The 72,089-nt window shown below is 46.4% G+C and overlaps 1 protein-coding gene, 2 long non-coding RNA genes and 1 other non-coding gene across 19 annotated transcripts; 3 read left to right on the top strand and 1 right to left on the bottom strand.

The window, feature by feature from the left end:
- Nucleotides 1-13,456: 13,456 nt before the first annotated feature.
- Nucleotides 13,457-13,563, top strand: LOC120687020. Its single transcript, XR_005680524.1, has one exon. It is a non-coding gene; the product is annotated as a small nucleolar RNA R71 (small nucleolar RNA).
- An 11,779-nt stretch (nt 13,564-25,342) lies between these two features.
- On the top strand, nt 25,343-28,989 carry LOC120684586. The gene is made up of 2 exons (XR_005679363.1): nt 25,343-28,547; nt 28,636-28,989. It is a non-coding gene; the product is annotated as an uncharacterized LOC120684586 (long non-coding RNA).
- A 6,260-nt stretch (nt 28,990-35,249) lies between these two features.
- LOC120684621 lies at nt 35,250-46,164 on the bottom strand. Of its 14 annotated transcripts, XR_005679381.1 has the most exons (11): nt 40,223-40,695; nt 39,461-40,125; nt 39,219-39,292; nt 39,058-39,133; nt 38,485-38,580; nt 38,194-38,242; nt 37,875-38,066; nt 37,568-37,714; nt 36,012-36,099; nt 35,726-35,916; nt 35,250-35,548 (listed from the first exon to the last, which is right to left on the bottom strand). It is a non-coding gene; the product is annotated as an uncharacterized LOC120684621 (long non-coding RNA). The 14 variants fall into 14 exon arrangements; XR_005679386.1 differs by lacking the exon at nt 37,875-38,066 and having other exon boundaries at nt 39,219-39,366; nt 40,223-40,987; XR_005679377.1 differs by lacking the exon at nt 37,875-38,066.
- Nucleotides 42,053-44,819, top strand: LOC120684620 (serine/arginine repetitive matrix protein 1-like). 3 transcript variants are annotated; one of them, XM_039966504.1, is made up of 3 exons: nt 42,053-43,226; nt 43,552-43,592; nt 43,830-44,819. In XM_039966504.1, exons 1-3 carry the CDS (start codon nt 42,814-42,816, stop codon nt 43,895-43,897), a joined length of 522 nt encoding a protein of 173 aa, XP_039822438.1. In that variant the 5' UTR covers nt 42,053-42,813; the 3' UTR covers nt 43,898-44,819. The 3 variants fall into 3 exon arrangements, 2 of the variants coding, with proteins under 2 accessions (XP_039822438.1, XP_039822436.1); XM_039966502.1 differs by having other exon boundaries at nt 42,054-43,226; nt 43,552-44,819; XR_005679372.1 differs by having other exon boundaries at nt 42,075-43,592.
- Nucleotides 46,165-72,089: the final 25,925 nt, after the last annotated feature.

Raw genomic sequence — 72,089 nt, 5'->3', positions numbered from 1 at the left:
CCATGGCAGCTAGGGGCGGCCTAAGCCATCTCCTAGGCAACGTCGAGGACTTGCGGTGGCCGTTGTCTCCCTCCGGTCTTTGCCCTAGGTTTTCGTCGAGTTCTGGGTGGATAGATGCCTCAAGTTGAATAAGGTGGGAGCTATTTATAAGCCGAGGAAGCCACCGGTCGAAGGGGAGGCCGAACCGCCTCAGAAAAGGTCTGGGCCGGCCGGCCCCATGGGCCTAGGCCGGCCGGCCTACCCCTTTTCGGGCTCGCCGCGGTCTCATCTTTGGTGTGTAGATTCCTCACATCTTCTAGAGTTCCTGTCCTTCACGATTGCACCCCTTTGGACGTTGTTATCTTGGAGATATCTTCGAGGAAAGGATAGGATGGGGAATCCTTCCTTAAATCTTCATTTGCTTTGCTTAATCCCGAAGTATCTTGATCTCATCTTCGTGGGCTCGGTCCTTTGGGCTCTCTTGGAGGATGGATGTGCGTGAATGGGCTTCGAATCAACATGGGATTTGGTCCTCCATTTGGGCTTTGGCCTTCGTCTTTCTCCGTGTTAGCGCTCGATCACGGGCCTCGTCATTTCATGCTCCAAAATAGGCCAAAAACCTGCAAAAACGAAGTTCCTCCAAAATATATGTGCAAGTGTGAAAATGACCAATAATTAGGCCGGGGTTAGGACGGTTAGTGATTTTGATATTAAATTCATGCCATTATCAAGGATAAACAAGGGATAAAAGGGGTACTTAAGGAGCGCCAACATTCCCCCCATGCTTAAACCTTGCTCGTCCTCGAGTAAGTCCAGGAGCTTTGCTTATAAAGAAATCAGCGTTGCCCCTCAATGTCCTCTCTGCACTTAGTCATACATAACAAGACATATTGCTCTCTCAAGTATTTAGCATTTAAGTTCATGTTGTGACCGGCTACTTTTTCATTATGGAAGATAGACTAGCAATTAAAGAACAAGCCACAATAATAAATAAATGCAATGCTCTCAAACTTAAGCAAACTTCAAACCTTTACCTTGTTTCATCGTGAAGAGTTTTCAAAAGAATGCATATCAAACATAAGTGAGGTTCTCTTGCAAAAGATCATGGAAATACTCATCTCATCAAGTCGCTCAAGCCTACATTAGATTGTTTTCAACCTATTCTACTCATATATAAAAGTGGAAGGCTTATGTGGAGCTTGGTAGGTAAAAACAATCCTAGCAAAACATTATACTTGAAATATTATCAAACTAAGAGAGAGATCTAATGGAATTACCGAGACTAGTCAAAAAGGCCATTCGAAAATAATGTTGGAGAGGGGGAAAGATGAAACACACACATTTAGATAGGTGGACATGTGCAAGTGGCAAATGGATGATCCCGAGACACAAATGAAGTTCTCGTTATCGGATTGCACATGGTTGGAAGATTTGAGTATGGAATAGTTCTTTAAAGTAACTTGGAAAATTAATTAAGCCAAAAAGAACTAAGGAGCATTTTATTCTTCTCTTTTTTTTTCTTTTTTTCTTTTCTTTTTTTATTTTTCTATTTTTTTCTTTTTTTTCTTTCTTTTTGCTCCTTAGAACTTTTGATAACATAGAATACTTACCCAGCCATCCCCCCATGCTTGAACGAATGCTCGTCCTCGAGTATGAATAGTGGGAGAACCAACTAGTTAGGGTAAGTATCTCAAATTCACCTTCTTCTTCGTAGAACCACTTGAATCTCGGGGAGCCTTGTCTCCCAAAACTTTTCTTTATATGATGCCCTTGATTCTTTTGATTCCGTCGAAATGATAATCCATACTCAAATTAGGTTGTGGTCAAGGAGGTAATCATAAAAAGATATTTTTGGTTTAGGGTGGATATCCAGCGAGGTTTGTAAGATTCCCGAAGTAGAAACTCACAATGCATGGATAAATAGGGTAGCAAAAAGGAGGTTACACAAAAAAAACGGAATGACCAGCTTCTTAGTCTCGTACCAAAGAAATCAATCTTAATCCAACTCATCAAAATATAAGTTTGCAATCGAAAGGTTTCATCATGAAAGAATATGTATGTATAGGCTTTGGTAGGTAGAACTTTGCAAGAGATTCACAAATGTAGATAGCATAGGAATTAAATTTTCAAATTAAACAACACAAAGTGTAAGGTCATCTGTAGACTTAAATCAAAGAGCAACATAGAATATGTGGGTTTAGAATTTAGTCATTTAACCTCCACAAATAAAAGAGCCAGTATTTAATCATTTTAATTTCATTTAATTGAGAGCAAATGGTCAAGTCATATACAACATAGCGTAGGTAAAACAAAGCAGCAACTTTCATCATTTTTCCATAAGCATAAGGCATTGCCAAAATGTATCAATGTGGTGAGCACAAAGTGATGGTGATCCTACACTTATTGAAAATAAAAACAAAACTAGGTTGTCCTCCTAGAAGCCATGTGATAGGTTGAGAGATATATACAAAGGTTGCATCTATGGTTGAAGGCATATATGTACAAGCATTTAGAAAAAGAGAGAGTTGAGGAAGAATTACCGTCCTTCTCGATGCTCGTAATGAAGTGTAGCGCGGCCTCCCCCATACTTAAGCATTGTGCTAAGCATGAAAAAAGAATCATGAGCATCTTGTGGCAACCGTGATTATCTTACTCCATGAGATCTTTCTTCCTTGTCCATGAAATCCTCCCCCATGCTTAGCATGATGCTAGGCGTAGAAGGAGAAGGTGGACCATCTTGCAATTCTTTAAAGTCCTTCCCTCATGTGTATGAATATCATCTTCAATGTGTCTTCACCTTTGTTGCCTCAATTTTCTTCAACTTCTTCTTGTACTAAGTCATGGTCCCAATCTTTGCTTCTCATCGTCGTTGCCTCCTTCAATTCCTCATTGTCCCATTGCTGCCTCATCTTCACGAATTTTTCTTTCAATTTCCAGAACAGAACCTGTACTGAAATATTGCTCCATTGCGAAGTGCACGAATTTTGCTTTCCAACGAGTCCTTATTCGCCAAAAAATAATTCCGAACAAGAGAGTTATATCCATTTTATCCCAGCGCTGCAATCTGCCCTGACGAATTTCAGAACGCGCAACATTCAATTTTCTTGTCATATCTCCTTGTACGGGTCTTCAAATTCATTGATCTTGGATGTGTTGGAACAGGAATTTGATGGAGCTTCTGAATATCAACTTTTTGCTTCTTGTACAGCTCTGAACATGTTCTCAAATTGATGAAAACAGCTGCTTGCTTTAGAACTTTGGAGATGTTGACGAATTTGATTTTTTTCTTTGATCACGAATTCATGGGAACGCTTTGTCATGCCTGCAAAACAATTCAAGTGCACAATCTACCCCCAAGGTGACGGTCGGGAGTAGAGAAAATTGCCAACAAACCTACCATTCCTAAGATCTCAAATTGTGGCATAGCTAGCTTAGCGAAACTAGTGAGTGTACGTGTGTGCTAGTGTAAACTAGAGAAAATTGCCAACAAACCTACCAATTGTTCACGTTACTATTTATGCGCGAATAGTAGCAAGGGTTAGGGTTTTAGGCGCCCCCCTCCTCTATTTATATAGCCCTTTATGTGGGCTGCCTTGGGCCCCACCTTGGGCGCCCCCTTTTGGGCCGAAAAGGCCCATTAGTGCACCTAAGCCCAGTCTAATTCGGATCTCATCCTTATCAGGCCTCTTTCCCTTAAGTGTGTGAGCCTATGGGCTCATATGCGAATAGACATGGACCGAGTACTCTTACTCGGCCCAATAGTAGACAGTGGCCTCTAGCAACACATGTCAACTCATATACGCACACAAAGATCATATCAGACGAGCCGCCACAATATCATATATATGATGTTCCCTTTGCCTCACGATATTTGGTCTAGTTTAAAGCCAACCACTCTTTCTCGATCTTGTGATTCGGAATACATGGTTAACTCTTAACCCTAGCATGGCCATGCATTTCCTGATCCGAATCACTCGATGGGCCTAGAGATATCTCTCTCTTGTAGAGAGGGGCAAATCCCATCTTGACCGACTATGTCTCCCGACATGCTTCTTGACAGACCCGAAAGCCACCTTTATGACTACCCTGTTACGGTGCAGCGTTTGATGGCTCCTAAGTAAGTCGGTTCACATCTTGAGTACATACGACGATCTCAGGTCTTAGGACACAGCGTACATATTGTATAATGAGAAGTCATCATCTTGTGTTGGGTCAGTTCAGTCTCATGTCTCACATGAGCCCACATTATTAGTTTGACATCCACATGTCCATGACTTGTGAAACATAGTCAATCAACTAATACATGTGCTAGTCTAATATTCATGTGTGTCCTCACATGAACTCCGACTAGGAACACTTTAGAATATTCATTCAAATAAAGAGTTTCACAAATACTTCACATAAGCATTAATCAATACAAGTTGTCATCCATGAATACTCAAGGAACACTTTATTAATCATGAATACAAGGAAATATGATTGCCTCTAGGGCATATTTCAAACATTTTCATCTTGGAAGAGTTTGATGGCGTAGACCTCGAGCTTCTTCTTTGAAGGTCTAATCCGCGGCTTGCGCTGCCGTCCCTCCATGGGAGGTGTTTCAACAGGCGAGGGAGGTCCACCGGAGGAACCGGGTGGCGAGTGGGAGCGTGGGGGTGCTTCGAGGTGTCGCCGGTGAGGTCGCGGACACATAGAAGACCTCTTCTTGTAGGGCCTCCGCGAAGAACTGCTCCATTGGGCTGAGGGAATCGTCTTGGCGAGATTCCAAAGCAGTGAATGGGATTATCTCCTTGCCAGCCATGGCAGGTGGTTTATGGGATGCTGATGGAGTTTGATGGAGGGGTTGGAATAGATGGAAACAAGGTGGAAAAGAGAGGGTCTAGGTTTTCTGGGAAAGAAACACGAGAACTCTCTTTTCTCCTCGCGAATACCATCGCATCTTGCGGATTCGAGATCATCATGGGTCAGGGAGGCCGTGAGTCGAAGATGGGCCGCATTAGGGCCAGCCCATGCTCGGCCGACCAGCATGGTCGGCCGACCATGGCTGGGCCCCAATGGGCCCCAGCTTCCTCTGGTCAACAGGTGGGGTCTAAGGTATTCTAGATGTTGTGGGCCCACCTATCCTATTGGCCTATATGGCTCTTATGTAGATATAAACGTGCGATCAACTAAGTTGATCACGTCTACTTCTTCATCAAGAGCTTTGTTATGATCTAGGAAAAGCTTGAGTCGTTGACTGTTTACCTTAAAGATATTACCGTCGTCATCTTGTATCGTGATAGCTCCATGGGACGATGTGTTGATGACATGGTACGCTCCCAGCCATTTACTACGTAGCTTTCCGTGACCAAACAACTTGACCCTGGAGTTAAAAAGTAATACCTTGTCTCCTGGGTTGATGGTCTTGGGCTTCAACCGCTTATCGTGCCATCTCTTGGTTCTTTGTAGATCGAGGCACTATGATAAGCTTTGTCCCTCCATTCCTCCAATTCCGAGATCTGGTGCCTTCGGTACTCTCCGGCTTGTTTTAGATTCATGTTCCACTTCCGGATGGCCCAGTGCGCTCTGTGCTCCAGCTTGACGGGTAAATGGCAAGTTTTCCCGTAGACGAGCTGATAGGGTGACATTTCAATGGGTGTCTTATATGTTGTGCGGTATGCCCATAGAGCATCCGGTAGTTTCAGCCTCCATCCCTTCCCCCATTTCATTCATGGTCTTCTGCAGAATATTTTTGATTTGTTTGTTGGATGTTTCTGCTTGACCGCTAGTTTGGGGGTGATACGGGGTCACGATGTTGTGCCTTGTCCCTAGTTCCTCGAGAAAGTTCCGGAAGGCCGAGTCAATGAAATGTGACCCTCCATCACTGATTACCATCCGTGGTGTGCCAAACCTTGGAAAGATAGTCTCGTGGAACATCTTACGGGCATGCTTAGCATCTGCGGCCCTGCATGGCATGGCTTCAACCCATTTGGAGACGTAATCTACGGCGACCAAGATATACTCACAACTTTGGGACTTCACAAAAGGTCCCATGTAGTCGATGCCCCACACGTCAAAAAGTTCAACTTGAAGGTTGTAAGTTAGGGGCATCGCATTGTGAGCTGTGATTCCTCCATGCTTCTGGCAGTTCGGGCATCTTCGAATGAAGTTCTTTGTGTCTTCATACATTGATAGCCAATAGAATCCACTCTGCCAGATTTTCGCTTGAGTGCAAAATACACCATAATGACCTCCGTATGGTGCTGCATGGCATTTTTCTATAATCTTTTGTCCTTCTGCCGTAGGTACACAGCGTCTAAGTAACCCATATGCACAAACTCGGTACAGATATGGTGCATCCCATAAGTGGCGTCTGCTCTCATAGATTAGCTTCTTTTTGTTCTCCCCTGGGGGTATATACCCTGAAACCATGAAGTTTACGATGTTCGCATACCAGGGGTGCGAAGCTATCACCTTGAGAAGCATGTCATCCCGTAGGAAGTCATTTATCGGCGGGTCTTGAGTGTTAGTAATGGGCATGCGTGATAAATGATCCGCCACTGAATTCTCTACTCCTTTCTTATCCTTAATTTCTAGATCAAATTCTTGGAGTAGGAGAATCCATCTAATCAACCTTGGTTTAGCATCCTTCTTAGTGAGGAGGTACTTGAGTGCTGCATGGTTGGTGTAGATTATGACCTTCGCCCCCACTAGATAGGACCTAAACTTGTCGACGGCAAAGACAACTGCTAGGAGCTCCTTTTCTATTGTGGCATAGTTGAGCTGAGCTCCAGTGAGTATCTTGCTAGCGTACGTGATCGCATGATGCTTCTTATCCTTGGTTTGACCAAGCATGGCCCCCACCGCGTAATCACTAGCATCACACATGATCTCGAATGGGAGCTTCCAATCTGGGGGTTGTATGATTGGAGCTGAGACGAGGGCCTTTTTGAGAGTTTCAAAAGCCTTATGGCACTCGTCGGTGAATTGGAAAGGAACATCCTTGGCTAGAAGGCTTGTGAGGGGTCTAGCGATCTGGGAGAAATTTGCGATGAACCGTCGATAGAATCCTGCATGGCCCTGAAAGCTTCGTATTCCTTTCACATTGATGGGAGGTGGGAGTCGCTCAATGACTTCAACTTTCGCCTTGTCCACCTCTATCCCTCTTTTGGACACTAAGTGTCCTAAGACGATGCCTTCACGGACCATAAAATGGCACTTCTCCCAGTTGAGGATTAGGTCCTTTTCTTGGCATCTCTGCAAGACTTTGTCCAAGTTGTCTAGACAATGATCAAAGGTTGTTCCATAGACTGAGAAGTCGTCCATGAAAACTTCCATGATTTCCTCAATCATATCTGAGAAAATGGACATCATGCACCTTTGGAACGATGCGGGTGCATTGCATAGCCCAAACGACATTCGTTAGTAGGTGTACGTTCCATAGGGACAAGTGAACGTAGTATTGCTTTGGTCTTCGGGATGGATGGGTATTTGATGGTAACCAGAATAACCATCAAGGAAACAAAAGTAGGAATGCTTCGCCAACCGTTCTAACATCTCATAGATGAAAGGCAACGGGAAGTGATCCTTTTTTGTGGCCTTGTTGAGTTTTCTGTAATCTATACACATCCTCCATCATGTGACGGTTCATTGTGGAATTAGCTCGTTCTTGCTATTTTCCACTACCGTCATGCCTTCTTTCTTGGGCACGACCTGAACAGGGCTTACCCACTCACTATGCGGAATAGGATAGATGATTCCTACATTTAGGAGTTTGAGGTCCTCTTTATTTACTACCTCCCTCATGGTATTGTTCCACCTTCTTTGGGGTTCCCTTGAAGGTGCTATTTCAGGATCCAAAGGGATTCGGTGAGTGCAAAGAGCGGGACTGATGCCCTTGAGATTCTGTAGGGTATAGCCTAAGACTGATCGGTGCTTCTCTAGGATAGTGATAAGCTTTTGTGTATCCTCTTCCGAGAGTTTATCACTGATGATTACTGGAGACTCTACATCACTATTCAAAAAAGCATATCTAAGCCCAGTAGGTAAAGGCTTTAGCTCAATCGGAGGCCGTGATGGCTTTTCGGTCTCGGGCAGTTCGAAAGTCTCGTTAAAGTCCTCATCTTCCTCGATGACTTCTTTTGGATTTTCCTCGCAATCCTCCTCGAGGTTCAAGTCAAACAACTCGAGAGTGGAAGTGGCCATTATTTCCTCGATTGGCTCTGGAGTAGGGAGATCTTCCACTGAGCATTTTAATGCTCGATCCACTGGGATGTGGAGAGTGTCCTTCCCTAACTTGATGTTTAGGCACCCGTCCTTAGGTACATCCTTAAAGAGAGCCTGGGGATGTCCTATCAGGAAATCGAAGTCGAGATCTTTGGAGACCTAAAAAATCAGTCGGACCTTAACATCATTGTGCCAAAATGGCACGTCTGTGAGTATCCCATAACTGCTTGTGAGAGAACCTGAAGGTCTCTTGAGCTGTATATCTGTCGGAGTGAGCTTGTAGTTGCCCAGAAAGGCTAAAGCAAACTCATCCGACATAAGATTGGCTCCAACAGTCGGGTTATAGAGTGCTTCCACATCTTGATCTTGTAGACGGCAATGGAGTGACGAGGAAGGAGAGTTAAGATGAATTGGGGTCAAGGATGATTCTCCATCCTTTAGCCATTCATTACTTATCAATGTTGTCAACTCTTGGATCGTCTCCCGGAGATAATTTTCATCTAGGGGATCCGTGGGAGTGACAGGGATCGATGGTCACCTTTGACAGAAGTATCTCAAGGTGTTGCCGAAATCTTCAAAGAGATCAGGCTTGATACTTCGGAGAAACTCTGGAGGTAGAGGATCCTCTTCCTCTGGTGTTTTGGGTTCAAGTTCAGGAGAGGTCTTAGGAATCGAATCTACTAATTGGCTTTCTGAAGGTTCCGATTCGATCTCTGAAGGTTCCTCATGATGCATCTCGGGTTCTGTCGGAACAGGCTCATGGACACAAACGAAAGAGGTCCGGTCTAGAATTTATTAAGGACTTCCCTGCCTTCGAATGGGGTAAGATGAGCAAAAGATCCTCCAGAAGTAAGATCGAGATGATGTGCAGACTCAATATCAAGACCGGCATAAAAATGCTGGAGCAACAAATGCTCGGGTAATGACAAGTCAGGGCCTGATTGTACCAATAAGGTAAACCGAACCCAAGCTACACCGACTGATTCCTTATCATTCTGACGGAAAGTCAAGATTTCCGTTCGTAAGGCACATATTCGCGAAAGCGGGAAGAATGCAGAATAGAATCTGTTCCGGAAGTTCAATCCAACTTCTGTTCACACAGCATATGACATGAATGTACCATTGCTTTTCTTCCTCCGAAAGAGAGAAGGGAAACAACTTCCATTTAAGAGTTTCGTGTGTCATGCCTGAAATTTTCAAACATGAGCACACTTGCTCAAATTTGCGCAGATGAAGATAGGGATTTTCACAATCCCTTCCTGAAAAGGAATTTTCCAGAACTAAGGCTATAAAGCCTGAGCTGAGTTCATAGCTGGTAGAAAGAATTGGGTCAGCGGAGGATGCTGGCTCATAGAACTCGCTCTTGGGTGAAGAGAGCTGTTGAAGGGATAGCTGCTCCATGGATAACGGGGGTTGAGGTAGAATCAAAGAAAAAGAAAAGATACGAGGACGACTGAGTCCGAAGATAATGTAGCTATCGTTCTCCGGCAACGGCGCCAGAAAGCTTGTTGGTACTTTGTAACGTCACGAATAAAATCCGCAAGCGAACGGATACCGTTGTAGCTTTCATCTAGGAGTATTCCGGGGTACCGTATCCACTGAGGAACGTAAGTACACTATCTACGGGTTTAGGCTCATCCACGGACACACACACTGGTGTAGGAGGGATAGGGCAGAGAGGACTTCCTAAGATTTAGAATCTACATTTAGAGGAAGAGATACTTCGCCGTTATACTTCGAGCTACTGGTTTCGACCGGCTTATACAAGCCGATAGCTCCAATAATAATGCTCTATCCAATATCCGAACATGGAGGATTACTATGGATCGAACAGGACTGTCACCACCTGTCAGCTACCTCTACAAACCGTGGGACTATCAGACAACTGAGTGGTATAGTTCAGCCTAGACACCACGTCTACGCTATTCCCTACTAATCCTAGCCCTGGCCAAGACTACCCTTTTCTATCCGGAATCTTAAGCTAGGATCAAATGCTACTCTAAGCATACACTCAACTTATATAAGGCAGGAATAATAACTTGCCATGAAACTCTAATTCTAAATAAGAATGACTCGAACACTTACTACCAAATAAGCATTCGTCGAGGTACAAGCGGAGAAGAGTGCCGACAAACCCGGCACTTCCCCCGACTCCTCCTCACTCTCCTCCTAATCTTTCTACACCTCCTAGGCTGCCTAAAGCATCTAGAATGAAGACCTCCAAGCTCCAAAGGAAGAGAGGTGAGTTGGGTTGTGTGTGGTGTGTGTTGCCATTTGCATCCCTCGCCTTGTATTTATATTAGGGAGCCACGGGGTGAGCTGCACTGAACCGACCTAAGCATCCAATGAGAAGCTTCCATGTGGAAGATTTGAGGCGGTGGGGCCCATGGGCTAGTCGGCCAACCAGGGTGGTCGGCCGACCACGCAGTGGGCCCACCGACCTTCCCCTTTTTTCCTGTGGGTTGCTCTTTGGGCCCACTTGTCATTGGCCTGGGTTTTGTCTTTTGTCATGTTGGTTCCTTGCTCTGTTGGGCCCTCTAATCCCTTTGATGACATGTGTCGCGCTTTGATTCGTTGGAACATCATGTCTTGGATCATGCCACACCATTTTGCTGCAAATTTAGCTCAAAATCACCTGCACACATTCTAGAACATCATCTGTGGAATTTGTTAGTAAATAAATCTATCTTAGCATTTATTCTGAATTATAGTTCAATTTTGTGCAGGAGTTGACGGTCAAAATTGGTCGTTAGTGACCGTCAACACATGCCAAACATTAGCAAAGTCTTCGTCCATACCTGTTTTGATGAGAAGTTCCGGATCGAAAGCTTGAGTATGGGCGAAGCTTCAATTCTTAAGGATGGAGTAGCCTTGTCGTTCACGATCATCTCGCAAGTCGAGGTAGGGTGCGTCATCTTCATCAATTTCCAGAGCTTCGGCTTGCGGTTCGGCTTGCACTCCGTCGTGTTGTTCTTGCTCTTCTTCGTAGTCCGTCGTGCTTGGGCTTGGTGTAGGTTCGGGGCCGTGGCGAGAGCTTGAGCTACCCCATGAATGGGACGAGTTTCCTCCCATCACCTTCTTGAGTGCACCGGAGATGTTGCACCCTATGCTTTTCATGTTTGGATAAGAACAAACACGAACAACTCGAATCGGGTTATGTTAGCGAAACGAAATGAAAGTTCTTACCCGAGAGTTGTTCCTCCATGGATGTGGACTTTCTTGCAGCAAAGAAATGAGAGAGAGAGGTTTCTTAAAATCAAATTTGAGCACCAAAGCATTGAAATCCCGAGAGCAAAGTTTGAGAGAGTGTGAGAGGGAGTGAGTGAATGAGAGTTGAGTGTATGAGTTCAACACCCACCCCTCAGCCTCTATTTAAAGAGCAAATGGCTGGGCACCTTGGGGATGCGCCGAGCACGACGACTAGGAGCCGTTGGCAAAAGCTGACAGGATGCAACGGTCAGGTGGGGTCGGTGGGTCGGCCGGCCCCCCTGTGGGTCCTCTGGCTGACAGCCAGGGCCCAAATGCTCTCCAACGGCTCTTTGTTTTGAATGCCCAGGTGCCGAGCTCAAACTTGTGTCGAAATATGTTCAAAAATATTTTTCAAAGGATTTTGATGCCCAGAAATATTTTCAGGATTTTTATAAAAGAAGAAAAAAAGTGCTAGAAAAATTCCAGCATGCAAGAGTGGTTTGAAAAATTCAAACATGCAGTGGGAAAAAATTCAAATTCGAGAAAAGCAAATTTGTGGAAAATTAAATATGAGATAAGTACTGATTTATCTTCGGCAAGGGCTCGTCGTTTTGAGTCTGACGAGCGGGGCCTTTCTCCTGCATGACTTACCATTTGTCATCTCATCCTAGAGAAGTGGATGAAGACGCGCTCTCCACCTTACACCACACTTTCTTTGAATTTCTTCTATTGGATTGTGTGGTCAAAGGTTCTTTTGGCTGGGGTTCAGGTGTACCCCAAAGCGGGCTTCCATCGTGAGCCTGCTAGATTACAAAACATTGCTCTTTCCTGTACAAGAATTTGAAAAATATGTTATCGACCCAATGCAGAATCGGATTTCTCCGGTTCCAACGTCGATCCTTGCCCTGACGTCTCTCAGGAAGGGTCGTCCAAGAATGAGCTGTACACCTAGATCCCCCTCCATGTCAAGGACAACGAAGTCAGTGAGGACGAAGGAGTTCTTGACTCGCATGAGCATGTTTTCGACTATCCCCTCGGGAAGTCGGACTGTGGAATCTGCAAGCAGCACGAGCATATGGGTCTGGGAAAGAGCAGGATATTGTAGTTGCTCAAAGATTACCTTGGGCATGATGTTTACGCTTGCCCCAAGGTCGCAGAGGGCCCGATTGTAGAAGCAATCAAAGATGGAGCAGCTGATCATGGGCACTCCTGGATCTCCATGTAGTTTTGTTGTCAGTCCTCCCCACGTGTTCATTTTGTGACGTGTGGATCTTCCTGCATTGTTAGTGCGTGGTGCCCGCCAGAAAGAGTTGCCCCATCCGGTAGACACCATATTTACATTTTCTATGGGAGATTCGGGCTGCCCCAGAATCTTCCCGATCTCAACAGCAGGAACGACGGCAGCAATTTGAGCCAACTCTGTTTCAATCATTTTATTGAAACTCATTGATTTATCAAAGCAGAAGAAAGAGTCTCAAGTTTTACATTTATATTTTCCAAAATTTTATCATTGGCAACAAGCTTTTTGTTCAAAGATTCGTTAATTTTAGTTTGGCCAAAAACAAGATCTTTCAAGGAGGGTTGAATTAAATTAAAATTTGAATTGAAGTTTGAGTTGTAGTTATTACCTCCTCCTTGATACTGGGGGCGTGACTGGTTCCACCCCTGGCCTCCTTGTGGACGGTACCCGTTGTTGTTGTTTTTCATGAAAGCTACTTCTTCACGAGTCTCGGGGCAGTCATTCCCCGAGTGTCCACCATCACCACAGACTTCACACGCTGAGTGCGAGTTCATGGCATGGATGGAAGCGAACAATTATCGTTTGTTCCCTTTGTCAAGTTTCTTCAGTAGGAGGTGCATCTTTGTGGCGAGCATATCCGCCTCCTTGATGGTATGCATACCCTAGGTTCTGGGCTGGGAATGCTCCTCATTCCAACCCTGGTTAGAGACCATCTTCTCGATCAAGGCCATAGCCTTGGCAATCGTGAGGTCGAGAAAGGTTCCTCCAGCAACAGCATCCAGGTTGGCCCTGGATGTTGGTGTCAACCCGTTGTAGAAGCTTTGGAGGATGAGCCATTCATCCATCCCATGATGAGGACAGGCGAGTATGTATTCTTGCAGTCTCGCCCATGCTTCCGGGATGGTTTCCATCCCTATCTGCTGGAAACTCATAATTTTCCCGCCAAGGGTGTTGGTCTTGTCCAATGGGGAGAATTTGGCAAGGAACACCGTGGAACACTTGTCCCACGTGCTGACAGCTTCATTGTTCCTGTAAAACCATTGTTTCACTTTTCCCAGCAAGAAAAAGGGAAATAGACAGAGTTTGATGATGTCAGCCTTGATGCCCCTGATGGTTATTGTTTCACACAGCTCTAGGAAATTCTGGAGGTGGGCGTTGGCATCCTCGTTTGGCTTGCCGCAGAATGGGCTAGCCTGCACCATATTGATGAGACTCGATTTGAATTCAAAGTTCACGTCCCCAATATCAATGTTGGGTCCGGTCGCCACATTGGCGGTGGAGGAGACGGAGAAGTCACGGAAAGTCTTTTCAGCCATAGCGATTGTTGGTGCTGAAGTGACTGGTTCGCTTGCCGAGAGGATGATCTCTGGAGGGACGACACGAGGTTGAACCCTTCTCATGAGCTTTTCAGGATTTTCAACGCAGTTTGTCGGCAATGAAAAACCGGTCATACACTACCCTTGTTTTCATCCAATATAGAAAAAAACAAAATGCAACATTAGCCTGTATAAGCAGTAGCTACTACTTATTCACATTGCCAAGCTTATGTATTAGTAAATCCTTTACACCAGTGCCATCCCCGGCAATGGCGCCAAAAATGCTTGTTGACATTTCTTAATGCAATCACTAGGAACAGTTAAGTCCCTAGTAATGACGCTAGAAATGCCAAGTGGTATATCTTAACGATTACAGAAAGGATCCGCAAGCGCACGGATATACCGTTGTAACATTTCACCCGGAAGTATTCAGGGTATCATTATTTATATTTTTCCAAGGGATGGCGTGGTGTGTAAAGGTGTTTACTAGATACAAAAGCATGGCAGTATGGAATAAGTTGTAGACTACAGATCATATAGGGGTAAGCCAAGATAAATGAATAACGAGGGTAATGTGACACACACATATTAGCTATCTCTCAAGATAAAGAATAAATGAATACACTTAAGGTTAGTGGAGCATAGGCATACAACAGGAGTCCTAGCACAACTCTTCATACATAAGCAAAGGTTATGTTAGTCACATGCCTAGAGCTGCAGGTGCCGGAAATTAGGGATATCAAGGAGAATGTCCCGCACTAGAGTACATCCAGTCCCGTTACATCTTTGCATGAACTCCTACACAGTACCCGAACGTCGACGACTACACTTACCACGAAGAAGCTTCATGGAGGACCAAACGGGGCTGTCACCACCCGCGATCTACCCCAATCAATCCATGGAGCACCATCATATCCGAAGGATCCGCATACCCGGGCACCACGCTCGTGTATGAGGTCACTACCCTAGCGTCCCTGGGTCTCCCACCCTTCGGATGGACAAGTAAAACGCTAAGGCAAGCCCGAAAGCACAACGAACCGACATCCTTACCCAGATCATCTGGTCTAAGCAAGCAACTAAGATAACTTATGGATAAACAGAGCATGGGAAGACAAGCTAACAAGATAGCTGAGCAACCATGAACGAACTCTGTATAAAAAGTGTAATGACAGTTGGAATACATAGCCATACCGGAGGCCGAGGTATGCTCAACAGCCTCCAAGATGACTGAATTCGCTAAAGAGATGAAATACTAGCCTAGCTCCACTGCCCTAAGGAGTACAACTCAAGAGAGTGTGAGGGAGAGAGGCTTCAAGTGTTGTGTGTTGAAATGAGAAGGGGAGAGATCCTTTTTTAGCTCTTCAGGTCGGTTCCTGCCATCTCTCCACATGGAAACATTGCTAACCGACGTTGGGAGGATCAGATCTTGATTCCCGCCAAAATGCACCAGGACGGGCTTCAGGGAGGGTTCGGCCGACCCCGTGGTAAGCTTAACACTGAGGTCGCTTTTCTTGGACCTCCTCGTGTTAAGGATATCCTCCACGGTGCTTGCCTTGGTTTCTTTGGTAAGCTTAACACTGAGGTCACTTTTCTTGGACATTTCCTTACCGCTTCAAGAGTCGCAGTTGACCCGAGCAAGACCAAGGTTGTAGCAGAATGGCCGCAACCGAAGAATGTTACGGACATTCGCAGTTTTCTTGGATTGGCTGGATATTACAGAAGGTTCATTAAGAACTTCTCCAAGATTGCTAAGCCAATGACTGACCTGCTAAAGAATGACCGCAAGTTTGAATGGACTGAGGCATGTGAGAAGAGTTTCCAAGAGCTGAAGGACAGACTCACGTCAGCCCCCGTCCTGACCCTACCGGACATTCACAAAGACTTCATCGTCTATTGTGATGCTTCTCGCCAAGGACTTGGAGCAGTGCTTATGCAAGATGGAAAGGTCGTAGCTTACACTTCTCGCCAGCTATGCAAGCATGAAGAGAACTACCCGACCCACAACTTGGAACTTGCAGCTGTGGTTCACGCCTTAAAGGTTTGGCATCACTACTTGATTGGAAACAAGTGTGACATTTACACGGATCACAAGAGCTTGAAGTACTTCTTTACCCAAGCGGATTTGAACATGAGACAACGAAGATGGTTGGAGTTGATTAAGGACTACAATTTGGACATCCAATACCACCATGGAAAAGCGAACGTTGTAGCTGATGCCCTGAGCAGAAGAGCCCACTGCAACTACCTGGAGGAAGTAGAGCATCACCCCGCTCTGCTAAAGGAAATAAGAGAATTCGGGTTAACCATTGGAACAAAGGAGCAGCTACACCAGCTGACCGTGGAGTACGATTTGGAAGAAAGAATCAGGGAAGGTCAGAAGAAGTGCCCGGAGATAAGAGAGCACCGAGAGTTGTTGGAAGCAGGCAAAGGCCCCGGCTTTCGGATGGATCCCAGGATGACCCTCTGGATGGACAAAAGGATCTGTGTGCCGAAGGATGAAGCATTGAGAAAGACCATCCTGGAAGAAGCGCACCAATTGAGACTCTTGATCCACCCAGGAAGTACAAAGATGTACAATGACCTGAAGGAAAGGTTTTGGTGGCCCCGCATGAAACAGGACATAGCAGAGTATGTGGCTAAGTGTGATACCTGTGGAGGATCAATATTGAACATCAGAAGCCCGTAGGACTTCTACAGCCTTTGGAAGTACCCGAGTGGAAATGGGACTCTATCAGCATGGACTTTATAGTGGGACTTCCAAGGACGCCCAAGAAGAACGACTCAGTATGGGTGATCGTGGACCGATTCACCAAAGTGGCTCACTTCATATTAGTGAAGGCCTCTTACCACACGGACGTGTTGGCGGACCTGTACGTCAAACACGTCTTGAGGTTGCATGGACCACCCCGGAGTATAATCTCAGATCGAGGACCCCAGTTCACCGCTAACTTTTGGCAGAGCTTGCACGTAGCTATGGGGACCGAGCTTCGCTATAGCACAGCTTACCACCACCAGACCGATGGCCAGACAAAAAGAGTGAATTATATTCTGGAAGATCTGCTCAGAGCTTGCACTCTCGCCTACGGAGAAGATTGGGAAAAGAGACTGCCTTTCGCCAAGTTCTCCTACAACAACAGCTTCCAAGCCAGCTTGAAGATGTCACCGTTTGAAGCTCTCTACGGCAGGAAGTGCAGAACCCCACTCACTTGGTTATAGAACGGGGAAAGGAAGTTCTTTGGACCCGAGATGATCAGGGAGGCGGAAGAAAACGTGGATAAGGTCAAGGAGAACCTCCGGATAGCTCAGTCTCGGCAGAAGAGCTATGCTGACTAGGAGAGGTCCAACCGAGAGTTCAAAGTTGCAGATCATGCCTACCTGAAAGTGACCCCGCTCAGAGGGACCAAGAGGTTTCACATTAAGGGGAAGCTAGCCCCTTGGTACATTGGACCGTACCCGATTGTAGCCAGAGTTGGAAAACTGGCCTACAAGCTTCAACTGCCGGAACAGTTGAGTGGAGTTCACAACGTGTTCCACGTCTCACAGCTTCGCCAGTGTCTACGGGTGCCAGATGTCGAAGAGATCCCACCAGAGACCTTGGACCTGCAGAAGGCCCTGGAGTATCAAGAATTCCCCATCAAGATTTTGGATACCGCCATGAAGGAAACCCGAAGATCAGCCGTCAAGTACTGCAAGGTGCTTTGGAGCAACCACACCAAACGAGAAGCCACGTGGTAGAAGGAAGAAGACCTCCGTGAAGAGTTCCCACACCTATTCCTTGGGGAGAAGGAAGCGCCTTAATCTCGAGGACGAGATTATCATAGGTGGGGGAGACTGTAACATCCCACATTTTTTGTTTATGAAAATTGCTAAATTTTTGAAACTTTTATTTCCAACCTCATCTTAATTCAAACAAATATCAAATTAGTTTCTAAAACTAATTTATATTTGAGGTTCGAAAAACATTTCCACTTATCGAATGCTTTCCTTGCCTTCTGTGATTTATTCGGGATTTACTGGTGTTCTTGGATTTTAAATTGAGTGGCCCAAATTTGAACTAGTACAAATTCGGTTGGTTCTTTTCGAAAAAATTTCAAACAAAGTTTAAAACCACCCAAACCCCTCCCTGGGCACTTGGGCCACTTACGGCCCAACAACCTAGGCCAGCCGGGCCAAATCGGCCCAGCCAGCCTCGCACCCGCGCCCCCACGCCAATAGGTGGCCCCCAACTATCAGCCGCCGCGCTGAGCCCCCACGCCGCCCCTTAGCCGAGCCGAGCCAAGCCCCTAAGCCGAGCCGAGAGCGAGCCCCGCCAGACTTGCCTTGCCTCGCTGCTATGTGAGCCCGCGAGCCGCCGGTAGAGAGGAAAACGAGCCGAGCGACGCCGCCGAGCCTCCCCTGTTCATCTTCCTTCCTCCGCCGCCGTCGCCATCCCCCCCCTCACGCACGCGCTGCACCCACACCATGCCAAGCTCTGTCCCTGCTTTCCCCGACCGCGCCTGCCAGCAGCGGCAGAGGAGGTTGGGCGTTGTCCCGGCCTCCGCTCGCTGCCTCCGGGACCCGCACGCCCACGCCGAGCGTGCCGTGCCCCGCCGCGCTCGCTGCCCTCTGGGTCCCGCCGCGCACCCACCATGGCAGCACCCCCGGCCAATCCCAGGAGCTTGCCGCAGCGCCAAGGGAGCCGCCGATGCGCGCCACGTCGCCCCCGAGCTGGAACCTTCCGAAATGCCACGATCGGACGGGCGGCGCGAACGCCAAGGCCGCCGGGCCGCCGAGGAACCCTAGCCGGTCCTCCCCTACTTAAACCATGCACCGCCATCGCCCTCCTCCTTTGGCCAGCCTAGGGGTCTTCCCCTTTGTTTTCCCCAGCCCGCGCCGCACCGTCGCCAAGTCCGTGCCGCCGCTGCGTCGGAGAAGAAGAAGAACGAAGGGCCGGCGAGGAAGGCGGCGAGGACTGCGAGAGCCGCTGCACTACACCCGCGTCGAGTCATTGTGCGATGACGTTGACAACGACCCTGTGCGGTGAGGCCTACCTCTACCCCCTCTGCCAACCCTGCCACTTTGCCGTGCCCGCCGCGTGCTCCGTCGCGCCGCGCCACGCTGGCCGGACATGTCACCGCACCGCACCGCCGATAAGCACACCCGCTATGGGTCCCTGCCGGCCATGACCCCTGTGGGGTGCGTGCGCTGCCGAACTGCACCGAGGAGCCACCGCTGCCTTGTTGTGTTGCCTCGCCGCACGCCGCCGCCATGACCGTATGGCACCGCCGCCAGCGAACCGCCATTCCAGAGCCCTCCGAGCCCGAAGTAGCCCCTTGACCACGTCTGGAGCACCGCCTCAGTGCGGTGCCCACCATCGCGCCCTCATTGGAGGCCTAGCCGGCCCTAGGACTGCCGCCGTCGCGCTCATGGCCATGCCGGCCATGGCGACGATGCCGCCGCGTCGTTCTAGCCATTTCCAAGCCACTCGCGCCACGAGGGTGAGCTCATGAGCATCGCCTCACTGCCGCGACCCCCCACGGTACCTTTAGTTGCCCTAAAGCACCGCCACGCTGAGCCACCGCCGTGCGCATGGCTCCGCCAGCCATGTCGCAGCCGCCGTCGCCTCGTTCCGCCTGTCCCGAGCCCCTCGCTCCCGGGACGGACCCGCGAGCTCCACCGAGCTGTTGCGATTCCGTTGGCCCCCGTAGACGCCTTAGGAGGCAGGCCCACCGAGCCGCCGCCGAGCTCATGGCCACGCCGGCCATGGTGCCGCCGCGGGACCCCCCGTCCCAAGCTGAGCAAACCCGGAGCCGTAGGGTTCACCGTTGCGGTGACCGCCAACCTTGCTGCTACCCTCGCGTGGCCAGGGAACCCCGTGAGTCACAGAGTCGCCGCACCGTCGAGCCCGTCATCGTCGTCGCCCTCGTCGACCTGCCATCTCGCCGTCGCCGCACATTAGGTCACCGCCAATGAGGCTCAAGGGCCAGGAGGACCTCTTGGAAGCATCCGAGGCTGAGTGGAGAGCGCCCGCGTCCCCAGCCGCTGAAACCCCCGCAGCTGCCGGACTTCAGCGAGAGATTGCCGCCGCCCGAGGCCCTATCTGCCGACGAGGTGCCCACCGGTGTGCCCGCCGTCGCCAGCTGAAACCCTTGGAGCCGACCCCGTCCACCCTGCAGATTGGAATCCCGCCACGGCGTGGATTCCGGTGAGCCCCGCCGTCGCGTTACAGCCCGCCGCCCGCTCCGGCATTCGGCCGACGGTGCGCCTGGCGCACTGTGCACCCGGGGCCCCAAACCTGAGCCGTCCACCGTGAACCACCCGGCCGTGGACCGCGTCCATCGGCCGTGGACCGGCCATGAGCCGACGGGCCACGCCCAACCCGGTCCACCATGGACCGACCCGCACCGAGCAGGCCGAGCAGGCCGAACCGGCCCACCTAGCCCAGGCCACCCGCGCGCGCCCCTCTAGGGCCGCCGTTGGGCCACACCGAGACTTTGAGCCTGCCGGCCCAGTTTCAAAAGAAATCCTTTTCTTTTTAGTTTTCTTTAAGAAAAATCCTTTGAATTTGAATAAATTCCAGTAAATCCTTTTTAAATCCTAAAAATATGAAACCACCACCATAATTCTCTGAATTTTGTGTTCTTCACCATGGAGCCCCCTCTTGGTTTATTTGGAGTTATTTTCGGGGCGATGTTATTGCTTTTTCGCCAAAATCATCGCGTAGCCTTATTCTTCATCTCTCTCCCCATCTAGAGCCGGAGCTGCTGGAGGAGACTACGGAGGGGCCGACCTACGACTCGCCCTGCTAATGGGCCAGGATCCAACCTAAACCCCCACCAATCCACTTCCACAATACAAATCAAATCCACCCAATCCTATCCAACCCTCCATGTTGAAAATCCAAACTACACCAAACCATTGTATAATTTCAAGCCAAACCAAATCACAATCCATGGATTCAGCCCATTAAACCATCCTAGTGAGCAAGTGAGCGATTCCACGAGCCCCGCCAGGCCGCCACCAACCACTCAACGATCAAGCCATCAAAATTTACAAATGCGCAGGGAGAGTAGCTAGTGACAGCACCATCAGTGCAGGCACCGCGGAGAGAGAGAGAGAGTTTTGATGGCGTTCAAGAAGCCAGCCATCGCCCGTCACCCTCTCTTCCCTCCTTGTACTCTCCTCATCGCGTCCGGCGCCGTCGCGGTGAGGCCGACCGCCGACGCGCGCGCAGCGTTTAATTAAATAATGGCAAATCGGGACAAGCTAGCTGACCTCCGATGACAACGACGATGACATTGGTGCTGCTGCCGGTGCCGCCGCCGCTGGCGCTCCAGCTGCCGCACTGGCCGTGGCGCCCGTGGCTGCTGATGCACCGATCGATGCCAGTGCTATCCCGGCTGGGACGGTGGGAGCGGCCGGCACGGTGGGGTCAGGTGGCGCTGCATGGCTGCGATCGAAGGACTCGTAGGTGACGCGGCGGGCGGCCCTGTGGTGGAAGAGGCTGGTGGACGGCCCTGTGCAGCGGCGTCGGACAGGGAGAGTGCGTAGACGAGTGTGGCGGAGGCGACGGCGGCTTGGTGGCCTGGCGGGCACCGGCGGAGGCGACAGGGTCGGCGAGCGCGGCGGCGTCGACGGTCGCGGGCGCGGCGGCGGCGACCGACGGGTCGGCGAGCGCGGCGGAGGCGACGGCCGACGGGGTCGGCAGCGGCGGCGACCAGAACAGAGGCGAGGAGCTGCAGTCTGCAGAGGGACTAAGGCGAAGCTTGGACCTCTCGGGTGAGTCCATGGTTTCGGCCAATGGATTGGAACCAAAAAATGGTAACGGACTCCCATCCAAACCGTTCCATTTTAACCAACAACCCAATCCAAACCAATCTATCAAGTAGTTCAGCCCATCACTAACCAAACCAATGCAGCTCATTTCGAAAACCAATCCAATAAACCCATATTAGCCCAAACTGTTAGCAGGGTGACCTACGACGACGAGCCCGTCTAGGACCACAGCGTAAGCACTATTCATCTGATCCCATTATTTCCATGCATTTAGAATTTAAACTGCCAATGCTACTTTACTGCTTGCTAAATGTGTGCTATACTATGCATGCCCTAGACCGCCAGGTGCTAGCCTTTCTCCCTATGATTCTATCCTACCAATCCAGTCGTGTCCTTCTGACCAGATTGGCCTCGCTGTTAGATTGCTTAGCCCTGCTTGCACGTGTTCTGTCTTCGCATAATTGATTCTCTCCTTGGAATATTTTGAAATGCTTTTGGAAAGGAAGGTGTTGTGAATCCTTGGCATTCTGCATGAGTGCGTGGTGTGTTTTCCTGAACACCCGGCGGGAGTGAGCACGATGTCGTCTGCGGACGGCCGATCGGGAGAGCAAGTCAGTACTCTCACCGTCATAGCCCGTGGAGGGTGCGTGTCGGTGGGACGAGCCCATGGCACGTGGGCCTTGTGTGCCTGTTTGAGGGTGGAGCGTTGTATTGCCTGTATGAAGACGCTTGCTCCGGTCACCCCTAGGATCTTTCAGTGGTGGTTACTTGCCTCCTAGTGATTCTGTTAACATGCACGCCACAAGTCATGTATGGGCGTGGACTCAGTGAACTTGTGTGGACCTTCCGGGGCCCCACTATAGGAGACGCATGGAGGCAGTGGATAGGGGCGGCCTTGTGTGCCCGTCCCCGAAGAAGGGAGGAGCCTGGCCTTGCTGGTGTCCTGGCAGGTCCTTCGGCACAACTCCGGAGACATGGTGTGTCGTTCTGACCCAGAGGTTAGTGACCCAGTCGAGTCCCCTGGTTTGTTGAGTGAGTGTGCTCCATCCGGTTCGCTACCCGGGAAGAGTCGCTTCTTGTGGGTACAGGTGCATAACCCCTGCAGTGTTTAAAAAACGAAGTGCTTAGCCGGGTACCTCGGTCAAGGTACAACCCCTAGGAGAGGTCTCCACACTTAGGTTTTTAAAACCATTCTCTTCTCCCCCTATGGTGATTTTCCGGCTGAAGGCCGAGACCAGTGGAACGCCGAAGTTCCACCGTGGAGTGACTGAACTGTGTGGGATAGGCGTGGAGTGGAGTCTCCGGCTATCCCAAAACTTGGGCAACCCCCTTGATGATAATAAAAATGTTCTTTACTTTTAACATAGGATTAAAATGCTCTTTTTGCAAATTAAACCCCTTATCCCTTCCTTGAAATTCCCGGACTCAAACTCCGTGTGCAATGCTCATAAGTTGGGGATAGTGCTGGGTGCACCTTCGCGTACTCATTATACGATTTGCTTTCAGACTCAGAGGATCTGTGGTTGGACGACGCCGACGATATAGAGGCCTAAAGCTGAGGATCGTTCTGCACTCAAGTCATTTTCCGCCATTTCTTTTGCTCTGATGTGGTCCAGTGGACCTTGTACCGGCAAGTGCCAACTCTATTGTAATAAGTTAACTCTGTGATGAGTTGTGCTCATGGTATGGATGTGATACTATGCTAAGATAATGGTTGTACGTGATAGCTCGTGTATCCTGGGACTATCACAGATGCACAGAGGAACGTCTTTCAGTAGCGCGAAAGACGGTCCGTTTCAGGCCCAGCTCCCGGGGCCCAGGAACAGCTCCAACTTGTACGGGCCGCCACGACTTCATACGAACTCCGATTGGGCTGAATAAATACTTCACGGAAAGCTTGTGAAGTCTACTTTCCAATGGATCCAAGATCAGGCCCATCGGAGCCCAAATGGGGCTGGCCGAACTCCAGAGGCCGGCCGGCCCAGGAGTTAGCCCAAACCGGCCCATCTTCGGCGAGGCGGTTGCTTAGGTCGGTGGAGAGGCGGTTTCGTCCGTTATTCCGTCATGCAACCAACGTACCTACCGGACACTTGGCACAAGGATGATGAAGATGCTTGGAATATTCCCTAGGATCTCCACTCCCCCAAGTTACCTCCTAGGCTATAAATAGAGACCCCCACTCTCTCATTTAACACACACCACACTATGTAGAGGCTTGAGCTCCTTGTAGTCCATTTCCATATCCTTTAGAGTCAGGAGAGAGTGAGGAAGAGAGCAAGAAGAAGGAGTTCCGGTGTTGTCAGTATGCCTTCCCTACTTTCTTTTGTATCTCAGCGAGTACTTTACTCTAGTTGAAATACTGCTTATTCAGATAGTAGTACTTTGCTCTAGTTGAAGTGATTGTGCATATTCTTGCATAGTTTCCTCTTAGTTAGCGCTATCCTCTGTTGCGGGATTACTGTTTACTAGTAATAGTGATTGCTTAGTGTTTAGCTAGCGCTATAGTAGTACTTCTAGTTAGCATAGACGTGGTGTCTAGGCTAGCAAGTACCAGTAGTTGCTGCATATTTCACTGTCCGGGGAAGGGTGTAGTGGTAGTGACAGCCCACAAGAACGCCTTAAGTACCCCCAGTCCGAGTGCGGAGTAGAGCTCAACCCGGTGGTATAGACCTGGCCAGCGCCTAAAGTAGCAAGATAGCTTAATTGTGAGCTTACTATTGACACTGTCTGCGCATAGAATATCCTCTCTACCCAGCCTACCCATCGTATGTGTGTGTCCTTGGATTGAACTTTCTTAGGAGAGAAACACACCGTTCCCTGTGGAATTATGATACCTTGGAATACTCCTGGGTGAAGTGCTACGACGGTATTTCGTGCGCTTGCAGATTTATCTGTGTGCGTTAGCAAATACCAACAGATAACGCTCATCGAACTTTTTCCACTGCATCGCGTCAGCTGGGTGTCCGAGCTTTCCATCCTTCTTCCGCTGATCCGAATGCCAGTGCATGAGTTCTGCATCCCTAGGGTTGGAGTATATGCGCTTCAAACGGTCAATTATCGGCAGGTACCGCATGACCTTTGCTGGGATTCTTCTCTGCGCAACGCCGTCCACCCCTAAACATTCATCATCTTCTGAGGGACCATCACTCCTCCTTCTTCCAGCGCATTTCCCTTTGTCCTCAGCATATTCATGGTTAGTCTTGCAACGACTGGCTTCGCATGTTGGACATCTTTCTAAGTCCTTAAACACCCCCCTATACAATATGCAGTGGTTGGGGCATGCATGGAATTTTTGGACTCGCATTGCCAGGGGAGAAATCACCTTCTTCGCACGGTATGTGTTGGCGGGCAACTTGTTCGGCCTTGGAAGGAGGTCCGCTAGGAGAGCCAACAGGTCATTGAAACTTGCGTCAGACCAACCATGTCTAGCCTTTAGCCTTAGAAGTTCTAGGACGGAACGTAAGACAGTGAACTCTCTATCACACCCCATAGCTTCTTCATATAAAAGCTCTCTGGCCGCCTTCTTAACCGCCTTCAAATTTTCTTCCCCTTTAGCGGTGGCTTCTAACACCTGGGGGCCCACATGCAGCAGCATCTCTTCCAACTCCCCACCGTCCATCATAACCGGTTCTGCGTCTTCTTCATCTGCGGACCCCCCCCCCCATGTCCGGTATGGCATCCACTTCACCGATGTCGTACAATTGGTCTTCAATGGGGACATTGTCTTCGGCAGGTCCAGCAGACTCACCATGGTGGATCCAAGTGGTATAATTTTGAACAAAACCCCTTCTTGTCAAATGTTCCCTGATGTCCTCAACATTCTGGAACATTTTGATATTTTTGCAATCGGTGCATGGACAATGTATTCCGGGTGCTTTATTCATTGAAGCATGATTTTTTGCCCTGTCTATAAAATTAGACAGTTGCCGAAAGAATGTTGCATCATGTCGTCGGGTGTTGTACATCCATTCTCTGTCCATCTGCCATTACAATTAGCATACGAAAATAATTAAAAATGGACATGCTTTAAAAGTACGAGCTAAAAATCATCACTTAATGATAATTATGTAAATAATTATTTAACATTTATGAGGTGATGGTAACCAAAATGAATTATTAATGTGGCCTAAATTTGAAAATAATGGTACCTTAAAAACAATTATGTAAATAATTATTTAACAGTTATGTGCAAATGGTAACTCAAATGAATTATTCAATTCTATATTAGTAATGTGTCCTAAATTTGAAAATAATTGTACCTTAAAGGCAATTATGTAATTAATTATTTAACATTTATGTAAATAATCCTCAAATATGACAAATAAACCTAGATCTAGGGTTCCATTAGTTCTCATCCTTATTAAATTGAAAATTGACAAGGACACATGAAAATGATGGAATGAAATGGTTATATGTCTCTATTCCACCATCTTTAACATTGATTGCCTCTACATTAGTGCAATTAAGGTGCATTAATTGTGGATCTAGGCCTAGGGAGATGTGGCACCTTAGATTTGAAATTAAGGAACATTTGATCACCAAAATCATAGGAAAAACATAGCTAAAGCATGTACATACCTTGGCAAACCAAATGCCTTGAGGAATTTGAAAACAAAACCTCCCCCCCCCTAATTTGCATGAAAATGGCGGCGCCACCGAGCTGCTCTGTTCAGATAGCTCGGGCTGTTAGAACAGAGCAGCTTGGGGGCACTGTGCTGCCAGCGTTATATAGGAGCCCCTGTGCAGGGGTGGGATGTATTACGGACCGCCCCTGTAAACAATCTACACGGGCGGTCCGTAGTACAGCCCACCCCTGATCTTTGGACTACACGGGCGGTCTTTCCTGATGACCGCCTGTGTAGATCGTTTACAGGGGCGGTCATAGCGGTTGCCCGCCCCTGTAGAGGGGCGCCCTATATACCAAGCGCTGTGGCTAAAATTTCGCTAAGTCCCGGCGCGAACCCTACAGAGACACCGCCAGGCTACCAAAATTTTGCCCTGGCGCTACAGTCCCGCCGCCGCCGCCACTTTGTTCCGAGCAGCCCCCGTCCTCTTCCGTTGCTCCTCGTCCTCCGCCGCTGCTCCCCTCCAACGACCCTTCCTCCGCCACTCCTCATCCTCCGCCACTGGCCGTCCTCTCTGACCATCCCTCCTATGCTGCACTCGTCGTCCTCCTCCTCCGCTGCTCCCCTCCGACCACCCCTCCTCCGCCACTCCTAATCCTCCTCAGCCGCCGCGTCGTGTTCGTGGCCCTCCTCCTCATCCTCCGCTGCGGCCTTCTCGACGAGGTCGTCCTTGATGCGGCAAGCTCATCGCAGTGGTCCTCGCCCGTCTCCACTGCACACTCCTCCTCGTCGCCCTCCTCCACCGCGCGCTCCTCCTCTTCCTCCACCGCCGGTCCTCGTCCTCTCCGGCACCGACCCCTCCTCTACTGCTCCTCCTCAACCTCTCCTCCTCCACTATTGGTAAGTGTTCTTCCTTTGAATGAATGGATGGATGGATGGATTATTGGATGAATGATGAAGGCTGTACAGATTTTCCAACTATGAATTGAATGATGCCTTGCCTTGCTGCCATATATGTATCAATTCAATATAAGCTAAAATTTGATGAAATTTGATCAATTTTCATGCCATATATGTTTCAATTCAATTCTTGATGATATTTGATAAATTTTCATGCCATATATGCTGCCATGTATGTTTGAATTCAATATATGCTGAAATTTGATAAATTTTCATGCCATATATGCTGCCATATATGTTTGAATTCAATATATGCTGAATTTGATAAATTTTTATGCCATATATGCTCCTATTCTTGCTTAATTTATTTGAAAATGATGAAGATATGCTGCCTTGCCTGCCTTGCATTCTTGCTTGCTGCCTGGGTTGCGGCCTTGCTTGCTGCCTTGCGTGCTGCCTGCCTTGCTGCCTGCCTTGCTTGATGCCCGCCTTGCTGCCTGCCTTGCTTGTTGCCTGCCTTGCTGCCTTCCTTACTGCCTGCCTTTCCTATGACTTGCTATTTTTTTCTAGTGTATTCTTGCAACTCTTTTCTCTCTCTTTTGGCAATGATGATTATTACATGAGCCCATAATGAATTCATATTCTTGATGATGACTATTTCTGTCAATGGGAATGTTGCCTTCCAACCTGGGGGCCATGATGTTGAACCTCTTCTATGAAATGGATGCCATATGAGCTGAGCCTCTCCTCTTGCTCGATGATGATTATTTCCAAAATAAGGCCAGACTTGCTATTATGAATTTCTGCATCTCGTTTCATGTTGCCTTGCTTGCTGCCTTGCCTTGCCTTGCTTGGTGTCTTGTCTTGGTTGCTGCCTTGCGTTGCCTTGCTTGCTGCCTTGCTGTCTTCCTACGGTAATTTCATACTTTTTGAATTGGATGACAAGTTGGTTCGGCCTATGAGATGTGCTTTGGACTTAGTTAGGGGGCAGGACTCTTGCATGTCCTGGGGCCAACTAAGATATAATCTGAGAGCAACCTTTTGGCAAATGATGATATGGGAAATATAAATCTATTTTAATCTCCCCATTCTGATGCCTTCTCACTTCGTATTTGTTGATATTCCCTTAATTGTTCCTTTTTCCAATATCTTGTCTTGCATTTATATTACTGAAGTATATCTAAATTAAAAAAGAAAGCTTGTCAGTGCTTTGCGATGGAAGATTCGGGAGTGCCTGCTTGGGACCCATCACAGCCTCTGGAGCCACTCCCGTCGGGAGATGACGGCTCTTCATCGGAGCGGACCTCTTATGAAGAGGAGGTCAGTGATGTTGAGCCATGTCCCAGGAGGCAACGGCGTACAGAAGAAGAAGACCCCAATTTCGAACCGGTGCAGGAGGTGGTCATTTGAAACTCTGCGTAATTTACAAGTTTCCAACCATCCCCATGATGAATTGACCCCTTGATTTATGTGGTCCTGTATCCAGAACCCCAGCCTTGGACGTCGATCACGGCGTGCACCTCAAAGAGAGGTGGAAGACACGGCTGTGTCTGCACCACCGCCGAGCGTGTCGGCTCCATCAAGGGAGAAAAAGCCGAGGGGCAAGAACGGTCGAAACAAGATGCCCGAAGGCCAGTTCATAGTGGAGACGATGAACGCAAAAGGGGAGATCACGTCGCCGAAGGAGACCATCAAAAAATTCCGCACAGCGTGCGGATATCTCGTACGGGAGCACGTGCCAATCACATTCAAGGAATGGTCTTGGCCGTGTTTGGTTACCGGTCACATAAACCTTGTAATTTTTTACACAAAAAGACGAATGCATGCATGGAGTACTAAATGAAGTCTATTTGCAAAACCTTTTCAGGGATGGGTGTAACTTTTCGAGATGAATCTAATAACGGTAATTAATTGATGATTTGCTACAGTGATACTACAGTAACCATTATCTAAACGCGCGGTCAAAGTCCTTATTAGATTTGTCTCGTGAATTACCCAGGGGTCCTGTAGATGGTTTTGTAATTAGACTTTATTTAATACTCTAAATTAGTGGTTAAAGGTGCAAGAAGTTTTTGCGAAAATTTTTACACCCCAAACCAAACATGCCCATACCGGAAAGCACGAAGGAGCTGCTATGGACGGAGCTGTCACACCGGATCATTTACCCATCTGAGAGGGTGCCAGATGGCTGAAGGAATGCACTGACCGTTATGGGCAAGTGTTGGCGGAATTGGAAGTCCGACCTCAACACGTTCTATGTGCAGAAGAACAAAACGCCTTCCCAGACATTCGGAAAGATCACCCCGTCTCAGTGGGATGAGTTTGTCGCCCAAAAGACATCACCAGATGCCCTTGCCCTCCACCAGTCATACTCCGACCTGGCCAAGAAGAACATCTACCCACATCACCTGGGCACAGGAGGGTACATCCAGAAGATAAATCAGTGGAGGAGAGAGGAAGAAGAAAGGCGAGAGAAAGGGTTAGCAGACCCCCTGGAGCGTGCCCGGAACTGGGTATATGCTCGGAAAGCAAAAGAGGTCGAAGGCGGAAGATTGGAGTGCCAGGAACCGCAGACCTCCGAAGTTGTTGCAAAGATCAAGGAGGTCGCTCAGAAGCAGAAGTCCGGGGAATTCGAAGAGAACCGGGAGTACGACCAATTGACCGCGGGCTTGGGCAACCCGGAGCGGAAAGGCCGCGTAAGAGGCATATCCAGCAAAATGAGCTGGAAAGTTGGCTTCGATCCTGAGAAATATGGTGCCCGGTACAAGAGGCACGACAAGTACAGAGAGACCATCAAGGAACTGGCAAGGGTCGAGGCCGAGAGGGCGTTGAAGGAGAAGTTCGTGAAATACCTGCAAGAGGCCGGGGTCATAGTCCAGGGTGCTGCCGGCGACGATGTTGAACCGGCCGCGGATTCTCTTCCTCCAAACCTTCCACGTACGAGCCTCCAATCGACGGCCAGGACCAAAAAATACCCTATTGTTGATGATATCGACGAGCCATGTCCTTGTCAGCTTCACACTCCGTTCGGGAGGTCTGCCCACCGGACGGTACATGTAGCGGATGCAACACTTTATCCGCCTGACAAGACTTACCGTGGGCGACCTACACCGGACCATTACGCCAAGGTCTACGTCAGCCGAGTCGAGCAAGGGCACGAGATGGAGCAGCTCGATCACCCAACGCCTGATATCACGCATCTCGGAGATGCCAAGGACCAGTTCGTGCTGTGGCATAAAGCAGATATCAAGTTTGACAAGAATCCTCTATGTTCACATGCTCTGCCAGCACCGTTGGCCCAGAGCCAACTGGTACCTTATCCGAGGGCCCAGGCCGATGACACAGGCAGCTATGACGATGTCTACTCGGGTCGTTCCCCAACACATTCCCCTAAGGGGCAACCATACGCACCCGCAGGACCATCACAAAAGGTGGCGGAGCCCGAACCACATTTTGTGTCATCTCAGCAGGCGCCCCTCGATATAGCTGATGCACTAAGCCAGAAGGAGCCCGAATCAGCACAGTTTGTGTCATCTCAGGAGGCGCCCCTTGATCGAACTGATGCATTGAGTCAGAAGGCGGTCGAACCAGCAGAATCCTCCTATCCTATGCCGCCACCTGTGGATCCTGGCCAAGAGTTCGCTCACACTCCTCAACCAAAGCAACAACTGGAAGAAGTGATTACCGTCCCTCCTGCGCCAATGAAGAAAGATAATCCGAAACGACAGAGAGTTGTTCATGCGGAGGTCTCCACATTTGAGAGACAATCTGACGAATTTCTGGAAAAATTGAAGCATGGCGACGTGCCTATGCGAAGCAACCGGTGCCTGATGATCCAGCCAGCTTGATGCTGAAAACGGAGCGAGAGGTTACAGAGATGCCACCTCAGTGGTCCGATTACAAAGTACAAGGTTTTTATGCCTTTGGTGCGCCAATGGTCACTTGGGCCAAGTAAATGGAACTCCCGTGGGAAATGAAGAGGTGCCACAACTGGTACCTGGAGGCAACGAGGAGAGGGGTTTTACACGTGAATGCGAAATTACCTGAAGACATTTCCGAAATGTTCGGCGGTTGTCCTCACATTATGGTTGACTTTACAGACATGTGGAACATGTACAACCTGGAAAGGTTGGACGTCCAGCTCATAACCCTCTGGACCCTGTAAGTATCAGATACCTAACAAATAAATTTTGCATCTCTGTATACTTAACTGATCACCTCGGCTACATGTTGCAGACTGCAAATCCACGAATCGCGGAGGCTAGGTCTTCTTCCAAATTGTTCATACCTGTCGGCCATCCAAATCTGCAAGTCATCACACGGTCGACCACGATGGGATGTCACGAGGGAACCCTACAACAAGATGACCCCTGATGAGCTGGAGGCGGCCGTTATTGAGCAGGCCCGTCGATGGCCATGTGCGAGGTGGGCGACCGCACAGGGCCTCCAGAATTGGAGGGCCTCCAAATTGTTCTGTCAAGGTCCATAGCATATGGCTGTTTAGAGCAGCAACAGCCTGTGTCCACTAGAACTAGAGGGAAATAAAGCAGCAGTTGCCCATTATTGATTCCTTCCACGCGAAGACACCGTCGCCGTCACCAATGGCTTCGTTCGACCAATCAACGTGAATAATGACACCGTAACCACATCGCTTGTTGCTCAACGGCTGACATCCATCCGTGCCGAGGTAGAGGTGCCGTCGCAGATCGCCGCGCCACCGGCCACACCGTCGTCGGCCGCACTGTCGCCAGCTTGCCGTGACGTCGCTGTCGCCACGACACACCGTTGCCGGCTCACCACGCCATCGTCATGGGCCTCCATTTGCGTTTTGCACACGAGCCTCCGAATCTTGTAGACGGCCCTGTTATTGAGAAGTGGTCCAAAAAAGGGAAAGAGGTGGCTGACTACATGGCAAAAGTTTGGATAAAATATCCGGACCATACCATTATGAGTAAGTTCTTTCGATTCTCTAATTCAAAGTTTATGAAACAAATATAAAGCAGCTAAGCAGTTACAATTATATTCATGTGCAGCGACCACTTTATCTGCTTCATTATCATTCCTAGGCGAGCCCATTTCATATTACTTGACCCTAGCAGGGCTGATCATAAAAAGGAAGTCGCCGAGTTTGTAGACATTATGCAAAGGTAATAAGGGTATGCTAGTAGACTATTATTTGACCCTCGTCGCGTGACATTGTTAACTGATGATATTTTTGTGCATCCATTCTGCAGAGCGTACGGACAATACCTTCTCAAATTGGAAACTGATAATCCAGCTGCATACGCAAAAATCAAAATTAGGAATGACCGGAAGATGCTTCCTAGATGGAATTTTTGGGTACCAGTATTCTTCTCTTTATTACTTAGTCTCCAGCAGTCAACAGAATTATCTCGAAAATACGCTAACATTGAGTTATAATTTCTGAAGTGCCATAAACAACCGGAGAACAGTGTCTGGTGCGGATACGTCGTCTGCGAGTATTTGAGAGCAAATGGGAGATATACGGTAGGCGCAGTACGTAACTTGTTCTCTTCTTAGTTCCCATTATTTCGATTGTGTGTCAGTGTTTTCTCAAATGGTTCTTTGTTTTTGCAGGAAGAGAAAGTAGAAAAGAAACAATTTGGCCCACCATTCGGAATTAAAGAAGTGGACAATATCAGACGTCATCTCTGTCGATTCATCCTCCGGGAAATATGTCACGTGGAGGGCGCATACTACGAGCACAACGGTATTTGGTCACAAGATCCAAACCTTAAGGTTCTCTTCGATTGGAACACGCAAAAGTTGGTATTTGGGTTGTCGTCGCATCGTTAGAAACTTGCTGGTGTGATGGACATTACTTTGTTTATTAACATGTAGCAGCTTGTGTGTGTGTGTGTGTGTATATATATATATATATATATATATATATATATCCAGTGAATCGGAATATGAACATCTTGGCGGGAACTTTGAAAATTTGAATTTGGCGGTAAACTAATTTACAAAGGCGTTTCATTTCAAAATATTTGAACTGGCGGGAAAGCATTTACAGGAGCGGTCCAGAAAAAACTAGGCCGCCCCTGTAAATGCTTTCCCGCTGGATTGGAAAACATATATAGGGGCGGGCTAAGGTACAGCCAGCCCCAGGGGCGGGCGTAAACACCACCCGCCCCTGTACAAACTTTTTATAGGGGCAGGTGTAAAGACATCCCGCCCCTGTACTAACTTCTTATAGGGGTGGTTCCTCGGCCCGCGCCTGGTGTAGCCCAGTTTACACTGGCCTTTGCCTAGGGCCGGACCGGGGACCCGCCCCTGTAGACCGTTTGCGGCCCCCCTGCTAAGGGTCACAGTAGTAGTGACCAAAGGGGTAAAACTTCCCCTCCACCTCCTCTTCTCCGTCCTCTTTGCCGTCGTCGCCCCTCTCATGCGGCTATCCGCCGCGGTGCGCCCATTCGTCCTGGTCCTCTCCGGGGACGACTTCCTCAAGGACTCCACGGCGCACCCCTTCCTGCCCTCCGGGGGCTCGCGCGATGCTCTTCGCGGCTTCCGACGTCCACTACAAGAAACTTGTTAATCTGTGACGCTCAATCCGTGACGATACTGAAAATTGTCACTGAAAATCGTCCATATGAGCATCTGTGACGGTTATCTGTGAATCTGTGACGGTTTTCAATATCATCACGGATTGGGCGTCACAGATTAACAACGGGGACGACGCGGTGTTGCCCACGGCCGCTGCGCAGATCGAGGCTGCGCGGCCGACGCGGGGCGCCCGAACGTGCAGTCCGCGCTCGTGTTCCTCTCCGGCGCAGGGATAACACGACTGGCGTCCCACGCGCTCGTTCCTGCTGCACAAGTTTGCGGGCCGACGCGGGGGTCTCCAGTCTAGATGCGAGCGAGGAGAGAACGAGCTGCGGCAGGAAGGGAAAGAGCAGCCACGGGGGGAAGGAGCAGCACGCGGGAAGGCTGCGCGCGCGAGGAGGACGACGGGTACCAGTTTTCGGAGGATAGCAGACCGGGAGATTGTGGAAATATACCCAGTGGGGGAGGTGGGATAGCCAGCCAGATAGGATCCACAAGCTGTTGGATGGCGTTTTTTGCTGATTTTTTTTGTATTTTTAGCATACAAAATGGGTTTACACAAGCTGTTGGAGATGCGCTAAAGCAACTGAGTAATTAATAATTCATTTAATTAAAACTACTATCCAAATACCATATATATGCATGGCATTATTATTCATCGTTAATAAGCGTAGTGCTACCACTCCAACGTTCCCTTCTCCATCTCTCCGGTCATGATCAGATTCATATTAGTGTATGGCCGCGCGCGGATCACTCTAGCCAGCTCCGGATCAGTGGAGATATCTTGAGAGAAAGTCAAGGAGGAATATATGTAGCATAAACAATAGTGTACGGAGCGTAGCACATTCATATATTTACTATAGGCTGGGGCGATATGGATAATACGGTTGATCACATACAGAGTCTGGCATCTAGATAGTGTACGGAGCGTAGCACATCCATATATTTACAATAGGCTGGGACGACATGGCTAACACGATTGATCACATACAGAGTTTAGCATCTAGATTGTCTACGGATTACTGGAGATAGTGAGGTGCCGGGCCAGGTAGGGCCTGTTTTTTTTTCTTCTATTGTATGGAATATTCTTAGTTAGATTAATAACAAGATGAATGTGAATCTATAAATGTTGAAAAAGTATATTGGATAGGTTGATTAAAATATGATATCTCAAAATTCACATCAAAACTAATAGTAATAGGTTACAAGGGCTTAACAAACTAATGGAGTCGACAAATATTTGTAGTAAGCAGCAACAAAGTTCATAGGCAAATGATCTGGCACACTAACGAAGGGTTGCTGGCTTAGTGCCCATCATGAGCTGACTCTAGAACGCAAAGGTAATGATCAAGAATGAATAGAGACCCAATAGCCGGTTAGGCCAGTTCAGTGATCACAATCGTATCCAACTGTTGCTTACGATTTGGAACCATGATTGAATTTTGGTGTCTTATTGAAAAAACCACCACACGTAAAACAGACTACGGCCACACGTCATAGGGTCAGAACACTAAATAAGAATCAGACCGAGGATATAAATATCAATAAGATAGAATCTTAGTTTCACAAATTGTGTTAAATAAAGTAACACGGCCAATAACCACAAATCAGCTGGAAGGATATTAGTATGAGACCATCAGCACAAAGCTATTTAGCCATTGAAGCAAAACAAGCAGGTTATGAAATAGTACATATTGTTTGCATTGTTTAATATATGAAGTTTCATTTATTCTTTTTATAGGTAATGGACGACAGCAACGCACAATGCTTGATATACGAAAGTTGAGCCAGGCTCAAACGTTTCTTGAACCCCCTTTTTTGCCTCTTGTGATCTGTTAAAAAAAAAAAGCACCAGTACCAAACATGTTATATGTTAGAAGCAATGAATAGTTGAACACTATAGCCTAAGTCCATAAATATCAACATGCTCTATATAAAATAGCAGTTTCTCCAAATATAACTCTACAGTAGACTATCCATTGACGGAGTAATTTTGAAACAGCACTCACCCAATGCATGGTTGTTGCATGGGTCTGGGAAGCAACGACATACATGTTTGATCTAATGCTTGAATGACTATACCCGCTGCTTCCCTTCAGCACTTCTCTCATTGATCACCACCATAATTTCTGGGTGAGCAGTGCTACTGTGACCTTGATCTGCCTCATCCATCTAAGGCTGCATGGATCAACCTAGCTTCCTATAAATTATAAATGGGTTAGTCTGTAACATGATAAAACTCTCAAGCTGGGAGCAAACTGAGACAAGATAAACCTGATTGCTAATTTTAAACACCTGAATCATCAGTATACATGCTTCAATTTGGCCATTGCCATATAGATCTGAACATTGGAACTTTGGCACCAAACTTTCAGTATGTGCTCTGCAGGAAGAATTGACAGCAGTAACAAACCATTTTAGTATGTAGTGTTATAGCTAATCTGGTAACATGAATGATGCAATATTAGAAACAGTGGAATGATATTCTTTATTATCCGCAACCATATTCAAACTTTTATGTGGTACAAAGAAGCAATTTTATCTGAACATTAATTTTGATATGGACATTGTCATATAAATCTGAAGCCCTGAACACTGGAATACCATGTAGCAGCAGTAGAAGAGAGCAGTTAAATTAAACAGCTTTTAAATCAGATTTTGTTTCATCATAAAATATGTACATGCTCACAAGGGTGAAATGGTCATTGATAGTTATGTGCCTGTACAGCCAGCTACCTTTGCATGTGAATCATCTAAACATGTTACTTAGCTTTTGCTTCAATTAAGATATCTGAACTAAAATGTAGCCTCATGAAGCTAAATCAACAAAAGAGAAGTTATTCTTGTGCATTAGAAAATCCCGACGGTCTATTCAGATTTCATAGGAAATGCTAGCAGGTATGAACGATATTGTGCCATTTCAAACCTAGCTTTTGCTTCAGTTAAGATGTCTGAACTAAAATGTAGCCTCATGAAGCTAAATCAACAAAAGAGAAGTTATTCTTGTGCATTAGCAAATCCCTACAGTCTATTCAGATTTCACAGGAAATGCTAGCAGGTATGAGCGACATTGTACCATTTCAAATTTCATAAAATCAATAGAGAGTAAAGATCAACATGCGGCAAACTTGGAACCATATGTTTAAGTAGGCATGTATTGTAAACATGATATATATGATGGACCATACATTTTCACAATTTGATATTTTCTTGTGGAGCCAATAAGTTATATGTATTCTAACAGAGGGGGCAGGGGGAGTAACACCAATAGGAAAAAATATACGATTCGTAGAGCAAAATAATCGTCTTTTTGGGCATACTTTCGGGTGTACTTTTCTGCGTATGGTCGCAATTCCTATTTACCATGCATAAACAATGCCAGAAAGGAGAAGAGAATTTCATAAATGGTCACTCCACCAAAATTGTTCTTATTTAATCCGAAGCAACCCAACAATTTGATGTTAAACCATGAGGACTTAGTATTGACCTCCGTCTATAAGATACCAAATTTGATGCACGGCAAATATTTATGTGACTGGCATGAGCATCCTTTGAGATGCATGGAGCTGCACTGCAGCTGAGAAAATGACCAAGGAGCTTGCAAAGATGTTCAATTATATTAACTTGATATTGGGTGTGCATCGATGGGCATACGTTGGTCTGGGTATCCCCGAACTGAACAGGAAAATATGCATGAATATGTATATTAATAAATAATAATAATAAAAGCGAAGATAGAAGCTACCAGGATGGTACATGACTATAGATAAGCTATATATTCAGTGTGCGCCTACCAGTATACCCAAGGCAGTGATAATTTGGTGTTGAAGAAAGCTGATTTGGTAACCTACCAGGTCTGGTGAAGCATATTGCTTTGCCCTATTATCCTTTAGTTCCAATAAATTGAGCAAAAAGTTGAATGTGGCCAGGCAAAGCAGAAAGATCAGGATATGTTGATTTATCATCCAGTATGTCCCAGTTTAGCCTATGGTGGGTACCTACATTCCAAACTAAAATTATTGCATGGCACACATAAATACACTAAGATAAAATATTTAGGCAAATCTGTTTACTTAACCATAAATAAAAAACATATTTGCCTTTTAAGACATGACCATCACCTATTGGATTACTCAGGTCTAAGAACAGGTTTCTAACCGTTTCTGGCCCTACATCAACAATACGTAGGAAGCAAAGGCATCACAGCGCATCACCATTTGAATAAACCACTGCAATCCTCTACACATGGATCTTTTATTGATCAGCTTCCTGTGTCTCCTATTTTACCTTTTTTTTTAGAAGAAACACCATGCAGATTCAAACAGCAAAAAGAAAATTGCCCTGGAGCATCTGTTGGAAGGTCATTAGTGATAGAAAATTGGTAATCGCTTTCTATTAGGTTACATAAACATATGAGAGAAATTTAAGTAGAAGCAAAACCAATACTCATGTAAAAGATTCAGAAAAGCACACACACCTTTCTAGGAAAACCATACACTACCAACTTCTTTCTCAAAAATGAGAACCTACAAGGAAATGTGGCAGTGTAGTTTGAAAATTCATATTCCGACATCATAGTAGCAGTCTATACACCATACATAGAGGTAAAATAAAACCACTTAGACTAATATGAAATAAAGGACATGGCAGGATAAATGAATAATAGTCTGTTTCCAAGAATTCTGCTGGATATTGGCTACAACTTGATGACCACCCAATTCCTAGTTAACCCCTCAAATTAAATGTGAACTTGCAATGTTAAGTCTACCTTTTCTCACAATCAACATCCGAGAAGGGCCTTGAGTAGATGTCAGCATTCGATAGACAGGCAACAAAATAGATGACCAGTAACGGGTAGCTGTACCTGACATATTTGAAAAGGCAGAACAAAGTAGAGAGCATAGTTGAGTAAGAAGCATGGAAGAATTGCTAATCCAACAGCACTAAAGCAGATCTGCATTGAATCAAATAAGCTTAATACAACAATAACCAGTATTGTGAGTTGCATTGTTCTCAAGGCGGTACGGCGGACGCCTAGCAAGGTGGGGCGGCTGGACACCTAGGCGAGCAAGGCAAGCGCCTAGGCGAGCAAGGCGGGTGCCTAGGCGAGCAAGGCGGGCGCCTAGGTGAGCAAGGCGCAAATCGGTGGACGGCGCATGGACGCATAGGCGACGCCTTGAGAACAGGGGTGAGTTGAACGAAAGATTAACTGGAAAAGATGATATCATCATCTCCACATAGCTCAGTTTATGCTTCGCTCAAAAGTTATAGTAGAGAGAGTTCCACCATATTCCATGACAAGCCTATTTGCGAAAAATGGATGCTCTGGTAAATAACACACCAGATTTGTATTCCCTCACCAAGGGCTCATCTCCTCCCCAGGTCAGGAGAGAAAAGATCTTCCAAATGGTGGATATCTGTGAAACAATAGGGCAGGAAGCATCATTTTATGATTCTCACTAATTTTCCTATTACCTCAAACTTGGAGGTTAATTTTATTACCTGTTGTTGGAAACTTTTGCCAGACAATACCAAGAACATGCAAAGCTCTTGAGGCACCTCTGCCTACCTTTCAACTACAAATGGATGAAGACAGCGAAGATCAGTTGTTGCAGCAAATCTAATCAGCACCTTTAAAGTTTTTGGATGTCTAGATCATGGAAGAGACAATAAGAAATGTCAAAACACAATAATGTTTTCCCTAGGACAAGAAAATATGTTGATGAGCGTCGCATAAGGAATACCTCTACACACTAGAATCATCACCTTCGTAGAGCAGAGCGATGCGAAATTCCTTTGAAGAGAATGATCATCAAACAGCTCTGCTTCATCTCTCCCTACCATCATAAGCTGGGAGCTGCCCTCCTAACTATTGTGCAGTCTCACCAACCCTTCCATCACATAACAGCTCAATTTGTCATGTCATGTGCAAGGTGACTGAATACTGGCAAGACTGAACACTACCATAAAGAGATAAAAATAATCAGAGGTAAAAACATCTAGATTCAGTTAATGAGAACCACTCAGGCTGCCATGTAGCTCGACACTGAACATCAATTATTCAATTCTTCCATCACAAATGTAATGCTTCAGAGCCATTCATGTTATATCAGTCCATAAATCTTACCATGGAAAGAAAGAAAAGCACTGCAAATATATATTGTTCAATACATTACAAATGGAATAAGGATGAAGAGTTATTTTTCTAAAGAGGGTGCTGTTAAAGGATGCACCTGTTGGAGGTTTCAGGTTTTCTATCAACTCTAATGTATCTTTACCTGCAAACCCAAATAACGTTAGTAGTTGCACCACAATATTGGTTGTACCTACATATATGCGGAATAAATATAATAAGAAGCTGCAGACGAGGCAAGCCACATGAATTCACTACGCGGGAGACGACAAAAGCCTACGAACAAAGCGGTCATATAATCAAACCAGGGAAATAGTGGAAACTTGGGATAAATGTAGAATACGAAAAGGTGATTAAATCTAATGCTACTCACCTGAGCTTTTCCAGCCAACATCTAAAACGAAGTGGATCTTTTCCGTGAGGACGTCACTTCAGGAATTGTTTGTCACCCAAAGAAAACAATTTTTGTGAGCAAGCTAAAGAGAAAACCTACATAGGAAACAATATAGCAAGACAATAGTCTAAATTAGAGAGAAGAATTCAATTGCAAACTGTGAGAATAGACAACAACTCCGGCTGCAGTGGGCAGTAAGAGACAATGCTAGGCTAATCTTGAAAAACAAAAGGGAATGGTAAAAAAAATTTATCTGCTAGCAAGGCAAAAACAATAAGGAAAGAGCATTCCTAAATCCAATCGATCTAGCACGCAGAGGGCCACGTCCCAGAATTGAAAAATCCCCCAAATTCCCAAACCCTAACCACCACCAGCCGCAAGAAATCACAATCAAATCCTAGCCACCATGGACCACTCCCCTGCAACTCCAGCCTAGAGATGAGAGAGGGGCAACGTGCCTGCGAGGGTGGCGGGGAGAGGCGGCGCCGACGGCAGGGAGACGGCGCGGCGCGGTCGCCGGCCAGATCCAGCCCCTACGCGCCCTCCCTCATGCGCGGGCGGCGGGGTCGAGGGGGCCGGCGCGGGCGGAGGGGAGAGAGGCGGGCGGGGAGCGACCGGGAGGGAAGGGAGGAGGAGAGGGAGGCGGCGCGGAGGAGAGGAGCGGAGGCGGCGAGGATGGGAGGCCGAGCGGCGCGGAGAGGCTGTCGGTGGAAGCAAGATATTTTCTGAGCAGCGAGAAAAATGAATTAGGGGGCCGAGTTACCAAAATTTTTCACCCCTTTTAAACACATGTGAAGTACTAAATGTAATTAAATAATAAAACTAATTACACAATTTGGATGTACACGACGAGACGAATCTTTTAAGCCTAATTAGTGCATGATTAGCCATAAGTGCTACAGTAACCCACTTGTGCTAATGATGCGGTCAAAGGCCTCAAAAGATTCGTCTCGTGGTTTTCAAGTGAGTTCTGAAATTAGTTTTTTAATTAGTGTCCGAAAAACCCTCCCGACATCTGATCAAACTATTGACGTGACATCCAAATTTTTTCGTTTTTCAACTAAACGGCCCCTAGGATAGAGATCGAAAGGCCACGGGAAAAAAAGGCGACATAGCGCCTGCCGCTCGCGAGATGCCCCGCCACGAATTTCTATATATTAGAGCAGCTGGGCTCGGCGCAAGGTCAGCCTATCCACGTCGTCCAAAATTTTTATGACCGCTCGATTGTGTATCTACGGTAGAATTCGTGCGCACAGTGGTTCTCTCGTCAGCTGCGCCGCCTGACAGCCCGTTCATTTTCTTTTGTTTACACAGCTTGTGTCAGGCAACTCCGCGTGCAAGCATTGCTTCTGTGAAACTTTGGCCCTGTTTGGTTTATAGTATCACAAGTAGCACAAAAAATTCGACTAATAATTAGGGGTACTAAATAAAGTCAATTTATAAAACTAACTCCACAATCCTGCGCTACATCACGAGACGAACCTAATGAGGCCTTTGACCGCGCGATTAGAGGATGGTTACTGTAGCATCACTGCAGCCAGACATCGATTAATTACTGTCATTAGATTCGTCGTGAAAAATTACACTCATCCGTGAAAAGGTTTTGCAAATAAAATTCATTTAGTACTCAGTGCATATGAGATTTTTTTCTCGGAAATCGTGTGTCGTAGTTGTGATAGCAAACCAAATAGGGCCTTTTTCTCTTGGCTCGCCTTCTCTGCCTTCCCTGCTGGTTTCTTTTAGCTGTCCACACCACTATGCTTACTTTTTTCCTTGGTTCCCTCTTGTGTCAGCTAACGCCGCGTTCTTCTCGCTACTGTCAGTACTATTTTTTTTCTTTGGTTCCCACTCCTTGTGTCAGTCAGCACCGCGTGCTCACCACTATCTGTTGAACCCGAGATCCAATCGGTGGAAAGCTTCTCAAAAAAACTCACCCTCGTCCCCCGTTGCCCCCCGCGCACTGCCACCTCGCGCAGCCACCCCCTCCACCCCACACCGCCGCCGCCCCGCCGCACATCCCGCACCGCTGCTGCCCTTTGTGCGGTTCGCCGCGGCAAAGCAGATGTCGGCCTTGACTGGCGGGCGAGCTCGGCCGCGACTCATGACGACGCCGCGGGCAGAGCTCGGCCGCGACCGACTCCTCCCCGAACAAGCTCGGCCGCAGCTCCCGCCGTGCAGACTCCCGACGCATGGCTGGGTGGTGGTGGCCGGTGGTGGCTCCCCTACTCGCGGCCCTGCTCCCCTGCAGCGGCGGAACCCCAGCCCACCTCGGCCTCGTCGGCGTGGGCGTCGAGCTCGAGCAGATCCGCCGCGCCGAGCTTCTCCAGGTGCTCGAGCGGATCTGGGTAGCGGATCCGCACCCCCCTCCTCGGCGCTCGAGCTCGGCCGGCTCCGGGCGCTCCCTCCCTCCCCAGCCTCCAGCGCGCGGCCTTCCCTCCCCACGCCTTCCTCCGCGGCTGCCGGCGAGCCGCACCGCCCCACGCCTCCTACTCGCTCCCCCCTAGCCTCCTGTGCTTCGGCTCCCCCCTGGCCGTGGGCTCGCGGCAGCCAGGCTTGGCGGCGGCGCGCGGATGCGTCCGCTGGCGCGGCGGCCGGGCCAGGCAGCGGCGCTCGGGGGCGCCGCGCCGAGCCAGCGGACGCGCGGCGGCCGGGCGTGTTGGGCCCTCCTCTGCTCCGGCGGACGGGGAGCTCGGCTCCATGTCCAACCGCCGTGCGAGCAGGGCGGACGCGCGCGGCGCGGCGCCCAGGCTGCGGCAGCGAACGGCGGGCGGGGCGGAGGCCAGCCCATGGCGGCGCTGCTTGCGGCGGAGTGGTGGCCCCGCCCCCGATGGTGGGCTCCCCCGTCCCTGCCCTTGTCGCCGACGGCCGAGCTCCGCGCGCGGGGGCGCCCGCCCGTCCCTCCCATGCCCCGGCCACGGCGCGTGCGCAACATTGCCGCCGCTCCATTTCTTCCACAGAATGGCTGCCAGGATCGATTTCCCGCGTGCGTTTGCATTGGTTATAATAGATTTGATTTACTTGCTGCATCTCCATGATTTTTAGGAAATGAAGAGTGTTAAATCCTCTGAATTCTGTGGGTTTTGATTTGCAAAACTGAATCTAATAAATCATGATTCTCCCTGCTGGTCTCTTTTCCCCGTCTCTTCTTCCATTCTTCAATTCTTCCTGTCCTTGACTTCTGCAGTGTTATATTGCTGTCGTTACTTTCCCCTTTTACGATCTGTGGTACTAATGAATAAAACCTTGATTTCTTTGTATTAACTTTTTTTAATGTTAACACTTACAGTATCTAATGTCTTAACTCCCAGATACTTCGCAGTTGAGAACAAAGTGCTGCTGTCCCACATAGGTAATGGACTACCACTGCAACTATTTTGCATTTCAGCAAGAAATAGATTATACTTTCTGTAGACTTTCTAAATTCATTGCTGAATTCTAACAATGTTGCTATGGAGCTTTAGAACATGGAAAGACAAAAGTTAAGGAACCAAGGAACTCTACTAAGACGGGACTGCAGTTCTAAATGGTTACAATTCACTCATGATCGATCACTTTAGTTTTGCTCTAATTGATCTTTTTGGTTCAGAATTATGCTTAGAAGATACAAGTACAACTGGACTTCTGGGTATAAAAGAAAAATGCTGGGTCTTCTAGATACAATTCCTGACTTAAGGTAAGATGTGCATTTCCATACAAAACTGACAGTAACACTTTGCAGAATTCGATAAATAGTTAAGTCCTACACCATGTCTTCATTGTTGACATTTTATAGATCAAGTTCTACTTTTTAATTGTTGCCATACGCCCATATCTAATTGTTAAAAATGAATAGCATAGAAACGTTGAACCTGACTATTTTATAGACCAGCACTACAACTTTTTTACAATCTATTGGATTTGCACGAAACTGTTTACTGCCCAGTTGTGATTAAACATATACAAGATGTCAAGATCAAGTCTCTTCAACTCTCCTTCACTTGTCAGTACATTTTTTGTTTTCCTTCCGTGGTAACAGCTAGGTTTCCACTGACTTTGCATTAACAGCTATTACTATTCAAAAATTATGCCTAGGAAAATGCCATCTTAGAAACACTGCATATTTACTTCCTTCTGAAAAATTAAATTATTGTCGTTCATTGTGTGTCTATGTTAAGCAGGGTTCGAAGTTAGTGCTGTTTGAGATAATTATGATAGTTCTGCAGGATTAGAACTGACTGATACATGATATCTGTAACAACTGAATAGATTCCAGAAGTTTTGAGATTTCCAATATGTTTGACCTTTAGCCTTGATGCTTAACTTCATTATTTAAGTTGGGATGAAAAGTTAGTTCAACTTTGAAAGGCCATCTCTTGGGTTAGGCATCCTAACTGAAGCAATGCTTTGGAAGAGTTAATTCGAGCGGTTTAGGTGTTTTTTTTATCAGGTCCCACTCTTATGTCTATATGTAATAGACTATAGGTATCCATTGTAAGGGCACGATACAGGCTCATAACTGTATCACTTGGGTTTCTACCCCTCCCCTTTTCTTCTTCATATATTGATGCGTAGTTCGCATGCGCGTTCAAGGAAAAAAGAGAGTTAACTTTAAAGCATTGTAAAATCATGTTGTTTGGTATATATGCTAATGATTCACTTAAAATTCATGTTGTTCCGTATATATGTTAATGATTCACTTAAAATATACGCTCTGTTTCTTTAATTTGATTACATGCACATTCTCTTAATTTTAAAAAAAATATTTCTCTACCTGTTGAAGAATGCATAAAGCAACTGTTTGTAAAAAACAGCACTGGCTGTACAAAGCCATGACCAAGGATCACCAATAGCACTTGGAGTGCCTTAGTAAGAATTAATAGTTATGAGAACTAAACCTCTAGCTAATGCATATTAAGTGTTTAAGTTCTTTGTTCCATATTAGAACTGCTTGTTTAATTTTGCGCAGCATTTTTAAAATAAAACAATGGTGCATGTCTGTATGTCCAACAAGAGAGCACAATTCCATTGCAAATATTTTGCATCTTGCTACCTTAACCAAATGTGATTGATCAGGCTATTTCAGCAAAATTATCCTCGAACTATTGGAATGCTAATCTGTATGGACCATTTAGTTACTTTGCCCATCTTATGACAATGATAACTCTACTAAATCTTTAATCAAACAGTTATCATGCTTTCTGAAACAAAAAGGCAATCATCTAACTCTTTAACGACCAAAAAATGCTCCTTGTGCTGCCTGAACTGCTTACACTATCATACATGCACTCCTTAATACTTGGGCTATACATCAGCTACCTGGGATGTTTTGCACAAACTGAGACCCGTTACGATCTTATTTGGTTACACCTGGAAAAAAAATAGAATTTTCTAAAACTTTTAACTCACTTCTTGTTTCTCTTTTCCCCGTTAGATCTTATAAAAAAATGAACATACCATTTTCATAAATGTACATTCCCCTGCAAATGAAAATATCTTTTACTACCATGATAATTACCTCTAAGATTAAAAGGGAATTATGCGCGCAACTCTTTTCAGACCATCCCAAAACAGCTGCAACTACAGCTCGAATTTAGATTATGTACTAGGTAGTTTCTAGCCTTTTGCTAGAGCACCAAATGTGTTTTGTTGTACATATAAAAAAAGTGTTTTGTTGTAACATAAATGTAATTTATTGTCTATTATAATTCCCTACAAATAATGTATAATATTAATATTATAGTTACCTACTGTGAGTTCGTACCTATATGCATTTTGTAGCATAAAAGCTTAATTAATTACATTAGCTATTTATAAAATTCTAAAAAAAACAAATACACGGTAAATATAAACGCGCGCACATATCTTCTTTAACCATATTGATTATTGATTTAATATAAAGAAATTATGAGTTCCACTAGTGTAACCTTTATAGATGCATTCGCCACCTCGACTCGAAACTGGCAGCGCCGTGCTCCATCGTGTCGTGCACTCGTGCTCGGCTGCACAAACTTGTGGGTACTCCGCACTGCGTAGCTGCTCCCAAGGCCACACCGCCGGAGGCGGCGGCGGCTGCTCCGGCAGTTCGCCGTTTAGAGAAAGAGACCACCTTGTCGTCACCCTAGAGTCATGCGGTCGTACGCCGAGGCTGTCGCGCAGTTCGCCTGCCATAGCCATACCACCGCCACCGCCGCAGCTCTGTGCTGCAACGTCGGCGGCGGCGGCGCTCAGGCGAAGAGGAGGTGAAGGCGACGATGACCGTGGCGGATCCGCAAAACAGGGTGCTGATGCAGACGGCCACGCCGGTGCGCCAGTGACCAGCGGGGTGCGCGGAGACGACGACGCCTGCCGCCGGGGAACATGATTCTCCTCACCCCGGGGTCGCGTCTCCGGCATTGCCGCGCGCGGAGTACCTAGCTGCCCTCGCCGGCGTGGGGCTGTGATCCTCAGCGTCCCCGTGCCGTCCTACTCGGGGAGAAACACGGCCTCCCAGTGTATCCGGCACGGTGGCCGACGCCGTCACGCCGGCACAAGCAGGACGGACGTCGACGGCGGCGTTGTAGGATGCCTTGGCCTCGCCGGCTCCGAAAGGTGGTTCTGCTCGGACCTCGGAGTAGTAACCCTGCGCTCCTCCACGCCCTGGTGGTCTTCCACGAGCAACACCGTGGTCATTCAGTGGGGTAGCAGCCTTCGCATCGACGTGCTGGCCATGGCGGCGAACGTGCCCTTCCGAGGAGGAGGTTACCCACTGGGTCGCCGAAGGGCCACCGAGCTGGCCTTGCTGGGGACCCAGGTTGAAGACGCAGCAGTTGCAGAGATGGAGATCCTTGAACGACGGGCAATTCCTGGGGCACGACGGGACACAGCTATTGCCCATCCACTAGCTAGTTCGTTCCCTCCCTAGCTAGCTAGATACTAGTACTACACTAGTACTACCAATTTGGATTCTCTTCTTATTAAACGATGTATGGCCATGTTTGGATAAAACCATCAAAACTTTTGCACAAAAAGACGAATGCATGCATGAAGTACTAAACGAAGTTTATTTGCAAAACCCTTTTAGGAATGGGTGTAATTTTTCGAGACGAATCTAATTTGCAAAGACCTCATTAGCTAGAGCAACTGCTACAGTACCACAGTTGTGGAGGTAATTTTATAATTAGACTTTATTTAATACCACTAATTAGTAGTCAAAGCATCGTTTCTCTCTCATCAAAACTTTTCCACCCTTCATCCAAACACGGCCTATATGCGCGTGGTGTACATGCGCATCCTAAGGCGTCGTATATATAGTACTATAAACCTACTTTGTTGTGCTTCATCCGTCTTGGGTTCTTCCACACACTGGTATCCATCATGTGTTGACGCCACGATATGCAGAGACTCAGTCACCCAGGTAGACAGGTTCTAGCAGGCTTCTAGATGGGATAGTGAAAGTGAATTGGGTAGCAGACAGAGTTGGGTTCTTGATAGTGAGTGAATTGTGTATGGTGTAGCAGATATGCGGTACAGAACAGAGCAAGAATAGGCCAGGTACAAGATAGAATCTGGACAGCGGACAGATTACATGTGAGAGGTTGGCCACACAACCCGGCTTGTATACTTTGCCGCAGGGCTCCTGAGACTGGAATGCACCTCTTCGCCGAATGCAGGTTCACTAGGCCTATTTGGGTGGATATTTCTACTTGGCTAGGGGAACCGTCACTGCACCCGATAAATTGGAAACAAACACCTTCAGTCCATGAGTGGTGGTCGGCGTTGGCCGGGACACGAGGAGTTCCGCGCAAAGGTTTGAAATCCTTAGTCATCCTTGTTTGTTGGAAAGTTTGGATGGAGCGCAACGCTCGTATCTTCAACCGTACTGAAGCGCCCTCTTTCGTGGTGACAACAAAAATTAGAGATGAAACCGCTTTGTGGATTGTGGTGGGCGCGAAGCACCTAGCACACCTTATTGGTAGAGTGTGAGTCCACTTGTGTTTTTAGCACCCCGTTTTTTTCTGGCTTTGTGCTAATCTCTATACAGTTTTGAAGCCTCTTGGCTATCCTTCTTATTAATACAACAGGCAGCTCTCCTGCCGGTTCCGTTTCAAAAAAAAAAAGAATAGGCCAGGTACTCTGTTCTAGCCCTGGGATCATATGGCATGCAGCACATGGCTACCGAGAAATAATTGTAGTCAGACGCAAGCAACCAAATAAACCATGTTGTTTTGTTCTAAACAAAATGTTGGCTATATCCTAATTACTCAGTAAAGCTTAACCAGTGATTTTGAAAAGTTGCCCAGACCCCAACTTTTTTTCTTTTCAAAACAACAGTATAGACTTAGGGCAACTCCAACCGAACCCTCAAATTTGAACCCCTATTCCTCTATATGAGGAGCTCTCATCCAGATTCAAGCCCCCTACTTCTTTCCAACTCCAACCGAACTCTTATATATCTCCCTATATCTTCAATGTCTCTTTTTCAATTGATATCATTTGACTAACGATCGTAGAACTATGTAAGCAAATGGTGTTTATTAGCAATAATGATTATCTGAATGAATATATTTCGGACTAATAATTTTTGAACGGGATTATTTATAATCTTTAATTATTCAATAATTTTCCTGCTAATGATAATTTGCACGATGACTAATATTCCAACGGCTATATTTCAAATTGGTATATTTCAACGGCTATATTGCAATCGAGTATATGAAACATCTATATTTCGAACGGGTATATTTCAACGGCTATATTTCAAATGGCTATTTGAAACGACTATATTTCAAACGGTCATATCGCAACGGCTATATTTCAAATGGCAATGTCTTTCATCTCTATATATATAGAGGCTCATTCACCCTATTTTGCAAAGAGACAATCCCTTCGTTCTTGCTTCCTCACCTCAAAATGAGTAGACTCTATCGCTTGGACTCGTCGTCCTCGTCAGATGATGATGACGAGCCTGAACTCACCCTTGGTGCACTACATCAAGCTCATAGGAGATACCTATCTATGCATAGTTCACAATGGGGGGGGCTCTGTACCTGGCCGGCAATATATTCATCGCGATAGAGAAGCTGGACATTGGAGGTTGTACCATGACTATTTTCAGAAGCTCCAACATATGATGCATCTATCTTTCGGTGCAGGTATGTGAAATTGTCGTTTTTTCCCTCGCATTCTCAATCCATCGATATGAAGCTCCTATATTTTTCTTATTATTGTTCCTTCGACTCAGGTTTAGAATGGCTTGTCCTCTATTTCTTCGCATAGCACATGCTGTAGAGGAGCATGATAATTACTTTGTGCAAAAAAGGGACAGATGTGGAAGGGTTGGGTTATCTTGTCTGCAGAAAATTTGTGCTGCCTACATGATGATTAGTTATGGTGTTCCCGCAGATTTTATGGACCAATATTTTCGTATTGGAGAAAGTACTATCATAGAGAGTCTTAGAAGGCTAGTTAGAGCTATTATTGAAGTGTTTGGGGACGAGTACTTGAGATCTCCAAATGAGCAAGACACAACTAGATTGCTTGCAAGTGCCGGGGTTTCCCTGGAATGCTTGGGTCCCTAGATTGTATGCATTGGGTGTGGAGGAACTGCCCTACAGCATGGAAAGGTTAGTATATGGGACATGTCCATGAGCCTACAATCATTCTTGAAGCCGTTGCTTCTAAAGATCTTTGGATTTGGCATGCTTTTTTTGGATTACCAGGCTCTCACAATGATATCAATGTGCTCCATCGATCGCATCTGTTTACAAGGCTAGCGGATGGGCAAGCCCCCAAAGTTGATTTTACCATCAACGGACACAGTTACAACATGGGCTATTACCTTACTGATGGCATCTATCCTCAATGGGCAACATTTGTGAAGACCATACAATCTCCACTAGGCAATAAGAGGAAATACTTTGCCAAGGCTCAAGAAGCAGTTAGAAAGGAAGTTGAACGAGCTTTTGGAGTTTTGCAATCTCGTTTTGCCATTGTTCATGGACCTGCTCGTTTCTGGGATAAGAATACACTTAGGGAAATCATGACAGCTTGTGTTATAATGCACAATATGATAATTGAAGATGAGAGAAATGAAGATGAAGATGTTGACATCCACTACGAGGGGGTTGGCTAACTTGTAAGCACTACGCCACCTGAGCAACGCAACCGTACACGTGAGTTTTCTGATTTCATTCAAGCTCATCGTGATATCAGAAATAGAGAAACACACCAACAACTTCAGCAAGATCTGATCGAGCACCTTTGGCAACGCCATGCAGACTTGTATTGATCATCCACTATGTATCTGTATTTCTAATTCATGTACTTGTTGTTCAATGAAATATGTATTTCTCATTCATGCATAGCTTATGTATTGAACACAGAATAGCATAAACAGTCCAAGGCAAAATAAGTAAACTGTTCATACATACCAAGGCTAATAATTAAATTGTTCATACATACCAAGGCTAATAATTAAATTGTTCATACATAACTGACAAAGGCTCATAATCTCAAGTACTGCTGCTACCCAAGCATCGAGCAATGATATGTTTTTCCAGCGTACTATAGAATATTTTTTGGTCCTCATTCAATTGAGTTAAATCCATATTCATTATTTTCTCATCATCCATCCTTTGTTTCAGCATGAGCTCTTGTTGTTGGAGATCAATGCGTCTATTCTCTACTTGTTCCTTGATATCAAGCTTCCTAGTCTCCACTTCTTGCTTCATTTGCATCCTTCTAATTTCTACAGCAAGCCTCTCATCATTGCGCTCTTTTTTCCTAAGCTCTTTTAGCTCATCAGCCTTTTCTCTCTTAGACCAGCTATATTCTACTGCTTCCAAGTAAAAAGTTTCACCATGAGCTATAGGATTTTTACCTCGCCTTTCTTTCTCCTTCTTCTGGCCATCTAGCCTACCTTTTCTTGGTGAAGTATGACTTGGACCATCTTCTTCATCACCATGGTGACTTTCATGTGTTCCAGGAGTAGCAGCCCTTGGACTTGCTGTTGATGATGTCTTCTGTTTTTTGTTGGTGCTGTTGCAAGGGAGGTCCTTCCACTTCTAGGCATGCTGCAGCAGGTTCCAACAATGCAGCAAACCAAATGACTTGTTATCCGGATCTGCATCCTTGTACAACACACATGCTTGTTGAATCTAAAAAACACAATATGCTAGTAACTAGATACACAACATTTCAAAACTAGCCAAAGTATAAGACTTCATACCCTGTCTTGCTCGGTGACACCGCTTTGATTGGAACGAAGTACTTGACTGTACCATGAACAAAATTTACTAACACTTCCTTGAATGATACCCCAACAGTGTGAGAGAGAATTGATGTTACGATCAGATTCAAACGTCTTGTGCTTGTGGTAGTACTCATGAATTCGCTGCCAATAACTACTACGAGTTTGATCAATAGATTGAACAGGATCCATGCTTACTTCTAGCCATGCCAACACCAACAAAATGTCCTCTTTCTCGCTGAAATTTTTGGTTCTCTTCTTGTTCTTCTTTCCAATCTTCAAAGGGGGAGAAGCCTCTGTAGGTATATCTGTAGAAGCTTGTTCAGTAGGCATTGCTCCAAAATTGAACTCATCAGCATCAAGCTCAGTGCTTCCCGTATTGTTCTCCACCAATTCCACCCAGCTCTCCATTTGAACCTCCTGCAATTGAGTAAAAAAAATAAACAGCAACACAGTACAACAGAGGGCGGCGCCTCCTGCAATTGAGTAAAAAAAATAAACAGCAGCACAACAGAGGGTGGCGCAAGGGGCAGCAAGGGCCAGCAGAGGCCACCACATAGGGGCATGACGCCCCCAGCCCCCACGCACGGGCCGCGACTGGCGCGGGGCAGGGCGCCGCATGCCGCACCCCAGGGGCGCAAGAGCGGTGCGGCCTGCCGCCGGCTAGCTCGGACGTAGGCGCGGGGCGGGGTGCCGCTGGGCCCCACGGGCGCACGCGCCGTCCGGCCTGCCACCGGCCCCCTCGGGCGCACGCGCGGTGCGGGCCGCCGCCGCCTCCCACACGCGCAGCAGGCTTCGCACGGGGTGGCGCGCCGCCGGCCCCATGGCCATGGCCATGGGAGCTACCTCTTCCAGATCTACGAAGTACCCTTCCTTTCCCTAGACTGTACGGTCACCGAAGACGAGAAATCGACATACCTAGCACCGGGAATCCTCCGTGGACGGCGCGGGGAAACCTCCGTGGAGGCGCAGGAGGGCCGGCCGTTGCCGCCGTCGCCAGATGAGAGCTCGAGAGAGGACCTCCTACAAGTGAGAGTCTAAGGGGGGAAATGAGGCCACCTCATCCGTCGGGGGCGGGATGAGAGGCCGGTTGGAGTGGTATTTTTGCGTTTTAGCCCTCATCTATGAGGTAGGGGTCCAAATGAGTACTCGGTTGGAGTTGCCCTTAGATGCTCACAGAAAACAAACTCATCCCTACGAAAACACACGTCCATATCTTACCACTATGGACACATTCGAGAGTCGAGACTCTATGCCGGCTAGATCTGAGATTGATAAAGTCACCGTAGGAGCCTCGCTATCGATTGGCTTATCGCATGCTAGTGAAATAATAACATCTCTGGAATAAAATTTAGAAAAATGAGAGCACCCCGTGCCAAGATAAGGATATCAACCTGAGCGTGGACAGGATCCAGCACAAGTAACCTAACTAGCTATACTTTGCTTTATTTTGTTAAACGTAGAACCATCCAATCTGCCCTGCGTTTTTCAATTTCTTCAAATCTCTGCCCATTCAGTGAAGGATATTGTGATATTAATGTTGGATTTTGACAAAGCTTTCAACAAATTTGAGTACAAGGTTATACCATAAACGCCCATACAAGAGGGGTGTCCTCAAAATGGATCAGTTGGATCAAATGCAATCTGTTCTTTGATACTTCCTCAGGTTTGATAGATGGTGTGCGTGGAAAAATTTTAACTTGCAAAGGAGGTGTTAGTCAAGGAGATCCTCTCTTCTTTCTTCTTGCTGTAACATTGGACAACGTATTATTAATTAAGCATTTACTAGAAATGTTCTCCATCATCCCTTGTTGATGATTTTTGGAGGGGACTATGCAATTGTGCAATATGGCAATGAAACGCTAATATGCCTGTTGATGGACTTAAACTTTTCAAAATCAAGAACCTGCTTATTGTTTTGCTGACTCCACAGGCCAAAAAAGAGAACTAAAGCTAGTCTTTTTCATGTGCCTAGCAAAATATATGACAAGAAGAGAGCAGCATTTTTAGCAAACACTCTTGCTTGTAGGAACTATGCTTTCACATATTCGGGTCTGCCACTGGGCACAACAAGGTCGTCAATTCAAGAATTTATGCCAACATTGACCAGAATTGAATGGAGGTAGTCGGGCAGAACTGAACTCTTGATAACTTATCTTGGAAGGTTACTGCTAGCTAATAATACTCCTCATTATTCAACTTTTTATAGGCGTACTCTCAAGGTTTGTGTTAAAATTATCAAGCAAATTGACAGGTATACAGAAAGTCTATATCCTTTGGAAGGTGGGAGACAATGAAAAGGTTCTTGTCTGTGGCTTGTTCTAAAGCTTGTCAAACTTAAGATACAGAAAGTACTAGGAATAACAATGAAGCTAAAAGCATATAATATTATTTTGCTCCTCATATTCATGCACAAGTTAATTGAGCAAACGTTACCTTAATCCAACTAACCTGGGATTTCTATTATCCACTACAAGAAAATGGATATCCCAGGCGGGTAAAAACCACCGCAAAACTGTTATGCGATGGCCAACCCCCCAGGAAACACCACTAAGAGCAACTCCAAGAGATTTGCTAAAAGGGATTGCATAGGTATAAATAACAGAAAAGGAGAAAAAAGTGCAACCAACAGATTAGGCAAATCTGGTCGTCGGGTATCCGGGTTGCTATTCTTCCCTCCTCCGTGGCTATTTTTAGCTGCCCAGATCCATCAGCTAGTTCTCCTAGATATTTACCAAATCTCTAGGATTGCCCACCCTTTTATTCTCCTTTTCTTATTTTTACAGGTCTCCATACCATCTATATTTACCAAATCTTTTAGCAAATCTCTTGGAGTTGCTCTAACGAATCAAGCGCCAAGGAAATAGCATTTTCCTGTCAGTTGACCACCACAAATAGAATTCAAGTACACCGCCACGAGTACTGTTTTTATGACTGTTTTGATCAACCGCCAAAAAATACATGTTCCCCACCTCATGTTTTACAGCCAAAATCATTATTATGTCAGCTGCAAATAAACATATACAGCCAAAAATTTGCAATTATACAGCTCAAAATTGCCTTCCAGCAGAAATATATATTCATGTGCTCCTAGGCAACCAAGAATCACATTCCAGCGCACATATCATGAAAGAACCAAAACAATTGCATTATCCTTGCTGAATTACTCAGTAAAGCTTCCTACCAAGATTTCGGCTAAAAGGTTATAAACAGTGATTTTGAAAAGTTGCCGACACCCCAACATTTTCTCTCTCGAAACATTAGTATATGTTTTCAATTTCTTCGCACTTGTAGCCATTCAGTGAAGGAATTGTGATACTAAAATTAGATTTTTGACAAAGCTTTCAACAATTTTGAGTACAAGCTTATACTATAAATGTCCATACAGGAGGGGTGTCCTCAAAATGGATCAGTTGGATCAAATGCGATTTGAACTGGGATACTTCCAGAGAGCAAAAGCTTCCTATTCTCCTTTGATTTCCGAATGGATGGCCTTCTCTGCATCTCCACGTTCGTCCGTGTGCGGCTCTGCCGCTTTGGACCACCTCTGCTTGCTGTTGGCTGTGACTCTCGGTTAGTTCAAGCAGTTGTCTCCTCACGCTGGTATGTGCTGCTTTCCTCTCTTCCTCGCTTCGTTGACGCATTTTATTTCTATTGGTACCTAAATGATTTAGCTCTGATCCATGACCTTCTTTAGTTTGCCATCACGTTATGCCCGCTGCTGTGCATATTTTTAGCAGCCGAAAAAACAAGAGTTCTATTCTTTGTTTACTTTTAAATATTTATGCTTACATAAGCTTAGTTCAGTTATTCCATTGCGTCCAGTTGGATTCTATTTTGCAGGTCTCTATAAGATTTCTTAAATGAAAAAGGATGGAGCCCAAAGACAATTGCTGAGTATCATTTTGTTTAAATGAAAAATGCAGCAGTCTTCAATGGTGCAATATGAGTTAATTTTTGAAAGAAAATAATATCTTACAAATAGCAAAGGCTGCAAAAAACTGAAAGAAGCAAGCTGGTATATAGCATGATAATTAGCCTAGTTTGTTCACTTGCATGGCTGGCAAAATAACATTGTGCATAGCTGGGTTGTGCAATCAATTTAAAAATATTTTGTATCCTTTCTCATGATATCTGGGATTCAACTCATGAAATCCAACAAAAGAGAAGGCATATGCGAGCCCCCAAACAACTTAATCATGGAAAGTTACGTTCCCCCTTCGATGTTAACATATTTTGTTTTGTGAAGACAAACAATTACAAAACTCAATGCAGGGAGAAGGCCTTGAGTTACAGGTGGTCTTCTTCAACTTCCACTACGATTTTTGTCAAGCTTGAGTTATGCTTTTCTGTGGAACAGTTAGAATCAGCCGATAATCCTGTTCTTCAGGAGCAATTACAACGGAAGGTAATTATCCTCAAAACATTTTTTAGCATTTCTAGTTGTTTGTGCTTTTATGTGGAATAGTTAGAATCAGTTGATAATCATGTTCTCTGGGAGCAGTTGCAGCAAAAGATAATTATATTCCCATTCCTTTGTGAAGAGCGGTCTCCGACTTCCACTTGCTATTCCTCTCAACAAATGACCAGGTTGCAGGAATGAATTTGTGTTTCCTTGCTCCTCTCTTTTTGTGTAATTAATTGAAAATGAATATTTGTGTAACGTCCCACCCTGGACCCACTTACATCTAGCAACTCTTTAAGAATCCAGAGAGCCTCTACAGACCAACACATGTCTTTTCTGCGCACTTTGTTCTCCCTCATGCGCACCCCGGAAAAACTTCCCGACGTCCGTGCGTCCAGTTCTGGCGCATGTGCCATGCCGTGACCACCCCGGGTCCACGCGCCATGCACACCATGCCCGCGCAACTGCGCTCATACGCGCCCGTGAAACCGCGAGGGTCGGCTCTGATACCATTTGTAACATCCCACCCTGGGCCCACTTATATCTGACAGCTCTCTAAGAATCTAGAGAGTCCAAACAGACCAACACATATCTTTTCTGCGCACTTTGTCCTCATTCATGCGCACCCGGGAAGAACTTTCTGGTCGGTCACCCATCGCTCCAAGCCAAGCACGCTTAACTTTGGAGTTCATTGGAATTGGGCTTCCGAAAAAAATTGTTGGTATGAGTACTTCTATCAATCTTATTAAACCCTGGGCCGGGATCTCACAATTTGCTTCTTAATTTGGAGGGAGTATGCCTTAGAAATAGTGTTTTCTTTCATGTGGTGGGATGTGAAGACCTGATATGTTCTGTTGATCAAATGCTGGTGGATAAAATGTAGAACAAAGTGAATTCAGAGAAAGGAGGAAATCTCAAGAAAACCATCATACTCCAGAGTCCAGAACTATCATAACAGCTGCCCAGTTATGAGCCGCTGAAAAATGTAAATTGGGATCCGGTGGATCTTCCTGGTGTATTTAACTGCTAAGTGAATGATAATCTTTATTAAAAAAATATGAAACTATTTGAATGATGTAGCCTTCCACTGTTTTATACACACCTCAAGGCCACGCAGCGGAGTGCGTCTCCGCCTGGACCTCTTCGGCCAAAGCTTTTTGTTTTGCAGAAACTGAGGCCGCTGGGCCGCCTAGCTCTCATGCCAGCAGCGGAGCGCGTCCTTTAGCCTACTTACCCTAATTCCTAAGAAAGTGGATGCCATTATGCCTTCAGACTTTAGTCCTATAAATTTGGTGGACAGTTCTGCGAAAGTGATCACTAAGATCCTAGCTAATAGACTCATACTAAGTGATTTGATCTCTGCAAATCAGAGTGCTTTCGTCAAAGGCAGGTATATACATGATAATTACATGCTTGTGAAGCAAAACTATCAAGCTCCTCCATCGACAAAAGGTCCCGAGCTTATTCTTAAAATTAGATATTTGAAAAGCCTTCGACTCAGTCCCTTGGGCTTTCCTTCTTGAAGTCCTAACCCAATTTGGTTTTGACCAAAGGTGGTGTAATCTTGGTGGTAACCTATTATCCACTGCCTCGACCCGGATTCTTCTCAATGGGGACCCTGGAAACACTATCTTCCATCAAATGGGCTGCGGCAAAGTGATCCAGTATCTCCCTGTTCATCATTGTGATGGACGCTCTTAATAGTCTATTCTTGAAGGCTAGTGAAGAGGGGCTTCTTCAACCTCTCACTCGTAGAGCTGCTGGTCATCGCATCTGTCTTTATGCTGATGTTGTTAGTGTATTTATCCGACCGGTTGAAGAGGAACTTCATATGACTAAGGTAAATTTGGAGCATTTTGGAGAAGCTACTGGGCTGAAAACTAATATACAAAAGAGCTCCATCATCACATCATCCCAATCAGGTGTGATGATGAAGCTCTATAGGTAGTTCAGAACTCTCTGGCCTGCCCTTTGCAACAATTCCCTTGTTCCTATCTTGGTTTACCTATCTCTGACAAGAAGCTCCAGAAAGGTGATCTAATGCCATGGATCGAAAAAATTGCAAACAAACTTCCAGGTTAGAAAGCATCTCTGCTAAATCTCTCTGGAAGGGCTGCTTTTGTCCGCTTTATTCTATCAGCTATTCCGATTCATTTACTAATTGCCATGAATGTTCCTAAATGGGTGATTAAGGAAATTAACAAAATAAGAAGGGGCTTTATGTGGAAACGAAGGCAGGAGGTAAATGGGGGATGTTGTCTGATATCTTGGGAGAAAGCAGGCCACTTGAGCTTGGCAGTCTGGGTATTTTGAACTTGGAAATCAGGGGCTGGGTGTTGCAAATGAAATGGCTTTGGACCCAAAGCACTAATCGTAACCGTCCTTGGTATGGCCTGGAAATCCCTACTCATCCCAATGCCTGGTCTATGTTTTCAATTTCCCTCATCACTGAAGTGGGAAATGGGAAAAATACCCTGTTTTGAGTGGATAGATGGTTAACATGGCTACACCCTTTCTGATTTGGCTCCTGAAGTGGTTGCAAAGGTAATGAGGCGTGTGATTAATTTGAGGACAGTTCAACAAGCATAAAAAATTACAAATGGGTTAAGGATATCAAAGGCGGACTGCCGGTGAATGGATTAATTGAATATTTGGAATTATGGGAATGCTACTGGTTTTTCCCCTATCTGAGATGGATAATCACCATATTTGGAGACATAACAGTAACGGTATTTTCTAACCTGAATAAGCTTATATGCTGGTTAGCTGCCGGCACTTCTAAGATCAGAGATTTGGGTATCGGTCGTTTACTATGACGAGGGCTTGCCTAAGCTTTCTCTCTTTTGTGGTCGTCCTTGTTTTTATTTTTTTTCTCCTAGTTAGTGTTTTTCTTTCTTTGTAAGCATTACCTCTTGCCTTGGTCTCGGCTTGAGGGGCTTTTGTACAGACCATTTTATTTCCTTCCCCATATGCAAAGATACGCACGTCTCCTGCGTATTTGAGAAAAAAATTAAAAACCTCTCCATGCACAATTTCGTCTCACCGTTTCATATGCTAGCATAGACATATAATTGGTTCAGGACAACAAGATTAACATTTTCATAGCTCCAAATCCTTATGCCCCAAAACTCCTACATCTCGTCAAGTGATACAAACCTTCAATTTCTACAACTTTGATATAATTGACTTTTGCAAAAAGGATCACTTAGATACCTAAACCAAGACTAAAGCTTCACAAAAAAAATGTTGCTTTTGAAACAGAAATACTGAAATCTGGAGCTATATACTTATCCAAAAAAGGTAATTTCACATTATACTAGATCTGAGAAAAGAAAAGAGGAGAAAGAAAAAGATGTTTGTCTTCTAAGGAAGAGATGAGTTGGTTGGCTATAAGCTTGGCCCTGACCATGGTCCTTTCCTGTATTTCTCTTCTTTCTTTTCTTTTTCTACGGTGTTACATATTTAAACATGGTTATCGACCATGACCACCAAATCTTTCAATCATGATGTCTCGTCCTCATATAGCCCAAGTCTCACACACACTTAAGGAAACCAGCAGCGATTAGGAAACCACATCAATCACCATTAAGTGAGGAGTAATTGCCTGCCATTAGTGGCCAGCGCAATTAGCTCTTACGCATGCGAAGATTCGGAGTGGCAAGACAAAGCTACAGGTAGGCCCGCGCAAGGACCAGATTTGGCCGGCGCGTGTGTTTTTCTTCTTCCTCCTCTCAATAGCTCAACCATGGTGGAGCAACTCAACCATATAAGTTGGTCTCCTTCCTTCTAGGTAAGCTATGTGGGACTAAAGTCCCCCACCATACCATACATATGTGAGTGGGTTTTTGAGATTTATTTGGAATTATTATTTGGACCAAAGCCCAAATCTTCTAACAGAAAAAACCTATATGCTTGAATGAGAGAAGTCCAAACCACACTACGGCTGTGTTCACTTCCAAAATTTCTCTCTCCAAACTTCACTATTCAACTATCACATCAAATCTTTTATCTCATACATGGAACATTAAATGTAGATAAGTAAAAAAAACTAATTACATAGTTTTAATGTACACGACGAGACGAATTTTTTGAGCCTAGTTAGGTCATAGTAGGACAACAATTACCACAAATAAACAAAAAGTGCTACAGTGTGCTACAGTGTCCGATGTAACCCTTTTTACCACTATTTTACGGATATAAACACACCCTGCGACTACGCTGGAATGAAAAGAAAGAAATTCAAGCCTAGGTGATCCTTCATGAATCGACGCTCTTTCGTGCATGGAAGGCAGCGAGAACAGAGACTCCTCTTTAGGTATACATTTATTTCTTGTGGGTCCTACAGTAAATGCTTCCACACTGCACCGTACTATACCAAAATCAACGCCAACGACTTAATGCTTATCAGCCATGGGGTCCGTTTCTTTCAGGCATCAGTGCTGTGCAATGTGCACTCTGGATGCTCACTTTTTCTTGTTCGAAAGCATTAGATGCTATACCAAAATCAACGCCAACGACTTAATGCTTATCAGCCATGGGGTCCGTTTCTTTCAGGCATCAGTGCTGTGCAATGTGCACTCTGGATGCTCACTTTTTCTTGTTCGAAAGCATTAGATGCTACCTGCAGTGCTGAATAGCTCAGCGAGAAACAATAACCAAATCGATCTTATTAGTCCGTTTTGTGTGTGTGATCCATGTTGACATCGCCTGATTCGTAGTCGATGAACATATGAAGCCATCCACTCTGGACCCAGGGCCGGCTTGAGGGACCGAAAAGGCGACCAGAGGGGGGTGAATGGGAGCCGATTAAAATTTATCGCAATCGGAAAGATCGGCTTAGTCCCGAAGTACACGCCCAACCCTAGAGTCCTAGGCACAGTGTGGAGTAGCTATGGTGGAGCTACACCAACACAAGAAAGCCCTAGGAACAAACAAGATCCAATGCGGAAGCAAACACCAAAAAACAGCACAAGAACCAGCACGGTATAACTCACCGGTTGATCCGACGCACAGTTTTGAACAGCGTCGGTTCAACCGATGAGCAGAACCGGCAGCAGAGAGAAACGAGCACTGGTTGATCCGGCATGGAGATTGACACGGCATCGGTTCAACCGGTGTTAGCACACACCGGATAATCCGACAAAATCTAATCCAATCGCCGGTGCAGTTGTCCAGAGGGACTGCAAAAAGACTTAGTGGTCACCGGTTTAACCTACGTTAAGAAAAGCCCATACGCCGGTGCAACGGGCCAAACAGCAAAACCCTAGTAGCTGAAAAACCTACTCACCGGTTGAACCGACGCATCATCTTACAAGCACCGGTTTAACCGGTGATAGGAGAAAATCTGCCCGTGCCCAGAAACGATTTTTCAGTTCGCGACTCTAGAAAAACTTGATGATTGACGGATCAAATCAAGTCCAAAGGAGCCCAAATTTTGGGGAGATGAAGATGATGACTTCAAGAGCACATCCCCAAAAGATCTCAATGAAAGTCTTCACGGATTAAGAGGAATCGATGAGAATTGGAGCAAAAGCAGGGTTTTCTCTAGAAACGCGAAAGGCACAAGAACTCCGATCCTGAAGGGCTCGTGATTCCTAAAGGTTTTGCACTAGCCAAGAGGGTTTAGAATCACTTCAAAGAGCTCAAAGAACCACAACAATCTTGTGCACCATGGACACATAACCGGGAATCAAAAATCCATCATAAGGAAAGCACAAGACGTATGAGATCGAAACGAAATCAAAACCCCAGAGGGCACTAGGAGGATTGTGCCTCCTTTCCCGATCAATCTCAGTACAAAACCCTCAAGAATCCATGGCTAAAAATTCATCCCTAGAGAGGAGAGGGAGAGAGCTGAGAGGGAGAGAGGGCGCACCGGATGAGAGGGGGCGGCTCTGTTCTGGTGCCCGGAAAAGAGAGAGGGTGAGGGAGTTTTTAACCCACTAACTCTAGACTAAAGGACTAAACTACCCCTAGACTCAAATAGACACTAGAAAGCCCGTAGGGGCAAAACTGGAAAAAGATACAAGGACTCATCCGACGGTCGAAGTTCTTTCTTCGAATCGAAGCTTTCTCCGCGATGCCGCCATGTCGATGAAGATCCGGTTCGCGGTTTTTGGGGGGTCTGCGAAACCCGGGTAGATGGACGGTTTTGAGAAAACCGCCAAAACTCCACGCGCGGGAAGATTCCTGCCTCCACGCCGTGACCCTAGATGCCGTTCCTGCCTCGGCCTTCTAACGACCCTAGACGCCGCCCGACGCCCGTCACCTCCTCGCTCGCAGCGAGGCCCTAGATGCCGTCGATGCCCGTCGCCTCCGTCAGTCCCGAGACCGACGCCCGTGTCTCCACGACTTGGCATCTTCAACCGCCGTCCGCTTCCTTGGTTTTGTGGAGCAAACCAAGAAACCCGCCTTCCGTCGCCGCTTGCGCCCTCGATCCAGGAGTGGACGCCACAGCTACCGCCCGGCACGAGCTCCGGTCCCGGCTGCCCTTCACCGCCGTCCACCGCACGGTCCATCGGCCACAGCACCTCCACGGCAGCTCTCTGTCGACACTTGACGCCCGTGTACCTGGAATCCAAAGACCAAGCACACGATCACACCGCACGGTTGACAATTCACTCATCACAAGCAAGATAGAATACTCCACATTCCTCAATCTCCCCCTTGTTGAGTGCATTGTCAACACACCACAATCGAACCAAGAAAGAAACAAAATAGAGAAGAACAATCGAAGACAGAGCGAACTTGAACAAGTGACAAAAGCTCGAAAGAAGCAAGAACAAGTCACTTGACCAAGCAGAGATCGATTCCCTAAGACAAGGGCAACGGCTCGACGCAATCGATCAAACACAAGCATGACTCCTCAAAGACAGAGGCAGGGCTCGGCACAGTCATGCCAGAAGCGAAAGGAAAACCATGAGCTAATCAAAGCAGAAATTCCATGCATTTCCCCCTTACCAGTGCAACTCTCACCTCATGTATGCACTCTCAAAGCCCTGTGCTCAACAAGTTTTTTGGTTCTCTCAAAAAAAAAATCAAACAATTCTCCCCCTTGTTCGATCACTAAACTTCTCCCCTTTGTTGGCATATGCACACATCAAAGCTAAAAGGACCTAAAGCTCCCCCCTGAAACTGAGACTCCCCCTGAACATATGCTATGCGATGAATGCAATGCAGGAGGTGTAAGTGAAAGCATTCAGGGATACAATGATATGAGCAACAACTAGTCACAAGCACGTGTGCATCCATAAACAAGACCTGCATCTAGCTCAACAGGGTATATCAAATCAGTCTAGAGCTAGGCAGGTTCCAGTTTAGGAGAAATAAAAGCATCACCCTTGATCTAGTACTAGCAAGTAGGGAATGAAAGACAGTGCTAGTCAAACTCATACAAGTGAGCCAAAAACTTCCAAAGCATGTTGTAAACATTGATTTTGCAATCTCATTATATCAAGCAATTTAATGCCAGGGGTTGAAAACTTGTCATGCTTTACTTAGCAACGAGACCAAGCCTATGCCAAAGGCAATCAGAAGCTTAAGGCACTCGTTTCAGTCATGCATAGCCTTACCCGGGTTCTCACAAGTGCAAGGTGAGCCGTCCCGAAAGCTCGATCAGTGCGACAAGCAATCCCACCTGGATCTTTCCATTCCATTTCAAGCACAATTCAAGCAATTTTATCAATTTTAGATCATGTCTAGTACGAATTGCTGAACGAAAGGCTACACTAGCATGAATAAGATAGCTAAGCATATCAACACGCACTAACATGCTAGTAGCCAAGACAGGGTGACCATGTTTTCAAATTTTCAAATTAAAATAGCTTAACTCAGATGATGTCATATACACAGTGGAGCAAGCTATTCATGATCACGTTTATAAACTTACACTAGCAAGCACTAGGAGATCATAGCAATGTATACAAGAATGCTAGTGCAAGTGAGGCAATGCAAAATGCAGAAATGTACAATGCATATGCACAATGCAACTACCAAACTTAGAGAACTAAGAGAAGAACAAATAAACCCTACAAAACTAACCAAAGAAACGTTAGCGATCACAAAGGGTTAACAAACCCCGAGCTCCCCTCGCAAGCGAGCAAAGGTGTCCTGCTCAAGAGGTTTGGTTAGGATATCTGCGGTTTGCCTCTCTGAAGGGACATGGATCAAGTCTATGTGGCCTCTCTCATGATTGTCTCGCAGGAAGTGGAACCGGATATCTATGTGTTTGGTTCTGGAATGTAAGACAGGGTTCTTGGCAATGCTAATAGCGGACATGTTGTCTACAAAGATGGGAACCCTATCAAAACTCAGTCCATAATCCTGCAAGGTTTGTTTCATCCAAAGTATCTGGGAGCAACAGCTAGCAGCGGCAACATACTCAGCTTCTGTGGAAGAAAGCGCTACGCTAGCCTGCTTGTGAGAGGACCAAGACACCAAAGATGTACCGAGAAATTGACAGGTGCCGGATGTCAACTTGCGATCCAACCGTCACCCACCGAAATCGGCATCAGAAAAGCCCACCAAAACCAGAGAAGAATCCGCAGAGTACCAAAGACCAAATTCAGGGGTGAATTTCAGATACCTGAAGATGCGTTTCACCACCTGCCTGTGGGAAGTGCGCGGCGAAGCCTGATACCGCGCACAGAGGCCGACGCCGAACTGAATGTCCGGCCGCGTCGCCGTCAGGTACAGGAGAGAGCCGATCATGCTCATGTACTCCTTCTGGTCCACCGCCTCACCGTCCAAGTCCTCATCAAGTGCCGTCGAAGTGCTGATCGGAGTTGGCTGAGGTGACAAGTCACTCATGTCGAACTTTCGCAGCAAGTCCCTGGTGTACTTGGCTTGATGGACGAACGTGCCCTGAGGAGTTTGCTTGATCTGCAGCCCGATGAAGAACTGCAGCTCACCCATCATACTCATCTCGAACTCCTTGGATATCTGCTCAGAAAACTTGGAGACAAGAGCGTGAGAAGAGCCACCAAAGATAATATCATCCACGTATATCTGAACTAATAAAAAATTAGTGACAGACCGCATGAGGAACAAAGTTTTATCTACACATCCCATTTTAAAACCCTGAGCCAACAAAAATGTTTTTAGTCTATAATACCAAGCTCTAAGTGTCTGTTTCAAACCATAAAGTGCTTTCTGAAGTTTATAAATACGGTTTGGAAACTTGGGATTTTCGAAACCAGGGGGTTGTTTCACATAAACCTTGTTGGCGCTCCTTAAGTATCCATTTTATCCCCTGTTTAACTTTGATAATGGCATGAATTTAATATCAAAATCACTAACCATCCTAACCTCGGCCCAATTATTGGTCGTTTTCGCGTTTGCACATATATTTTGGAGGTACTTCGTTTTTATAGGTTTTTGACCAATTTTGGAGCATGAAATGACGAGGCCCACGATGACGCGATGACACGAAGAAAGACAAAGGCCAAAGCCCGAACAAAGGATCGAAGGCCATGATGATTAGAGGCCCGTTCGTGCACATCCACCCTCCAATGAAGCCCAAAGGACAAAGCCCACAAGATAAGATCAAGATACTTCGGGGCTAAGCAAAGCAAAGAGATATTTAAGGAAGGATTTTCCATCCTATCCTTTTCCTCGAAGAAATCTCTAAGATAACGACGTCTAATGGGGTGCAATCATGAAAGGCATAAACTCTAGAAGATTCCAGGAGACTTGGGGAGAAAGAAGGACACGAGATGGTGAAGGAATGAGCCAGGCCGGCCGGCCTAGGCCCATTGGGCCGGCCGGCCCAGCCCTTTTTTAGGTCGGTTCGGTCTCCCCTTTGACCTAGGGTTCCCTGAGGCTATTTAAAGACCCCTCCCCAAGGTTCACGCAGAGATCAATTCGGGAGACGACGCCAAGGAGCAGAGAAGATAGAGGGACACCTCTCGGAGAGCCGAGGGTTATGCTAGTTGTCTAGGGTTTTCCCTAGCCGATGTGGGAACCTTGCAAGGAAGACCACGTCAGAGTTCTGGAGCTAGGATCATCAAGATCAAGGTAGGGCCCCGGTTGTGATCTTGTGATGTACAATCATTCATGGTTAAGTTATTTGTGATTCCGAATGTTTAGCGACCATGTTCTCTCTTTCGATTTTGTTCTTTTCTTTGGGTTTGCTTCATCCTAGATCTATTATCGAGATAGATCACTTAGCATGATCTTGTAGTCATGGTGGCTAGAGGTTCATGGCGGAACTACCAAAGGGGGTTCGACTTGCTTCAGGGTACTTTTGTCGAAAGGGGTGGCGTCGTGACAAGCCGTTGCCACTAAGTAGGTGGGGTATCGAGGGATCGGATTGGAGATTTTGAGTTTAAAGATGCTTTTCATTTAGATTCACATCTATCTTACTTCACTACATCTAGCTGGAACTACAACATATGCATGATCTAGGTGATCTAGATTGGTTATCTCTAACTTTCTCTCGCTACCTTCGGTGTTAGTCGTTTTTAATAGATTAGATTCATTTTTCACCATCTCAACACAAATGAATCTCTATGCTAGTAGATTGTTTCTTGTCTCTTTGGTTCCGTGGATTGATAAACCTTGGGGGAATACTCTGAGGAAAAAGCTACACGAAACCGTGCGCTTGCGGTATATAAATCGGGGGCACTAAGGAACGTCAACAAGCTTTTCTGACGCCGTTGCCGGGGAACCATCGATTTAAGATCCAATCTTACTTGCATTCGTAAATATTTCTTTTTCTTGATTTTTCTTTTTGACCTTTTTAGATCTCTTATTTTTCTGAGCTAACTAAAAAAACGGATCTATTCCACGAAAATCAATCTAATCTAGAGTTTTCTTTATTTTGCTTTATTTTTCTTTTATGTTTTAGATCTTTTATATTGATCTTTCAGATCTCGTATATATTTTCTTTTTTCACTAACCCCTAACAGGAGATGGACGGGAGCCTCTCCAACAAACTCGAAATTTTTGTGGATGATCCAAAAAAAATTTACAGGCAAAGGAGACGAGAAGCACGATCAAGGAAGCCGGAACTAGTAGATCCAAAAGTTGAAGCCGACGATTCATTGTCTTCACCTCAAGCAACTCCAGCAACAAGTCCAAAGGAGGCGCCACTGCACCAAGGGATGGCGCTACCGGAGCCAGAGCATACAATCGGAGAGCTTTGCACTCCGGACGTTCGGGACTTGCCGATCCAAAATCTCGACAACATCGGAGTTCCGTTCGAGATCAAGACTTCAATCATAAGGATGGTGCAAAGCTCGCCCTTCACTGGAAAAGAAGACGCTAATCTACATCTTCAAGCGTTCCTCCAACTATGCCGCACCTTCGACATGCAAGGGGTGACTCAAGATCAAATAAGAGGGAGGCTCTTTCCGTTCTCTCTACTTGGGAGAACGTAGCAATGGTTTCATTCTCTACCACCGCGCACGGTGCAAAATTGGGAGTCCTTGATGAAAGAGTTCATGACGGAGTTCTACTCGCCGGGCAAGACCCAGATTCTGCGCAACAAGATTGCAACATTCGCGCAAGCCCCGACGGAGACTATTGCGGAAGCCTATGAGCGCTTCAACGACTACATCCACGCCGTACCTCATCACAAGTTCTCAAGGGAGGATGTGGTCCAGAAATTCTATCAAGGCCTCACTACTGCATCAAGGGGGATCGTTGACGCATCGGCCGGAGGTTCTATCATTGAGCTCACGCCTACTCAAGTTTTCAATTTATTCAAGAAGGTGACGGACAATGATGCATGGGCATCATCGGGGCGCCTACAACCACTCCAAGCCGTGGGAGCCGCGAAGTGTGTATTGCAAGTGGAACGTGAAGAAGTGCTAGAAGGGAAGATCGACTCGCTCATGAGAAGGTTGGAGAAGATTGAAGTGGAAAAGAGAGAAGCCCAAGCTATTGATTTGAAGGCGGCCGAAGTAAGGTCTACATGTGAAGAATGTGGAGAGTACGGCCATGTCCAAAAGAATTGCCCGGAGGAAGCCAAGATGCTCGACTACATGAAGAAGGGAGAATGGATTCCGCCACCCAATTTCCGCTACGAGCAAGGTAGACCCTAATTTAATGCAAGCTCTTCCATTCAAAACTCGGTGCCTCTTCGTATACAATTAAAGGAGTTCATGGAGGAGCAAGGCAAGATCAACAAAGACACCGTCACCAAGTTCATGGCTATGGACAAGATTTGGAGAACATTGATGGCAAGGTGACGGAGGTCGGGAGCTCTAACTTTCAAGTACTCAACATGATGAAGATGCTAGAGACGCAAGTAGCCCAGCTCACCGGACGCCTATCTAGCAATCAAGGAAAATTGCCCGGGCAACCTCAAAGTCCGGAGACGGCTAAGGCAATTCAAACTCGCTCGGGAAAGGAGGCCAAAGAACCCGAACATGCAGCGGGAGCAAGGAAGCCTAAGCCAAGAGTTGAAGTGGAGACCATCATCAAGGAGAAGGCACCTACTACTATGCCAGAGATAGTCACCGAAGAGCCAGAGTTTGAGCTAGATGATATAGACACCAAGATTCTACCGCCAAGGCCACAATACCGCAAAGGTAAACATGAAGATGAGCAATTCAACAAATTTGTTGACATGGTACGCAGGTTGAGCATCAATATGCCGCTCTTGGACGCTCTACAAGTTCCAACGTATTCTCGCTACTTCAAAGACATCATGGGAAACAAGCGCGAGATACCGCCAAGCACTGTCAAGCTAACCGAGGAATGTAGCGCGGCAATCGCTAATGAAGCTCCTGAAAAGAAGAGGGACCCAGGATGTCCTACCATCCCGTGTTCCATTGGATCTCTTATGTTCGAAAGAGCACTTTGTGATCTCGATGCAAGTGTGAGCGTCATGCCAAGGAATGTGTTCGAGAAGCTACGCTTACCGGAGCCGGAGGCCACCGCCATGTGCCTAGAGTTAGCGGACAATTCCGTTCGCTATCCTTTGGGAATCTCCGAAGACGTACACGTGAAGATTGGAGAACACTTAGTCCCCGTTGACTTTGTGATTCTCGATATGGGAGAAGGGAGCAAGGCACCTCTCATACTTGGGAGGCCTTTCCTCAAGACCGCAAGGGTGAACATCGACGTTGGCAAGGGGGAGATAAAGTTCGACATCAATGGCACCACAAGCGAATTCAAGTTTCGTCCACGCCTCGAGGTATGCAACATGATCAATGTCAAATATGTTCCGCCTCACCGCCGTGTCACAAAGGAGAAGCCAAAGAAAGAAGAGGAGCCAAACAAGAAGGAAGCGAAGAAGGAGATAGAAGTCGTCGCGTCCATCGCGACAAAGAAGAAAGCTAAAAGCCCGCCTGTGAAGACCAAAAAGACGACTAACCTAGAAGACAAACCCGCACCACGGATTGTGCAGAAGTGGGTACCCAAGACTGCAGCGCCATCACTGAGCATTGGTCCGAAGTGAAGAAGAAGAAAGTCTAGCTATAGACTATAAACGAAGCGTTTTGCGGGAGGCAACCCGTTCGTCGAGTCAAGAATAAAGCTGCCAGGAGTTCAACCCATTCGTCGAGTCAAGAATAAGCTGCCAGGAGGACAAACCACGAAAAGTTTAGGTAAGTGAGTCGAGAATTTTGCTACGCAAGGACATGATATACTTTTGAACAATTGGTCGAACAATTCAATTTGGATTTTATTCGCGCGGTCATTCCGATGTTATTTCTTATTTTAAACCAATGACATGAGCCATCCTATGATTTATTTGCCTCTTCTTGAGAAAGCCACATCGAAAATTCCATACCCATTTTTGGCGACCGTCCTGTCCATGACGGCCGGACCAAGTTGAGATAAAACACACGAGTAGAGCCGCGCTATGTTTATATCATTTGAATTCATGATGCGTAGGTTTGCGCAAACATAGAGAGAATTTTCAGTTTCATCACCATAGGATTAGAATTTTTCTAACTTTATTTATTCCTTTTTTCAAATCTCTCTCTCATTTTGGCAAAAATTAGAACCTAAACCCAATACCCACAGTTGAATTCGAGATTGTTTGCTATCAATTCATGAAAGTGAACGGTTCCGGTGCAACCAAAATTAATGTAGTCGGGAAATAATTTTCGACTTACAAATGTAAAGATGTTTCAATTCCCCTCGGATTATTCATTTAAACTCATTGCATGCTTTGAGTCAATTCTGAAATTTCAAAGTTAGAGGAGGATTAAACATCTAAGCATGATTTAGAGAGGGTTTATGTGCTTGATTAACATCCATTGATCAAAGTGAGTTCACGGGAAAGAGTTGTGCTCTCTACCTATCACCACATGCAAATAATTCAAAGGAGGGAGCAGCCATGCATGGGAAGGACATGTGATTTTCAGCAAAGATGGCACCATGTGATGAATGATGAAGCATGGGACAAGGTGAATGACACAAAGTGAAGAAATAATGTTGCAAGTGGACATCAAAGGCAAAGAAGGAGTGGTTCATGGGATTTGGACGGTGCAAAGCACCAAAGATGTACTGGACAGAAGCGAATAATTGCACTAGGAAGCCACCATAGAAAATTGAAGTGGAGGAGAGCCAGGAAACCCCGAGGCCGGCCGGCCCCAAGGCCCTAGGCCGGCCGGCCTGGCCCCTTTTTAAGCCCTCTGGTGACGCCCTTTGACAGGTGCACTCCTCATTCAGCTCCTCACTTATGTTTTTCAAGTTCTTCACCCAGAAACATCAATTAGAGCCCTGAAAAATTCGTGCACCAAAATCTACTCCAAAAATCTCCGAAAATTCGCCACAAATCCTAGTTTGCTCCACTCTTCGATATATTGTTCTCCCGCCGGCAAGAAACCATCGGTGTGTTTGTTTTTGTGTGTGTGCAGCAAGGAGTCACCATGAGTGGCATCATGAGGTTCGTCACCGGGAGGAGAAGGACGCGTTCATCAACATCCGACGCATCGCCAAGTTCTTCGCGGAGTCACTCGGTCTCCGAGTCTCCGCGGAGCATGGAGGAAGACAACCCCGCACCGAGGAACGACATGTCGCTCCTTGGTGGGATGAGAGACCCGAGAAGCTCCTCCATGAGATTCACCGAAGGGATGCCACCTCCTCCATGGCGTTCGACAAGGTCATCCGCACCACCACCATACAAACCCAAGAATTCAGAATATGGGTTTATTATCTTGTCGAAGGAAGAAGAAGAAAGGCTCAAGTTTATGAAGGGAAGACTGCGAGCAAATTATGATTTTGATGATGAAGCATTGGAGAAGTTGGGATTTCATCATGACATGTACCAACTCTTGGAGAACATCGGTTGGAAGTTATTTTCCGACGGTGTCACGGTAGACATGCAAGAAGAAGTGGCTTTGGAGATGTTCATGACATTGGAGAAAACAATGGAAGTGGTGGATGATGAAGAAGTTCCATGTCTGAAATTTCGGCTCAAGAATAAAGAAAAAGTCATCACCTATGGACAAATAGGGAGTTTGCTCGGATTCATAAGTAATGCATATGAAATGGTGCAAGTTGAAGATAGAGAGCTTGATGAATTTTGGACAAAGATAGCAAAAGATGTCAACCGCTAAAGGAAGAATATAAGTATTGTGACCCTCCAAATATTCCACTCTTGGTTGAGCAAAAGAATTCTCGGGAGGATGAGAGAATCGAAGGTCACCGACCAAGAATTAAATTGGATGTATGCTGCATTGGTGAAGAAGCAAGTGATTGATCCCACCTACATCATGGTTGAAAGGTGGATTTGTGAAGCATCATCCAGCACGGGAGAAGTTGGTTCGGGGTGTTATCTCACAATGATAGCCCGAGCCATGAATCCGGGGTTACGAGTGATCCAAAAATATTATGTCCCGGGAAGATATATTGGGATTGAACATTTGAGGCAAGGCCATTATATCGGAGGGGATGAAAAGAAGGGATTCACTATTTCTGAGATGGATATTTCCCTCCCCGATCAAAGACTGAAATTATTTGCAAGAGGGAGGACTGATTGGCGAGTTGAAAATATTGGAAAAAAGGTGAAGAAATAAAAAAGAGGAAGGTTAATTGAAGGAACATCGGCATCGGCACAACAAGAAGACTTGGAAGTAAACCTTCCACCGCCAAGTTCCACTTATTGGAGGAATGAATTTCAAGGTGTATCAAGTGGACAAGGATACCCGCAAGGATGGACGAGTCAATGGGAAGGAAAACAAGATCAAGCATGGGGGCATGCTGCGGCAGTGCCCCCACCATTTAGCAACTACGGCTATCCACTCCCATCATACCAATGAGAGATGCCCAACCCGTCA

This window comes from Panicum virgatum, chromosome 8N (genome assembly GCF_016808335.1).
Source record: "Panicum virgatum strain AP13 chromosome 8N, P.virgatum_v5, whole genome shotgun sequence".
NCBI classification, from domain to species: domain Eukaryota; kingdom Viridiplantae; phylum Streptophyta; class Magnoliopsida; order Poales; family Poaceae; genus Panicum; species Panicum virgatum.
Note: the sequence above shows the minus strand (reverse complement) of the source record. Positions and strands in the feature narration are given on the sequence as shown.

Bases quoted from the DNA above. Each gene is read 5' to 3' on its own strand.
- LOC120684620 (XM_039966502.1), top strand. From the start codon at position 42,306: ATGTCGGCCTTGACTGGCGGGCGAGCTCGGCCGCGACTCATGACGACG.